Here is a 72,089-nt window from a genome sequence, read left to right as displayed (position 1 = left end):
CACAAAAAATGACTAGAAGTTTCTTTTGATGGGTATGACCAATGGCGCCCCTAGGGTGGTTACAACCTAAATGATGGAGAGTATTTTTTGGCATGGTGATATATTTTGGGCAGTAGAGTGTTTGATCACATCATAGAAACCTTCAAATAGTATCCGACAATATCATGCATATATTCAATAATTGTTGAATAAACATGACAAGGTATTTAGGGACATTCCACTTGGTAGACTTGCTGACAAGGGGTTTTAGCAAACCATTGAGCTTGAAGAGGGGGAAAATCCAGTGATAAAAACCTTGTATAGGAATCCAAAAATGTTCAAGGAGGAAATAGAAAAAGCGATAAAGTATTTATTAGAAATTAGGCACACGAGGTCTAGTTCTAATTTGTTTGCTTCATCCATTGTTTGGTCAAGAAGAAGGATGGGATGTTGAGAATGTGCAATGACTATCATGCCTTCAACAAAAAGACAATTAAAACATGTACCCTATTGTTGGGCCCTAGATATGTTATCGTATTGGCTATCCAAACCTTTAATTTACAATCCATATTCATACATTTATAACAAATTCCGTAACTATTAAATTGTCAATTTTCGCTAAATGCTTCATTTTACATTGTAGTTAATTATTAATGATTTCTTTCATTTTTAATGATTAAATGAGTTTTTAACATGATTTTCCAATGACAGTTTACTAATATGTTTATGTGCCCAAACAAAAAGTTCTAGTACTGGAATTTGACAATTCGGTACTTATATCAGTTTCGGTACTAAGTAAAGGTTAACATATTGGCACTTCTTGAGATGACATGGGTTGCAACTACATGTTTATGGATGGATTTATGTTCACACCTAGCTCACATGTGAAGCTCAAGACGTTATTCAAAGTTACATTCAAACCTAAATTCCACCTACAAAAATTTGGTACCAGTTTGGCATTTTCCTGAAATTTGGTACATGATTCTGCACTTGCACACCAACAACTATGGGTCGTTACGTCTATATTTGTAGTTATGTACAAACTTGGAAAAAATTCAAACTAATTCCAAGTGGCATTGTTTCCATCTCCAACAAATAATTTAATACACTCCCAGATCATAACAAGGCTATTTTTAAATATTATTTATTGTTTTAATTATAGTACGAGAGTGACATTTCCATGGAAGTTGATATAATCCTTTGGACCATCACTTCCTCTCCATTGTAATATAAAATAAATAGCTCTGCATGACAACAAGAAAGGAGAGGACACAAAGAGGAATTCTGGGATCATCTTTTTGAGTTGGTTTTTGTAATCAAATTTGAAGTTTCACTTGTAAACATAAGCTGGAGTTTTTTTTGCAATGGAGATTTAATTATTGAAATTTGAGCATCATACTGGTTTGAATTAGTTGTTTTGAATGTTTTGAAGTCAGGAAGGGCCCCTCGACTCAGGTAATGCCCTGGTTTTCATTTGTAGAGTAGGTTAATATTCAATTTTAGTTTTTTTTTTTTTTTTTTCTATTTGCAGATTTTATTTGATGGTATTTTCAATTTTTCAATAAATTTGTATTTCACACATTCTTAGATCTATTAATCTACTTTTAGATCTGTTAAGTAAAAGGCATTATGATCAGATTAGAAATAATATTCTCAGGCTTAGGAGTTAAGAAAACTTGAATTGGTTTCTTAATATGTTTTCATACCCAAAATTTTAATCTACAAATTTTTGTACTTAATTCAGTACTAATATTTAGAATTTGAATTTACAGAATTTTTGTACTTAATTCAATACTAATATTCAAAATTTCAATTTCCATCCTTTCTATACTTAATTTGGTACTAGGTTCTGTACTGGGACACGGTATTAAACAATATGTAATTTGTAGTTTAAGATTCTTTAATTGATTGAAACTTTGCAACTACTTGGTATAAGATTCCTACAACAAATAAGAACCTACGATATATCTCTAAGCCTACTTAAAATTTATTTTTGTACTTTATTAATGCATTTCTTGTAGCTTATTACCTTGTCTTTTTTTACTTGCCTCACATGCTTTTGCTTATAGTTGTCAACATTTACTTTTTTTTTTTTGCAATTTACTTTTTTGCAACATGTTTAATGATTTTTTGTATGCAACACTATAGGATTAAAACCACTGAAGTCTCAAGACCTAATAAGCTACATAAATAAAACCACATGAACACTATATATTAGTAATGCAAGATTGTGGTTTAGAACCCGATAAGCATTAGATTCCCACAATGTAGTGACACGTGATAGTCCTTAGTGATTAGTTTTTTATAGTGTTAATCATTAGCATAGGTTAAAATAGGCTCTAATCCTGCATTTCATGTGCTTACATCTCTAAGTATTACGATCCTGGATTCGATAATTAGATGTTGGAATTAGAGTACATATAATTTTACCAACATTTTTGGCACCGTTGCGAGGTAGGTGCTAAAAATATTAGAGCATAGTTGTTTTCACAAGTTTTTTTTGCATGATTTTAGTTCTTGGGACATCTTGGGGGCAAAAATAAAATGGTAAGATGAGAGGTAAGAACGTGCACGTCCAATTTGGTGGGGCTTCTCTACCTTGTTGTTTCCTTCTTTTTTTTAACAAGTGTGTTTTCCTTTAGATTAATTCATGAAAAGAAGAGAATCCTAACTTGTGTCAACAAATAACTTGGTGACAGCAGGGTCTTAGTAGCATGGTGGCGCTTCGAGTACGTGATTGGGGTTTGATTGCATTTGTTTTAATTGTGTTTCCTTCTTATTTATTTATGATTTTTAATAAGAATTTTGTACACTAATCCATGTGCATCACAGGGATTAGCAACAAAAAAAGAAATATTCAAGGATGATCAAGAGTTTGGAAGAACTCTCTCAAATCCTAACAACGATTGGGGTCTCTTCTTCTCAGAAAGAACACATCTTGACACTAGCCAAGAAATTATCTTCCTGCCTAGAAGCAATAGAAGAACAACAACTCCATGAATCACACCCACATGCAGATATTTACTCTTGCAAACTTGTTGAGGAAACTGAAGAATCATGGACTACATTCGATGGAGAGCAATAATTAGAACTTGAGATTGAATAATTTTTTACATGCCTATCTACATATCCTCTAAGAACACAAGAGGATAATCATATAATGCTAGAAGATCTGCATGTCATGGTAAAGGAGGATATGCCAAATGATCCAAATAAAGAGGTAAACCAAGAGCAATTTTTATTTTGTTGAAAGTTGGTTTCAAGTAACTGTAAGGCCATACCAATCCTTCATTCTTCCTTATTTCTTGACATCATCATTAAAACAACTGGTTCTTCATACTCAGGTATGCCTTAAATATTATATTTTAAATTTGATATGAATGCATTTTCACACCTATTACACACATGGTTACATTGGAAATACTCCTATACTTTAGGAGAGGAATTTCTTTTTCTCATGTAGAATGGGATAGTAAATAAATAATTTCTACATATAATAGTTAGCTTAGTTCTAAAATATAGAGCATCATCTTTCTCATTTTTTTTTTTTTATAATTGGGAATGTTAATAATTAAAAAAACAACTAGTTCAAAATGGGAGATCTATGTTCTTTTTGCATATTTATGTTGAGGTCTCTTTCAGTTGCATATTCTTTTAATGAATATTTCCACTTAGTCTTATTTTCCAATAGAAACATGGTTCAACTATTACTTTTCTTTCCCACTTATTATTTCTTTTTGATAGTTAGATTTGTTTCTAGTTTTTATTTTCAATGAAGTAAGTTATGACCATTATGTTTGGAATATTATGTGAATTTGGAAATGATTGCATTACAATGTCGTCTGGTATTGCATACCAAGTATCTGGTACCTTGTTTTAGCTAATCAATACCCATAATTTTGGTACCGATTTTCTATTTTGCAAGACAAATAAGGATTCCAGGATTTTGTTGGTTTGGGATGTTGAAATACGAGAAGAATACTGATACTCAAAAGCGTAAAAGAAATCTTTGTTAGGTCCCTATAATACTAGTGATTCCCCCATTACTATTGTCGTTGTATCCCTTATTACTATTGTTGTGCCCCTATTGTCTCCATATTATTATTATTGTGACCCATAGAATCCCTCTATTGTTATTTTTGTGCCTTTATATTATTATTGTTAGGTCGGCTTGGTTATATTGTGACCCCTTAGACTCATATATATAGAAAGGAGGTTTTGTCATTTGAATCATCCAAGAATTGTTCATTTGTGTATTGTAAAGGAGTTTTCCCCCTCGAAGATGCTGAATTCTAAGGTGTTGATCTATCTTTTCTATCTTTTTGTGAGTTGGTTTCATAACATTTGGTATAAGAGCTTTGGATTCTAGGGTTTCACTGCTTCAAACAAGTCATCGTGGCATTTGCGCTATAATTTTTTTTCTGCAATGTTTCAGACGCTAAAAACAAAACCCATTTTGGTTGAAATCATTTGAAACCTCGGGTCCAAATTTCAGAGATTTTTGCACTATATTTGTGGAGATATGATCTGAGGAAGTTGGCCTTTTTGCAGACTCCCGAATTATGTTCCAAACAGGTGAACTGGAGAAAATCGTTATAACTTTTGTTTTGAGCATCAAATTGAAATTTCGTAAGAAGGTACAGAAAGCAAACAGTCTGTAGTTTCCTGTGTATATTTTTTAGATCATAAGGTCAAAACAATGACACGTGGCACTTCATACAAGTTCGCTCTTTTGAAAAGGTGTATAATCAAGTCATCTTGGGAGATTGTGCATCTCTTTCTTGGAGAATCTAAATTCAATAAGACTAGTGGCATTGGAAAGAGGACGTAGAGGGCTACTGCAGGTTACAATTTTAGAACTGGAAGATCTGAAATTACAGAGATACATCAGATGCAATATTGAGCTCCTACAAGGTGAAAAAAGGTGTGTAGATTTTTTTTAAATTTTTGCATAAGCTTGGTTTGAAAAATTAGTTTGAAGGAATTCAAAGGGCATAGTGAAGAATTATTATCGATAATTGATGCCCCAAAGAAAGAAAATGGAAACACCTAGTAAGCAACCTGAAAGCTCTAGCATGAATCATGAAGAAGAGGAAGAAATGCAACATGATATATCAAAATTAGGATACCAAGTGCAACAAATGTCACTTGCACAAAAAGTAACGGAATCTAACATGGATGGTTTAAAGAAAGATGTAGAAGCTAAGATGAATGGTTTACAAAAAGGCGTGGAAGCTAAGATGGATGGTTTAAAGAAAGTCATAGAAGCTAAGATGAATCACGTGGAAGCTAAGATGGACGATTTGAAGACAAATTTGAAGACAGATTTGAAGACAGGCATGGAAGATTTGAAGACATATTTGACAAAGTTTCTACAAGAAATGCTCACTAATAACGAAAGTGTAGTAACGGAAACTCATGATGAAAACAAAATAAATGTTAATCATGATTCCATAGACTCTAACGTTGGATCGAAGAACCACCATGTTCCAAAGATTGATATGAGGAAGTTTGATGGCAAGGATCTCGGAACATGGATACTACAGATGGAGCAATTTTTCGATCTCCATAATGTGCAAAACACACAAATGGTACGTATTGCAACTTTATATTTGGAACCAAATCAGTTTATATGGTATCGATGGCTTTGCTCTCATAAACAAATTGTCCCTTGGGCAATTTTTACGGAAGAAATGACAGCACATTATGAGGATACAAAAAGCAACACGTTTTTTAGCCAATTGATAAATCTCAAACAAAAGAGTTCAATGATGGAGCACATTGAGGACTTCCAAAAATTGAACATAAGGGTTAAAGATATTCCAGAGCAGCATAGGATTGATGTGTTCATAGGGACTTTAAAGGATAATATCCAACATTAGGTTCGCCTTTGGGAACCTAATTCATTGGAGAAGGCATTCAAGTTAGCAAGAAAAATGGAAAGTAAAATTATGGCAACCAGGAAGCCTACCACTCACAACTATAAAGATGGAAGTGTTGTTGCCCCTAGCCTTACACAACCTACAAGGTTGACTCCACAATAGTTGGAAGAAAAAAGAGCAAAAGGGCTTTGTTAGAGTTGTGATAGCAAATACACTAAAGGTCATAAGTGTGGTGAGAGGAAATTATTCTACATAGATTGTGAAGAGGAGGAAGAAAAGGAACAAGAAATTTCAAAAGAAGAGGATATATGCCAGGAACAAACCCTAGATAAAGAAGAAATGAATCTGACCATATCTTGTAATGCATTGGCTGGAATTACCACTCCTCAAACCATCAAGATAGAAGGACATATAAAGAAGAAAAGGGTAATAGTGTTGATTGATTTAGGAAGTACCCACAATTTTTTGCTCAGGAAAGTGCCATAATATCAAGCTATCCATGGGAGAATATGTATTAAATAGCCCAATGCTTTCCATTCCAATGGGTGGTGTTGATGTTGTACTAGAAGTCCAATTGCTACAATCCTTGGGTACAATAGCTTTTAATTTTCAAGAACTTTTCATGAAATTTTCTGTGGAAGGAAAGGAAGTTGAATTAAGGGGTATTGCAGGGAAACCGGGAAAGATAATAAGCTCTAACAGTATGACAAAGCTTCTAAAGAAGGAACAACGATGTGTAATTGCACAATTATGTTCACTAGATGTTTCCACATCAAAATCATCTATTTCTCTAGATCTCCAAAAAGTCTTGGACAATCATTCCAAGTTATTTGAGACTCCCAAAGGTCTCCCACCTATTCGTGATCATGATCACGCTATTCATTTGATTCCAGGAAGTGTTCCTTCAAACATCAGGCTGTACAGATATCCCTATGCCCAAAAGAGTGAAATTGAACGTATGGTTGCAGAAATGCTAGAGGTTGGTATAATTCAACTAGTCAAAGTTCTTTCTCTGCTCCAGTAGTATTGGTGCACAAGAAGGATGGATCTTGGTGCATGTGTCCAGATTATAGGGAGCTCAATAAGCTCACTATTAAAGATAAATTTCCCATTCCTGTCATTGATGAATTATTGGATGAATTGCATGGATCAATTTACTTCACCACGTTGGATCTTCGTTCAGGATATCATCAAATCAGAATGAAGACTGAAGACATTCCGAAAACAACTTTTAGAACTCATGAGGGTCATTATGAATTTTTGGTCATGCCTTTTGGCCTTACCAATGCACCTTCTACATTTCAAGGTTTGATGAATTCCATTTTCAAACCCTTCCTTAGAAAATTTTTGTTAGTATTTTTTGATGATATACTAATCTACGGCAAGTCTTGGAAGGATCATGTTGAACATGTTGACAGGGTACTCAAACTATTGAAGGAGAAACAATTATATGCAAAAAGCTCCAAATGTTTCTTTGGAGTACAAGAGGTGGAATATATGGGTCATATTGTATCTCATGAAGGTGTTAAGGTAGACCCTAGCAAAATTAAAGCCATTAAGGAATGGAAAATCCCCACATCCATAAAGCATCTGCGAGGATTTCTCGGGTTGACAGGGTATTATCGCAAGTTTGTTAAGAATTATGGGAGAATAGTATCACCTCTAACAACATTATTAAAGAAAGATGCATTTTCATGGACTCCAGAAGCAACAAAGGCCTTCGAACATATTAAAGAGGCAATGTGCCAAGCACCGGTCTTAGCTACACCAGACTTCACAAAAACCTTTATTGTGGAATGTGATGCTTTAGGAAATGGAATTGGTGCTATTTTAATGCAAGATGAAAGACCCATTACTTTCGAAAGTTGTCCAATCAAGGGAAAGTATTTACACAAAGCTATTTATGAGAAGGAAATGTTAGCAATACTACATGCACTTAAGAAATGGCAACCCTACCTAATGGGAAGACACTTCAAGGTAAAAACGGATCATGATAGTCTTAAATACTTTTTAGAACAGATATTATCCTCTGAAGAGCAACAAAAATGGGTCACAAAGATGTTGGGTTATGACTTTGAAATCATCTATAAAAAAGTGAAGCAAAATGTTGTGGCAGATGCAATCTCAAGAAAGGATGAGGATGTGGAAGCATTATTGTGCGCCATTTCTATTATCCAACCAGATTGGATAAATGAAGCAAGGGAGGAATGGAAGAATGACGAAGAAGTGTGGGCACTTATTCGAAATTTACAACAAGATTCCAGTACATCTGATACATTTAGCTAGAAAAATGATTCGTTATGGTACAAAGATCGCTTATACCTCTGTAAGAATTCCCAAATCAAACAAAAGATTCTTATGGAATTGCACACTTCTCCCTTAGGAGGGCACTCAGAATTTTTAAAAACTTACCACAGGGTTAAGAAGGAATTTTTTTGGGATGGCCTTAAATTGGATATTCAAAAGTTTGTGGTAGAATGTTTGGTTTGTCAACAAAATAAAGTTGAAACAATTACGACCCTAGGTCTATTACAACCTTTATCCATTCCAAGCCAATGTTCGGAGGAGGTTTCAATGGATTTTATCACAGGTTTACCCAAGTCTGAAGGAAAGAGTGTCATCATGGTGGTAGTTGACAAACTTACCAAGTATGCACACTTTTTTGCATTATCATATCCATTTAAAGCCAGTACATTTTCTACTGCATTTATGGAAACAATTCAAAAGCTACATGGAAACCCAAAAATTATTGTAAGTGACAGAGATCCCATTTTCACTAGAAATTTTTGGACAGAATTATTTTCTTGTCTTGGTACTCAGTTAGCTCATAGCTCATCTTATCATCCTCAATCTGATGGGCAAACTGAGATAGTAAACAAATGTTTGGAAGGATATCTTCATTTCTTTGTATCTAATAAACAGACACATTGGTTGAAATGGTTGCCTTTGGCTGAATGGTGGTATAACACTTCCTTCCATACTGCAGCAAAAATGACCCCATTTATGGCACTTTATGGATATCAAACACCATCCATCAAATCATATTTAAGAGAAAATTATAAGGTTCAAGCAGTGGAACATCACATCGAGCATCAACAACAAGTTCTCCAACTCTTAAAGGATAACCTCACGTTGGCGCAAAATAGAATGAAACAACAGGCAAATCAACATCGCATTGAAAGAAGTTTTGATGTAGGTGACTGGGTATTCCTACAGTTACAACCATATAAAAAAATGTCCCTCAAGCAAGCTAAGAAGGATAATAAATTATCACCAAACTATTATGGTCTGTACAAGGTGTTGCAAAAGATTGGTACTATGGCATACAAATTGGAGCTTCCTGCAGCTTCTCGAGTGCACCTAGTTTTCCATGTTTCATGTTTAAAGAAGGTTATAGGCGACAAGCTCCCAGTTCAAACAATATTGCCAAAACTTGACGAGGAAGGAAAAATTATATTGGAACCGGAAGCAGTCACAGAAACAAGAACTCGACAGTTACGAAATCGATCAATTTCGGAGTATCTCATCAAGTGGAAGAACTTATCCGTTGAAGATTCGACATGGGAGGATGAGAATTTTATACAAAAGCATCCAAAACTACTCAGGCGTCGAGGACAAAACTTTTTTGAAGGAGAGGGGCATGTTAGGTCCCTATAATACTAGTTATTCCCCCATTACTATTGTCGTTGTTTCCCATATTAATATTGTTGTGCCCCTATTGTCCCCATATTATTATTATTGTGCCCCATAGAATCCCTCTATTATTATTTTTGTGCCTTTATATTATTATTGTTAGGTCGGTTTGGTTATATTGTGACCCCTTAGACTCCTATATATAGAAAGGAGGTTTTGTCATTTGAATCATCCAAGAATTTTTCATTTGTGTAATGTAAAGGAGGTTGCCCCCTCGAAGAGGCTGAATTCTAAGGCGTTGATTTATCTTTTCTATCTTTTTGTGAGTTGGTTTCATAACAATCTTCGTCAATGAAATGGAACACTTAGGGGAGTATTTGATGATATATTTCCTTCTTCCTTAATTTGTTAAAAATGATGTATTCATGCTTTATCATTATGTGAAGTTGGAAATGACTGCATTACAATATCGTCTTGTATTGCATACCAAGTATATGGTACCTTGTTTTAGCTAATCAATACCCATAATTTTGGTACCAATTTTCTATTTTTCAAGGCAAATAAGGATTCAAGGATTTTGTTAGTTTGGGATGTTGAAATACTAGAAGAATACCGGTACTCAAAAGCGTAAAAGAAATCTTTGTCAATGAAATGGAACACTTAGGGGAGTATTTGATGATATCTTTCCTTCTTTCTTAATTTGTTAAAAATGATGCATTCATGCTTTATCATTACTTATATGTTTTAAGACTGCTATTTCACAAAGATGATTGAATAAGCAATCCTTTTCATAAAAAAATAATTGAATGATAATTCCAAACTATTCATCGCTGACATTTCTGTTTTGGAATTTCATTTTTCTTATACATATAGATTTATGATTATCAATACAAAGCAATTGCTCAAAATATAGTTACCAAAGCATACTAAGGGGATTAAAATAAAATTAAAAGGTCCATACAATGATATCAATGAAAAAAATAAAATTGAATACTATAACCATAACACCAAAAGCATGATATCCGAGCATATTTATTAAGACTTGTAGAAGAGCCACTGAAGTCTCTAATCATAGTGGAACACTACTTTAAAAAGTGAAAGCAGACATGAAAACTATGATTAGTAGGAATTTAGGTGTCTTTTGGTTATTCTTTGGCAACTTCATCCATCTCACTTTAAAATGTCTCATTCATTCTATGTCCTTTGAGTACTTATAAGTACCTTATGCGTCTAATACATTATGCAGGTAATCAAAGTCACTCTAAAAGATATCATCGTACGCATTTAAGCGGATTTATAAAGTTTCTCCCCCATCTACCAATTGCAAAAGCAATATTCATAATATAAAACTAAAATGGTAGAAAACATGGGACTAGAGCCTTCAGTGTAAAATAGTTTTAAGAGGTTAACCCATCGATGCTATGGATGCCTGTTGGAAGCGGGTACTGACCTGTGATACCATGAAGAAAATCCATTAGGGCTATGGAGGCTCGCGGGCAATGGGACATTCCTCCTAAAGAAGTGTCAACCAAACCAAGGATTTTGTCTACACGTATGATGGTTACTCTAGAGTGTTATAATCAAAAGGAAGTATGTGTGGATGAGGTCAAGGGAAAAACAAACTCTATAAATTTACTACTAAAGAATGGTATTAAGGTAACCTTGAGTCCTCTATCATTGGTTTTTCATACTATATCTAATATTTAATTACCTTAGAAGTGGGACCTATGATCAAAGAGAAATAATAAACTCAACTGCAAAGCTTATCTGTAATACTTGAATAACTATAAGAATTTGGGATTTTCTTAGTAATAACTAATTGTTCATTGGTTCATCATTTGTTATCATCATAAAAAATCCTCCTAGCTACAAATAAGGAGAGCCCCTTAAATTTATTTTCTTGAGCATAAAATTGTTAAGGTTTGATGAAATCATATGTAATGAGTGATTTGGAATTTATTTTATGATTATTGTTAGTTTGACATAATTTTAATAAATATGAGATGACTTATTTTTGTTGAATATTCATCTCATTAGTTCCATTGTTTTGTTTTTCAGGTCACTTTTTGTACTAGAGCCATCTCATCAATCCTCCTCACTTCTTCAATACCTCGCCTTGTTTGCACAAGGACATGCAAAATCTCAGGCATGGGGGAGTGGTTGTTGCGACCTTTTCAATATCTTCAGTTCATTTTCTTCAACTTCCTTCAACAGATCAGATTGGAACTCACCAACTCCATCTCTTCCATATCATTCAAGACTCTCAACCTTACTCTATTTCATATTTAGATTCATACAACTTCCATTGCATCTTGTAGTACAAATCAAAGTACGAAAGGTATAATTGAGGTAAAACATGTTTAAAGGCTCTTTAGCTCATTAAAATTTAAGGAATATTGATGATTATCCACTTCCTATTTCTTCACCTTTCTTAAACCACCATTAAACCCTCATTCCAAATCTATTAATGCATATTCTAGTAAGACCATAAGAATGATTGTGATACATGAATATCTATAGTGTATTCTCCTTGTACATCATAAACCATTCACAAAATCATCATATGAATTCTCTCAATAAGAGGATGAAGTCATTGTTTATTATTTGAGAAAAGAACCATAAAATACGTAATGGTCTTACAAGTTTCTAAGTCCATATTTATTTAGCCATTATCTTCATTATCACCTTATATCATCCATCATTCCTTCCTAGTTCATATTTTGTTTTCATGAGGGCATGCAAAGTCTTAGACATGGGGGGATGTTGGGCCCTAGATATGTTATCGTATTCGCTATCCAAACCTTTCATTTACAAGCCATATTCATACATTTATAGCATATTCTGTAACTATTATATTACCAATTTTCTCTAAATGCATTCATTTTACCTTGTGGTTAATTATTAATGATTTCTTGTATTTTTAATGATTAAATGAGTTTTTAACGTGGTTTTCCAATGATGGTTTACTAATATGTTTATGTGCCCAAAAAATAAGTTCTAGTACTAGAATTTGACAATTCGGTACTTATATCAGTTTCGGTACTAAGTAAAGGTTAACACATTGGCACTTCTCGAGATGACATGGGTTGAAACTACATGTTTATGGATGGATTTATGTTCACACCTAGCTCACATGTGAAGCTCAAGACATTATTCAAAGTTACATTCAAACCTAAATTCCACCTACAGAAATTTGGTACTTAATTCGGTACCAGTTTGGCATTTTCCAGAAATTCGGTACTTAGTTCAGTACTTGATTCTGCACCTACGCACCAACAACTATGGGCAATTACGTCTAGATTTGTAGTTACATCCAAACTTGGAAAAAAGTCAAACTAATGCCAAGTGGCATTGTTTCCATCTCCAACAAATAATTTAATACACTCCCAAATCATAATAAGACCATTTTTAAATATTATTTGTTGTTTTAATTATAGTACGAGTGTAAGATTTCCATGGAAGTTGATATAATCCTTTGGACCATCACTTCCTCTCCATTGTAATATAAAATAAATAAATCTGCACGAAAATAAGAAAGGAGAGGACACAAATAAGAATTTATGGGATCATTTCTTTGAGGTGGTTTTTGTAATCAGATTTGAAGTTTCACTTGTAAACAGAAGTTGAAGTTTCTTTTGCAATGGCGATTTTATTATTGAAATTTGAGCATCGTACTAGTTTGAATTAGTTTCTTGGAACGTTGCCAAGTTGGGAAGGGCCCCTTCACTCAGTTAACACCCTAGTTTTTATTTGTAGAGTAGGTTAATATTCATTTTTTTTTATTGCATATTTTATTTGATGGTATTTTCAGTTTTTCAGTAAATTTGTATTTCACACATTCTTAGATCTATTAATCTAATTTCAGATTTGTTAACTAAAAGACATTATGATCAGATTAGAAATAATCTTTTCATGCTTAAGAGTTAAGAAAACTTGAATTGGTTTCTTAATATGTTTTCATACCCAAAATTTGAACCTACAAAATTTTTGTACTTAATTCGGTAGTAATATTCGAAATTTCAATGTACATAATTATTGTACTTAATTCAGTACTAATATTCAGAATTTCAATTTCCCTCCTTTCTATACTTAATTAGGTACTAGGTTCTATACTGGAACATGGCATTAAACAATATTTAATTTGCAGTTTAGGGTTCTTTAATTGATTGGAGCTTTGCAGCTACTTGGTAAAAGATTCCTACAGTGATTAAGAGCCTACGATATATCTCTAAGCCTACTTAGCATTTATTTTTGATAATTTATTAAAGCATTTCTTGTAGCTTATTACCTTGTCTTTTTTACCTGCCTCACATACTTTTGCTTATAGTTGCCGACATACTTTTTTTTTACAATTTACTTTTCTACAACATGTTTAATGAATTTTTGCATGCAACACTATAGGATTAGAACCACTGAAGTCTCGAGACCTAATAAGCTACATAAATAAAACCACATGAACATTTCCTGTTGGTAATGAAAGATTGTGGTTTAGAACCCGATAAACATTAGAGTCCCACAATGCAGTGACAAGGGATAGTCCTTAGTGATTAGTTCTTTCTAGTGTTAGTTGTTAGCATATGTTAAAATAGGCTATAATCCTTCATTTCCTGTGCTTGCATATCTAAGTCTTACGATCCCGGAGTCAATAATTAAATGTTGAATTAGAGTACATATAATTTTACCCAAGATTGATGAACAATTGGGCGAATTGCATGGGGTAGTTTATTTGAAAGATTTATCTTTGATCAGGGTATCATCATATTAGGGTCAGAGAGAAAGACATCCCCAAGACTGCTTTCTGGTGCAATTATGGGCATTATGAGTTTTTAGTCATGCCATTGGTATTGACTAATGCACCTACAACTTTCTAGTCACAAATGAACCGTATTTTCAATAGGTAGTTGCGAAAATTTCTATTAGTATTCTTTAACGATCTTTTGATATATAGTTGGACTTGGGAGGACCACATATGACATCTAGATGAGGTGTTGGGAATATTAGAGGAGGAGTCACTATATGCAAAGGAATCCAAATGTGAATTTGGTATGATAAAGATCTTATAGCTGGCCCATGTGATTAGTGCACAAGGGGTATAGGTACATCAAGAAAATATTTAGGTGATCCTATATTGGACAACACTGAAGACTCTTGAAGAGTTACGAGGATTCCTAAGGATTTTCAACTACTATGGGAGATTTATTAAGGGGTGTTCATAGTTGGTTGCACCTTCAACAAATTTGCAAAGAAATGGGTCTTCAAGTGGACAAAGGAAGCTCAATAGATATTTAATTGGTGCAAGGAGGTGAACATCAATTCCCTTATATATTTCACTCAGCCCTTTGTGTTTGAATGTGATGCTCCAAAGGAGTTGTTTTGATGTAGAACATGGACCCAATTTCATTTGAAAGAAGGAAGCTTAGGGAGACCAAGAGGCTATATTCCATATATGACAAAGAGATGCTCACCACCATGCATTCATTAGCCAAGTTCAAAAAATATCTAGTGTAGGTTCATGGTTAAGACTAACCATAATAGTTTGCGATATTTCATGGAGTAGAAGGACTTGAACGAGAGACAACATAAGTGAATAAATAAGATACAATCTTATGAGTTCGACATTGATTACATCAAGGTTAAGAAGAACACTGTTGCGTATTCCCTTTCTAGGAGACCAACAACATGCTCTCTTATGGAGATTTCAACTCACTAGAGAGAACATCCATTGGTGGAGTATTCCAAGAAAAAAATTTCTTGTGAACTAATGGATGGGAACATCCAAGATGATAGGTACAAGGTGGTGGCAAACATCATCTACTATAAAGACAAGTTAAATCTAGTCCCAAAGTCTAACCTCGAGGAGAAGATCTCGAGGGCCATTCATGACTCAATTCTAGTAGGGACCCATGGGTATTTTAAAACTTAAATAGGTCAGATTGAAGTTCGCTTAGAAGGGCATCCAGGATGATGTATTGAGGTATGTTAAGGAGTGTAGGATTTGTGAGATGAACAAGTTAGAGGCTACTCATCCTGTAGGTTTATTGCAGCCCTTGACTATTCTAGAATAGAAGTGGGAGAGTGTGTCCATGGACATTATCACAGGCCTTCCTAGGGTAAAGGGAAGATATTACATCTACTTAGTGGTCAATATAATTACCAAGTTCACACATGTCTTTGCAGTTCCATCAGAGTGCAAGACAACATAGGTGTCTGAGGTATTTTTCAGGGAAGTATTTAGACTCCATGGGTTGCTTAAATATATTGTCAGTGATCGAGATAACATGTTTCTTAGTGCATTTTTGAAAGATATGTTTAGGTTAGTTGGCATAGAATTGATGCCCAACACAAGCTATCACCCATAGATAGACGGTTAGACAAAGATTATAAGAAGGTGCGTTGAAAGATATTTGCGGACTATGTGTCCGAGCAACATAACTCTTGGATCAATTGTTTACATCTTGGTGAACATTGTTACAACTCCACCTATGATATGTTGATTAGTATGACCCATTATAAGCATTATATGGCCACGGTGCTCCTTCATTTGCGGAGTTGGATTATGGGGACAATAGGGATTCCAGATCCAAGGATTGAATACAAAATAGCCAAAACATTCTCAAGGCTCTTAAGGAGAACCTACAAGCTACCCACAATCAATAGAAAATGTATATTGTAGGTAGATATAGGGATGAACACATTTTTGAAGAGGGAGACTTGGGTTTTTCTATGTTTGCAACCATACAAACAATCATCACTAAAGAAACACAGGGAAAAAAAATCAAACCGTGTTTTTGTGGTCCTTACAAGGTTTTATAGAGAGCCAAGGAGGTGGCATATGAGATTAAGATACCAAAGGAAAGTAGGATTCACAATGTATTTCATGTCACCTGCCTAAAAAGGGCCTTGGGACATCATGTTATGACTTCGACAAAGTTACCCCCCACTGGATGAAGAGGGGAAGTAGTCTTGATTCCAGAAGAGATCTTGGATGCTAGGGAAAATAAATTGAGAAGTAGGACAATCAAGGAATATCTTGTCAGGTGGAATAATTTACCAATAGAAGATGCCACATGGAAGGGAGATAAGATCTTATAGCATCCCAACTTACAGCTGCTCGAGGACAGGCAATTTTGGGAGGGAGGACTATAATGCCCCTTTCCAAATAGTGACTACAAAGGGGTCAAATTAGTGGTATATCCTAATTCCCATAGGCTATAGTAAAAGAAAAAAACATCGATTGATTATTTAATGTCTCAAAGGGGAAAAAACAACATTTCTAAAGTGATATTAGATAATTAAATTAAAAAAAAAGACCCATGGTATTTGGATAAGGGAAAATTCATAAAAATAAGATAGGAGCTCATTTTTGGTATATGATTGTAATATTTGTGAATTGATTTCACAAATATCTTGTGGTTTGTTGTGGAAGGGAAACCCAAGTGAAAAGCCAGTTTTGGTGGTGAGGCTATCCACTCTAGCTTGTTAAGGTTGGTTTCAGTGGTGAGATTTATCCACCCTAGCCGATCTAGGGGGAGGATCACTCAGGTTCTCCATAAGGATTTAACAAGGAGGAGGACGAATTTTCTATAGATCATGGAATCATACGGAAACATGAGATTATCCATTATAACAATTCTAAGATTTTTCTTGAATGGTGAATTTGACTAGAGAAGGTCAAATTCTTGTTAGTCAAGCGAAATAATTCTAGAAGGCAGACTTTAATTCTAGAAGGTAGAGTTTCTTGGAAGGAGACCAATTTATTTTGTGGGAAGAATTAAATTGTAGACAAATTCTCCCTTTTGCAAAGGCTAGTTTAGTGGTTGAGGCCAAATTAGTTTGAATGTAGACTTTTCCTTATGAAGGTAGAGTTATTTTGTGTGACATAATTAATTATACAAAATGAATTATTTTTGGGAGGAATATTTCTTTGTGGAAGCCAATATATGTTATAGGGTTAAATGGTTTCGTATTAGGAGGTTGAATTAATTAGAAGCAACTAAATTTCTTTGAGTGCCAAATTAAGGGAATTCAAATTATTATAGGAGGGGGGAGCCATTTATTTGGCTGGTGCATTTTCTGAAGATGTCGAATTTCCTTTAAAGGCTAAATAACTAACCATTCCATTGTTATAACAACTATGAGGTTCAATAAAATAAATTGCATGTAATTTTCCAGAATTAGTATAACAAAATGATTTTTTTTTTTGCCAAGGACAAACTTATGATTATTGGTCCCTTGATTTAATTGCAAATTTTTAGAAATTAATATAACAAAATCCAATGATTTTTTTTTTTGAATTTTTTTTTGGACAAACTTATGATTATTGGTCCTTTGATTTAATTGCAAAGAAAATTATCTTTTATTTGCATGCATAGTATTTGAATAAAATAAATTGTGCAAAATTGTTTGTCTAGAACACCCCAAAATTTGTTTGGAAAAAAGTTTGGTAGTAAAAGAAAGTAAATATTAATAAGGGTAATACACAACCACACTCCAAATTAAAAGGCTAATTAGTTGGAGAGATGGAATTTAAAGGGAAAATTTCCCATCACAAGGTAATTTTTCCATCAAATAGAATAAAAAATAATTACCCGTCTCTCAACATTCTTTGTTAAAATGATCAAAATGGGCACTAGAGTTGCATAAACCTTTAAATTTAATGGGTGTGTCAGATAGAAAATAATTATAAACAAAATTGAATTATTTTTAATTTAAATTGCTTCATCTCTCTATATAAAGTTGATCTAAAATTAAAATGTAAATTGAAATATTTTATTTATGGTTGACATTGAAATATTTTTATAGGTTAATACTAATTTTTAATTTATTAATGTAAGTATTATTTTATTATTTTTAAATGTGACATTACCACACAACATCTTGTCTCATAATGAGGATAGCAATTAATAAAAAATGTTTATTGAAATATGTGGAAAATACAATTTTAATAATAATTACACTGATAGGTGTGGTCTATTACAGGCTTCCAAAATTTCCATTTAAAAAGAAAAAATTAGGGATGATCTAGATTTAATGATAGTGTACACAATCCAATGGATAAAATCAAGAATTTCCAAACAATATTAGAATTTCCAACCTCCACTCCTATCCTTGCATTACAAATGATACATAAGTGTTTTGATGGTTATTGGCAGTTTTCAACTATTTAATTGATATGACTGCTAATCTTGCATTACAAATTCTCAACATTATAAACCATGATAAGTGTTTTGATGGTTATTAGGATTTATCAATAATTTATGTTATATGATTGTACTAGTAATAATCACCGTTAAAAGACTCTAAGTAATTCACTTCTTAAACTTGTGAAAATGTAAAATAAATGTGAATACAAAATTTCATGTTCGAAACTCTAATTACTTTAAAAGATAACTAGACATTTATAAAAATAATAAAATTGTAATTAAAAATCAATTTAATATAACGGCCATACATCTAAACGGAAGGCTAAAGCTTCCTTCTTTCCTCAAGGTGGAATAAAGTATTATTTAATTTTATTGAAGGGCCTCTTTTTTTCTCAACTTTTTATAAAAATAATAAAATTGTAATTAAAAATCAATTTAATATAACAGCCATACATCTAAACGGAAGGCTAAAGCTTCCTTCTTTCCTCAAGGTGGAATAAAGTATTATTTAATTTTATTGAAGGGTCTTTTTTTTTCTCAATTTTTTTTCAGAAAGAAATCATCATATGGCCGAAGCCCTCAGATTTTTACACTCTATATTGCCGAAGCCAGCAGAAGCGTAGTCTTTACAAATATCGTTCAAACATCTTCATAGCGTGAAGGTCATCAAATATGTGCCTCCACAGGAATTGAACATGACTGGGATGCGAAAGCCATCCGCCCCAGCCATTACATCATACACGTCACGTCTCTGATCTTTCGCAAAACTCGTGAATTATCAGTAAACATCCTATGAGGAATGGTTTCGCTTGAAATGCTTACTACCTTTTTTTTTATTATTATATCATTCGTTCATGTATGTTCGGGGCATTGAATGGTCAGAAGCAAGATCAACCGTTGATTTTGCTTGGAAATCACTCAATCAATTTAGTTAAGTCAGCTAACTGCATACACTCGTTGCAAAGCTGCGGCAGGCTGTGAAGAGAAAAAATAAAGTAACACAATCCTAAGGGTAAGCAATGTTATTTATCGATACTAAACTTTTATTTATCACCACTGTAAGCAATGTTATTTATCGATACTAAACTTTTATTTATCATCACTGTATAATACAAGAAGCTCAATCCACACGATGTGTTCGTAACCATGGGACTAGTGGATATGAAAGTTTGTTTAGGGTAAAGTGATTATCTTTATTTAAATGGTAGGTTTTGGAATTATCTAGAAATGTGATTATTTTTATTTAAATAGTAGGTTTTGGAATTATTTGGAAATTCATGATATAAATTATTTTTAATGTTTACCTGGTTAAAAATAGCCTATGGGCCAAGTCTCTTGACAAAAAGATTTCTGCATTTCAGCCTTTTTTTTGTTTACTATAACGATGAGTGCCTCCAACTTCTCAACCTTTTCTTCACTAAATAAATTATATCAAGAGCTAGCTATTAGAGTATTTGCTTATCTGTCCCTACTATTCTATAAGGCTTTAAATTCTAAAATAAAGTGTTTTTCTGTTTTCACAAGTGCAAATTGTACATAATGTTTCTTCCCAATCTTCTTTTGGTCTTTTCTAGTGTGGAGTTTTACAAATGAGTTGGTGAGAGTTAGTTCTTAACTAGACAATGATAATTTCGGCTCTCCATGATATATTGGCCCCTCCCTATCCCTTTATCCCAAATACCCTTGTAGAACTTATCAATAAAAAAAGCTTTTGTCTCTTTACCATTAATGGGACACATGTTCACTTAAATAACATGTTTACTAAACTATTTGATATTTGATATATTTCTGCATCGAAGTCTTCTTTCTTTTGCTCAAAATGCCATTGAAGAAAATCTTAGGCTAGTTGTTCTCTACCGTTTTCTCTACTCTTTTTAAATATCTTATTAGCTGCACCATAGCAAGTGCTTCAATAGAGACAGTACCCATTTCACTCAGCGTGATATCATAAGGGATTGAATTTTAATTTGGATTTTCTCAATTTGCTTCCACTGTGAGTCAAAGGTCCATGTTCACACCCATATAAAACAACCAAAATCGCTAAAAGCCCAAAAAGAGTTTGGGTAGTCTTCCATTCCCATAACTATGCCTCTCTACACCTATTTTAAAAAGCATAAAGCATGTTTCAAGCTCCTAAAGTTCTCTTCTTTATGCAACTTTCCCGACTTAGATTTTTATTGAAGTCAAATCCAAGGTATTTGTAATCTGCTACTTCTTCAAGAGTATTGCCTCCAAAGTAGAACTTATGCTAATTATGATTTCTTTTATTAGAGAAAATAACCACTTTCTTCTTGCTAATATTGACTTGCATCCCCACCATTTTACAAAAAATACCAAGGGAAAGTAAGTGCCCTTGTAAGCCAAGAGCATATTTAACAATCAAAATAAGGTTATTTGAAAACAAAAGAAGCATTATCACAAAATCACTCAAAAGGGCACCATCACCATATTAATTGTTTGACCACTCTCCAAGTTTGTCAATATATAGATAAAAAAGGGTAGGCAACAAATGACACCCTTGTTTGACCCCGATATAGCTCCTAAAACTTTCGGATATGCGAGTCAAAGTTTTTATTTTGACTTTAACCTCTTCATATAGCCTATGGACAATTGCTTTGAGATGTAAAGGAACCCCAATTTCCTCCATTATGTGCCAAAGTTTATCCCTAGGGACCATGTCAAAAGCTTTCTTAAAATCAACAAAGAAACATAAGACTTACTCCTTTTTCTCCCACACTTTTTCAATGATGTGTCTTAATGTTATACCACAATCAATCATGGAATGCTTGGGTCTAAATCCTGCTTGCCCTTTAGCATGTTTACCCTCTCCTTGCACCCACTTGCTAATTCTCTTTTCTGGCATACTTCCAAATAGTTTTCTAAAGAAAAGATTTATCATTATGGTCCTATAATTGCAGGGATTTTTGATGTCACTACTCTTGAAAATAATTATTGTTAGAATATTTGTCCAATTTGTGGGGGAAACCCCTACTGAATGATGTTGTTGAAGATTTTTGTAATGTGAGGTGAAAGAGTTTTCAAGCCCCAGTTTAGATACTCTGCATGAAGTTCAACTAAGTTTTTTGTTTTTCCAGTACCCAATTTCTTAATACCCACCTATACCTTTTCCACAGTAAAAAACTTAGTAGTAGTGTTGACCAATGGGTTGAGGGGGGTACAATCAACATTAGAATCCTGCTCATAAAGCTGCCTTGCATAATCAAACCAATGAGAAGTTGTAATATTATTTTCAGTTTGTTTCTTTCTCAGTTGAAGCTCCTTCCAAAATAACTTGAGGTTATTTTTCCCAAGAAGATCGGTTCTTCCCTCCTTGAGACAATGCTATCAACTTTTTTCTTTCTCGAAATCTGCTTGTAAACTTTAAGCTCTATTTATTTCTTGTTTGACTCTTCTAAACTTCTCCTTTCTTTGTTTCATTCATCATCAAACCAATCATTAACGGGAAAGCAATTAGTTTTAGATTTTAGACTTTTTTCTCTTTTGCATTGTGCAAGTGCCCTTTGAATGAAATTTATTAGCTCATGACTATGAAGGCCATTTGAAGAAATTTTTCACTTCTTAAAAAGCCTCTCTAGTGCAATGTTGAAGGTTATACATTTTTTTTGAGTTAAAAGAATTCTTCCCTTTGAGGGCGATTGATGAATGCACTGATTTTGTAACCCAAGTAGCTTCTTTTTAGTCCAAGAGAACCTTTTTATTTCTTTTCAAATTGTAATTTTTTACCAACCTTGTAATATTGGGTGTTAAACATTATCAATGATTGTTCTTCAAAAATGATTAGCTCTTCAACATCCAACTCTTTGACCAACTTCTCACTCTCAACCATATGTGATGCTACTTAGTCTTGGACAGTAGCCCTATCTACTTCCATGTGTGTGGTTCCTTGTGCTTGTTGTGACCCTCTTTTACTCAAACTTTTACTTTTGGAAGAAGTAACAATATGGGATCTTTCCAAGATAACACAATCAAGTGGTTCTTCTCCATAATCTCCACCTAATCGTATTTCATTACTCTCTCCTCGGATTGAAATGTTTTCATGTCTTTTGTATGGTGAGGAGAAACTCATATAGGTCTCTTTGGGTGAAGATGGTTGTGTATTAGTAGGAATTTTCCCTCTTTTCTTGGCATTTTCTTCAAAAATGGTGCTCACTATAGTTACTACATCATCATCAAGTATTATTGTTTCCTTTTCCTTCGATGTTCTGCTTCATTTTCTCCACTTTCTTTAGTAATGTTTGTGAATACATTTCCATATCATATAGTTTCCAAATGCCATCAAAACATTCCCTCATGGTTGAATCCTTTTTTTTTGTCGGTCAACTTGCGTCTATTAGATTTCCATAAAACAAATTCATTTTCTCCACTTTATTTAGTAATATTTGTGAATACATTTCCATACCATATACTTTCCAAATGCCATCAAAACATTCCCTCATGGCTGAATCCTTTTTTTTTTCGGTCAACTTGAGTCTATTAGATTTCCATAAAACAAAGAGTACAAAAGATGTCTGGGCGGTCCCCAATCCCTCATTCTAACCAGAATTGTCAGGTTTAGGGATCGGAGGATGCCACAAATAAGTTTTTACATGCATTATTTCTATGAGGCTCAAAAGCCATCTATTGCTTACAGAAAACAAAAAGATAAAAAAATAACATCAACATATCACGGAGGGGGGTGGGAGGAGTATGCCCAATATTTGAATAAAAATATTTGCATGCCCAATATTTGAATAAAATAAATTGTGCAAAAGTTTGGTCTCAACAACTTCCTAACTAATAGGAATAGACTTTGTCTAGAATTAATGAACACATAAAAACAAGTAGGAATTATATTCTCTAATAACTTGTCAATTCCATATTGAGTAATGAGGGAATTACACATCTGCACAGCATGGGTAATTTTTCCATCAAATACAATAAAAAAAATTACCCATCTCTCAACATTCTTTGTTGAAATGATCGAAATGGGCACTAGAGTTGCATAAACCTTTAAATTTAATGGGTGTGTCAAATTTGAAATTCCTACCATACACATCTCCTTGGTAGTAAAAAGTAGAAAATAATTATAAACAAAATTGAATTATTTTTAATTTAAATTGCTTTATCTCTCTAAATAAAGTTGATCTAAAATTAAAATGTAGATTGAAATATTTTATTTATGGTTGAAATTAATTATAAACAAAATTGAATTATTTTTAATTTAAATTTCTTTATCTCTCTATATAAAGTTGATGTAAAATTAAAATGTAAATTGAAATATTTTATTTATGGTTGACATTGAAATAGTTTTATAGGTTAATACTAATTTTTAATTTATTAATGTAAGTATTATTTTATTATTTTTAAATGTGACATTACCACACAACATCTTGTCTCATACCGATAAAAAGATGTTTACTCCAATATGTTGAAAATATAATTTTAATAATAATTACAGTGATAGGTGCGGTCTATTGCACGTTTCCAAAATTTTCATTTAAAAAATATAAAAAAAAGGGATGATCTAGATTTAATAATATGAGAATATTCTCAATCTTATACAGAATCCAATGGACAAAAGCAAGAATTTCTAAACATTTTTTGAATTTCCAACCTCCACTCCTATCCTTGCATTACAAATTCTCAACATTACAAATGACACATAAGTGTTTTGATGGTTATTGACATTTTTCAACTATTTAATTTATATCACTATGCTAATCTTGTATTACAAATTCTCAGCATTAGAAAGGATACATAAGTGTTTTGATGGTTATTGGGATTTATCAAAGATGCCCTAAATGATTTGGCAAGGGGAAAACAAGAAATGATGCATGAAATGGTAAGAAGGCAACAAGAGTTGGTGCATGATTTCACTCACTTTACAACCAATATTCTAGGAAATCAACAAAACCCCAACAACAATGGTGTAGAAGGGTCAAATGACCACAATGGGTAGCATATTAAGGCAAACAATACTTCTAGTCCAACCCAACATAATCCCTGGTCATATGACACATAGACCTTTTTACCCAAATTTTTGGAGCAACCAATGGAGAACCAAGGGAAACAAAGGTTAGGAAAATAATTTTTTGAGATATCTTTTAACCAAATGGGTAGTGATATTTGTATTAAAAAGATAAGCTATTTTATAGGCCTAGACCTTTACATTTTTCAAACTTCTCATGATCATTCCTATCCAGAAAAGTTTTTCCCTAACCCTAGAAATTTTTCTTGCTATATACCGAAACTAATATCTTCCATAAACTCTAAAAAAACACCTAATAACACTACATACTTGAAATAAATTAACAAGGTCTAAAGAGTTAACTTGAACCTGACGGTCTAACTTACAAAATAGCTTTGTTCGGGTATTCAACTTCATCTGGCACGTCCACAACACATTCAACTACTCAAATCTTTTTCTTTGGTCAAGCTGCACTAATTTCATTATTCATTGGGTTGTTCTTTGGTCCTTGAATGAGCAAAACTTCAAATCTAGACATTCTAATGTTTAAGACAATTGCCTCTGCTTCCATAAGTGCCTGAAGTTTTTCAAATTTTTTCTAGAGAAAATCACATTTCTTTTCCACAAGAATCAGTTGTGTTACTCTTTCTTGGCCTATCGAGTCACTCCGCTAATTGATAAGTTCCAACGTTGACACCACTACTTCGATCAACCTCTTGATTAGTTGATTCATCCGATCCTGAGCCTATTCCAAAGATTGTTGGTTTGTTGTTGCCATTGAGTCCAACCTACAAAATAACGCACCTAAAATGTTGTTTTCCAAATGCCCGTTGATATCACTGAAGGTGAACCACTCCTGAAACATTGGTTACAACCATGCTACTTCTAGATGGAGCCCACTGTCTGAAATGACATTTCCAACTAAAGGAGATTAATGTAACTATTGACCATTACTTGCATTGAGGGAGCATACCACTCTATAAGCTAATGCCTTGAATGCACAATCTTTGCAGAAGATTATCACATTTATTACAAATCATCTGTATCTTGGGTGCCTCCTTGGAACACATGCATTTTAACGTGCAATGCACCTTAATTCCTCACTTATCTCCTATCCATTGCCATATGTCCCTCTTGCCAATGTTGTGTAAAAACATGGGTAAGGTGTCATAAAATCCTACGTACTCTATTACCCTTCGCCCATTATACTTGTGCTGCCAGTACATTCTACCTTGAAGCAGGTGCAATATTTGGTTGAAATGGTTTAAATGAGTTTGAATATGAGAATCCCATCTAAGTATTCTCCAATACCTTTGATCACCATCTTTTGATCCAAACTGCCCTCTTTTTTCAACAAAAGTCTGCTTACAATTGACGACAAAGGGGTAAAAATGGGTTGAAGTTGGTCCGTCTACATCAAACCTTATTCCAACCTAGCTCCTTTGTTTTCTAGTTCATGTACCTCAATGTTCAATTGACCAAATATATAAAATAATTTATCTCCTCAAATTTCATCAATTGCATAGTGATCCTTGGGATAATGTTGTGAGAAGTAGTGCTTCGTGTTTCCTTGAGTTTTTGGAGTGGCTTGATTATCATCATTGAATCCCCAAATACCATTAATGGACAAATTCCTTTGGCTATGGAAATTTAAAGCCTTTTCGAGAATGCTAAGAATTCGTCTTAGTTATTTGTAGTGGTGCCCAAATCCTAACAAAATTGAATCTCTCCTAGATTTTTGTGGGGAAGGATTACCCCTCCCATTCTTGCTAACGTGAGGTTAGCCTTCGAAGCCCCATAAAAGAACAATGATAAGAGATCTATACTTCATCGCCATATTTGAAAATTAGGGAGATCCATCCTTATACAAATAATATCTTTGGAAATCGGGTAGTGTTGGAAGCTATTTGCATATTTAGGGGGTTTTCCTACTTCAATCTAATTCTTTTCCATTAGGTTTAGGTCCTTTATATATGAGAATTTAAAACCCCAAGCTAAGATGGGTTCAAACATAAGGTCCGAAGGTTTGTTTACAATTAGAACTGGGGATGGATGTTCTCCTTTAAAAACAATGACATTTCTACCTAGCCACCTAGCTCAACAAAGATATTTTTGGGATTGATACCTAACATCACCTAAACAATGACAAGGATTTTTGCAACTAGAGTATCCTAATTTCCTAAGATTCAAACATTTTCGACCAGCTTTCAAGAATGGAATTTGTATTACAGATTTTTCCAAAAGATTTCTACCAAACAATAAGAGAGAAAGAGCACAACTAAGAAAGGTGGGGAATATCCTCCTCTTATTCCATACAAAGTGCACATCTTAATGACCCCTTAATGTTATGTTTCTTTAAATTCTCCATTGTTAAAATTTTCCTTTGGTCTAATAATGAAGTTGTGGGCCAATCCTCCACGATATTTGATCTATTGATGAATTTTCAATAGGAGAATATCCTTTCAAGGAGTTAATCAATATTTCCCATTGAAACTAAAGAAATTATGGAAGTCCCAAACAACCCAATTCTTCCAAGTACCTTGATTATCACACTGTGAAATATCACTAATTCTAATATATCCTTCTTTGTTCATCTAGTTAGCTAGTTCTTTGATTTTTTACTGTTCTCCTAGGAGGTCGGCTGAGGGTATGTTATCTTTCCATAGGTGTATTTTGGCTCCATTTCCAGTTCACCATCCCAAATGATCTTGAATAGTTGGAGAAACAATCCTACATAGCTTCCATATCTTTGAACCAAGACTAGTCCAGTTAGCATTTTTAGCCCTAAGGAGTCTCCAGATGATTATTTCCCCTAAGGCTAGATTCATGATTTGGGGATATTGTATTTCCAAACCTCCATATAATTTAGGAAGGCACGCCATATTCTAGTTTACTAGATTCAATTTCTTTTCATTATCTTTTCCTCCCCGCCAGCAGGATTTTCAGATCATGCCACCTATTTGATTTATCACACTCTTTGGGGAAAGAAGTCCAAATAAGAGATAAATTGATAAGGATGATAGAAGTGATTTGATTAAGACAACCTTCCCGACTACATTTAGCAAGGGTGCTCCCCAACATTGTATCATTTTTTGAACTTTTGCATAATTTCATCTCACTCCTTTAGGCCTAAAACTCCCAAAGAGATTGGGACTCCCAAATACTTGAACTAATTCCACCCTAATGCCATTGAGAACTCTAGAGCTGAAGAGATCTCTCAAATAAGAGTGTTTCAACAATTCTAGCCAAACAATTGGCTCTTCTTTTTATTCACCAATCATATTGAGAGATTAAGCTATATATTAAGGAGTTGCTTAAAATGTTTCACAATTATTTTGGATGCCCCTCCCAGTAGGAGAGTATCATTTACAAATTGCAAATAATTTACTTCTTTCACATTTCGAGCAATGCTTAATCCCATTAACTTCCCATGTTTCCTAGCTTGCTCTAGATTCCTGCTCAATTTTTCAACTACTAAAGTATACAAAAGAGGGGAAATGGAATAGCCATGTCGAAGCCCCCTTGAGGCCTTGAAGAAATAGGTGGGTATTACATTAACAAGGGGTGTTATCCAAGGGTATCAAATACATGCCCTTATCAAGTTAATGAAATCCATGCTAAATTCTAATTTTTGAAGGATAAAAAACAAGAAAGAATGTCTTACCTGGTCAAATGCGTTGGCCATGTTTAGATTTATAACTATTCAAGGTTCCTCTCTTTCCTTGCTGGAGTGAATTTCTTCCTGGATGAGAATTATATTGTCCAAGATATGTCTATGCTACATAAAGCCTCCTTAATTTTTCAGATATGATTCCCGGAAGAAATTTCTTCAATCTATTTGCCAATATTATTGTGAGGATTTTGTAGTTTACATTGTAGAAAGAAATAGGCCTAAAGCGAATGAAATTTACTATATTTGACTCCTTTGGTATCAAATCTAGAAAGGATGAATTGGTACCCCTCCGATCTTATTCTGCATTCATGTCCTATTTAGCATCCTCACCAAATATTTTTTAATTAAGCTAAAAAAGGCTCAATAAAAACTTACGGGAAAACCATTAGGCCTGGGGGCATTGTCAAGATCCATTGACCAAGTAGCATCAACCACCTCATTTTCTTTTATTTCCTTCACTTGTTGTTGAATGTTAGAATCAAAGACTATTGGCATAATACATGTTAGAAATTTCTGATCTTTGTTTATCTCAAGCTCCTTATTTTCGATATATAAATATTGAAAGTGATTAAAAGCCTCCTACTTTATTTTAAAAAGAGATGTTAACTTAGATTTACCTTCTGGCACAATTCCTCTAACTCTTCTAGATTTCTTATGAAAAGAAGTGGTTTTTTGATCCCACACCTTTAACCATACGCTTCTTGATTTCAATCTCTAGTATTCCTCTTTTTACCTACTCAATTTGTAAATCCATCTGCTCAACTCCTTTTCCTTATCTAGATGCCAATCATCCACCGTACTATTGTCCATCAACAATTGATGTTGCTCCAACTCCTTAACCAATTTAACCTTTTTTTGAGATGGAGGAGTATATTTTTCACATGCCTAAACTCTTAGAGCTTGTTTTTCCTTTTTCAGCTTGGATTCCCAATGAAGGTTAAAGATCCAGAGACAGGGGTCATCCAAGATCTTTTAATTATTTCTAGAAACCCTTCTTCTGTTATCCATCCTGGGTTGAAACAGAAAGGAATAGGCACCATATCTTCCATAGGATCAATATCCAAGGAGATTAGTTGGTGATCCAACTTCACTTGATCAATTAATATTGAGGAAGCACAATCTATTCCATGAATTTTCCAATTTCTATGAAGTAAGAAGTGGTCTAGCCTTACTGTTATGTTTCCCTCTCCACATCTTCTATTTTTCTATGTAAATTAACCTTTATTTGGAATAATATCTAGTAAATCCCATTCATTTATTAGATCCTCTAATCTCTCTCTGAACAGATCTCTTACAGGATTGCCTCCTCCTTTTTTCTGAAGAATATAAAATTATATTAAATTCCCCTCCAACTAAGTTATTTTGGTTCCATTGTGTCTCCCTTAGAAAAATTAAAAAATCCCAAAATTCTCCTCTTTTTGTCCTTTCTTTATAACAACATTGTTATCGAGTATTTGGATTTAATATTGTCTTTCATAGTAAAATTCAAATCTAACCAAAAATTTCCCCCACAACCTGAAGCTCCCTAAGAACTATGAGCTATCTTTATATTGTCCCTCCATAAAGATCTAATGGAGATTAGAAGCTCAGTTTCCTCAAGTTTTGTTTCCTGTAGGGATAAGATTAGGGGCCTCTCCTTCTTAACTAAATCTTTTATAGATTAAGATTTTTTTGAGCCTCCATTCCCCTAATATGCCATGAGATAATTTTCATTACTTACTTGAGGTTTGTGGAAATTGCTTCCTCCATCTGGAGAGCCTTTTCGTTCCTTAAGAAAAGTTAATTTAATAATTTCACTGATTTGGGCTTAACTCACAAATTTCTTGTTTTTCTCTACCTCATTTTCTCTGGTAGCTTTCTTGGAGTGTCTTCCCCACTTTTTTTTGTTGCTTTCTGTTTCTTGACTTCTTTCCTCATTAGCCCAATTGATTTTCTGTTCCATATTCCTTGTCGGGATCTTGCCCAACTCCCCCATTGGATCCTTCAGTTTCTTTGGAGTGTTATTAGTTGATCTTTTTGTTCTTGCTGAAATGATTTCCACTACTTCTTGTCCTGTTGGAGTATTTTCTTCTTCCTGCATTGGAGTAGAGATATGTTTATTTCCTTATGACTCCTCTTTTTATTCTCTTAATGGCTCCTCTTATTATCGTCTTATTGGCTCTCAAATTTCCCCTTCCTCCCATTCTTCATTTACCATTTCTTCCTTAGAAACATCTTTGCATTTATTGTTATTTGGATTTACTTTTTTCTCATTCCTCTTATGATTATAGAACCTAAAAGGGGTTTGATGAAATCGAAGCTATGTTCTTACCTTAGGTTGGTTGATTTCTATTTTCCTTTTCCTTTCCTTTGTTTCCCCTCCTTCAATGTGTTTTCAGTTGCTTCGCTTGCGTCACTATTGTTTCCTCATCTTTTTTCATCTAGACCTTCTTGAAATCTCTTGTGAAACGGCCATAGTCATGGAAAATTCTATAATTGAAGGGAAATTTCTTATAATCCATCACTTGACAATGGATCCATTCACCTAGAGTGAGGTTGATATATGATGGTAGAACCTTCTCCTAATATACTTCAACACAAATATTTTCACAGGTGAATTGAGAACCCTTAGACTTGGCTTTGTCCAAATACTTCCTTAGACCATTCCCAATCATTCTTAGATAGTCGTCACTCTAGCATGACAGAGAAAGTCTTGGGAGTTTTACCCATATAGGCATTGCATTTGGGATAAGTTAATCTAGATTAAAGGCCAGTGTCCATTTTTTCAAGTACGTTCCTATGACCCCAAAGAAATACAGGTCATTCTTGAATATTACATCTTTGTATTCTTTGAATTCAAATAGGAAAGAAAAAAATCATTCCCACAAGAATATAAACCTATGTTTGCTTTCAACATTGCTTTCCAAGTTTTTCTAGCCATTGCTCCATAGAATCGTGGGATGGCCACATACCAATGATTTTTTCTGCCAGTGCATGTTGATAAAATGCCAAGGAAGCTTTACAAAAACCTAGAGGCAACACGATTGAGGGAATCTTTTCCGCCTTCTTGAAAAATTTGGAGTGTTCTTCCTTCATTTGCGGTTTCTTGGAGATTGATCAAATAATGGCTTGAAAAGTTGTTGTCTCGTCTGGCAGAGGGGGAGGATCCCCCTTCGAACTCTCCATTACAATATGTCAGTTATGGTTTCGCCAAGGGTTCAGAGAGTTGCATAGTGTGTTTTTATGTAAAAATTTAAAAAGGGGGAGCTACCAAAGAATACTATATTGATTATCAGAGGGAATGTTAAACATTAGGAGTATAGTTTCATGCACCAATGTGACTACAATTTTTCTGTGCTATCATGTATAGGAATTGGCCCAAAGATTATAATCAAGGGTCACAAAATTATGAGATTCTAAGGAAATCATGTAAGATATATATCCCTTCTTTTAATGGCTCATTTAGTTGCATGACTAAATCTTGGGTGTAGAAGTTGTATGCATACTTCCAACTTAACCCCATGAAAAAAGCAAAGGAAATCCAATATGCTACATTGCACTTGTAGGGGGAGGCACACAAATGGTGATACCTTGGGTTAGTCACCATAGGACAATATAGTATCACCTCTTACGTAGAATTCACACACAAATTGATTTATCAGTTTGATAGAAAATACCTTGAGTTTCATTTTAGGGAGATGGTGCAACTTAGGCAGACAATGATACCCAATACTTACATATTTGAGTTTCAGAATACTGCAATCATGGTGATTGATACATCGAAACAAAAATTGGTCAAGCTATTCATTGAGGGCTTATCCAAGCCACTATGTGGCTAGGTTAAGGCATTTAAACCAAATTCATTACATGATGCTATCATGAAGACTCAGGATATGGAGGACATAGTTCCCAAACCCCTCTTTGAACATAAGAATCGATCCTCATTGAAATATTGGGTAGGGAAAAATAGGATAACAATGAGGTTTGAGAGGAATTAAGGAGAAATACACTTTTTCTTAATTACAAAGATCATTGGGTACTAGGTCACATATGCATGGGAAAATGAAAGGAGCACTATATAGAAGTATTCTCTGATAGTGATTAAGAAGGAGAAATGGAATCAACTCTAGAAAATGGGCATAGTAGTTTAGTTGAGGAGCCCCCATCAACGAAAAAGAGAATTGGAACTATAATAACCAAAATCTCATGTGATCCTAGATCTAATACTTTTAGGGTTAGAGGAGTGGTGCAAGGATAGAAATTCGTTATTCTATTTGACACTGGGTCAACCCACAATTTTATTGACTATGCCTTGGTTGCCAGAAAAAATATTCCTACAGAGGAATTTGTGGGGTTTGATGTGGAGGTGGCTACTGGTGCTAGGATGGAGTGTTCTAGGAAGGTACCATAGTTAAAGCTAAAGATGGGAAACTGATTTTTTGTGTGTAAGGGGCTAACTCGGGGTTTAAGAGAATTTTCCAACAAAACCCCTACAAACATTGACCCTTTTAGTAACACCTACAAGTAGGTGAAGTATCATCTGAGGCATATAGGGGGAACTGCAGGAACCTGAACAGTTTTACAGTGATGAAGGAGAGGGGGAACTTAAGTTATGATTACTTAGTTTTCTCATATCTAGCATATCATTATTAATATTCAGAAAAAGAAATGATGTATGCCCCAATTCTTTAGAAATCATGCATTAGTCTCATCAAGCATACATTTTAAATTAGCAATATCATGAAAAATAAAGAAGCCATTAAACATTATGCAAATAGATAGAATAGGAAATAAAACATATCTACTTATTATAACTGTGGATCTTCCATTACAATCAAACCCATCTTGGCTCACCATCCTTAGTAGATCATTCATCATTATAGTGCAAAAACATACTTCCCCATATCCCTGATACACATATATCTATCTAAAATTCTTTCTATGTCTATATCTATATGTTTAGGTGTGTATCTTACTCCTCGACCTCGATCTATTTATAGGTTTTGATTTGGACCCAAGTTGGCCAAAAGCCCCTTAGTAGTGAATTATTACTACGAGATAGTAAATATTACTATGGGCTAGTAAAATAGGAATGGTTTTGGCTAAGACAAAATTATCCCAATGGCTTTCCTTATTTGTTACACTTATGCACAATTTATTCTCTTTGCAACTTCCACACACTATCCCTAAGCCAACCTTCTTGTGTGATATCCTCTTACATGAAATCCTTCATGCATGATGCTCTTCTGCATAATTCCCAAAATTTGTTACCCAAAAGCATTTCTCGAAGACTAATAACTAACAAATGATTTATGTGGTGGAATTGGCCAACACCAATCTTATATTGGGTATTCAATGGTTGGTATCTATAGGGATACATTGGAATAATTACCAAACTATGGAGATGGAGTTCACCACAACAGATGACTGGAAGTTTCTTTTGATGGGTATGACCAATGGCGCCCCTAGGGTGGTTAACGATGGAGAGTATTTTTTGGCATGGTGACATATTTTGGGCAGTAGAGTGTTTGATCACATCATAGAAACCTTCAAATAGTAGCCAACAATATCATGCAGATATTCAGTCATTGTTGAATAAACATGACAAGTATTTAGGGACATACCACTTGGTAGACCTGTTGACAAGGTTTTTTAGCAAACCATTGAGCTTGAAGAGGCGCAAAAACCAACGATAACAACCTCGCATAGGAACCCAAAAATGTTCAAGGCGGAAATCAAAAAAATTATCAAGTATTTATTAGAAATTAAGCACACCAAGCCTAGTTCTAGTTTGTTTGCTTCATCCGTTATTTGGTCAAGAAGAAGGATGAGATGTTGAGAATGTGCAATGGCTATCAGGCCTTCAACATAAAGACAATTAAAACAAGTACCCTATTGTTGGGCCTTAGATATGTTATCGTATTGGATATCCAAACCTTTCATTTACAAGCCATATTCATACATTTATAACAAATTTTATAACTATTATATTACCAATTTTCGCTAAATGCATAATTTTACCTTGTGGTTAATTATTAATGATTTCTTGCTTTTTTAATGATTAAATGAGTTTTTAAGGTGATTTTCCAATGACAGTTTACTAATATGCTTATGTGCCCAAACAACAAGTTCTAGTACTGGAATTTGACAATTTGGTACTTATATTAGTTTCGTTACTAAGTAAAGGTTAACACATTGGCACTTATTGAGATGACATAGGTTGCAACTACATGTATATGGATGGATTTATGTGCACACCTAGCTCACATGTGAAGCTCAAGACATTATTCAAAGTTACATTCAAACCTAAATTCCACCTACAAAAATTCGGTACCAATTTGGCATTTTCTAGAAATTCGGTACTTAATTCAGTACTTAGTTCGGTACCTGATTCTACACCTGCACACCAACAACTATGGGCAGTTACATCTAGATTTCTAGTTACATCCAAACTTGGAAAAAATTCAAATTAATGCCAAGTGGCATTGTTTCCATCTCCAACAAATAATTTAATACACTCCCAAATCATAACAAGACTATTTTTAAATATTATTTGTTGTTTTGATTATAGTATGAGAGTGAGATTTCCATGGAAGTTGATATAATCCTTTGGACCATCACTTCCTCTCCATTGTAATATAAAATAAATAGATCTGCACGACAACAAGAAAAGAGAGGACGCGAAGAGGAATTCTGGGATCATTTTTTTGAGTTGGTTTTTGTAATCAAATTTGAAGTTTCACTTGTAAACAAAAGTTGAAGTTTTTGGCAATGAAGATTTAATTATTGAAATTTGAGCATCATATTGGTTTGAATTAGTTGTTAGGAATGTTTTGAAGTCGGGAAGGGCCCCTCGACTCAGGTAACACCCTGGTTTTTATTTGTAGAGTAGGTTAACATTCACTTTTAGTTTTTTTTTTCTAATTGCAGATTTTATTTTATGGTATTTTCAGTTTTTCAGTAAATTTGTATTTCACACATTCTTAGATCTATTGTTCTACTTTCAAAGCTATTAAGTAAAAGGCATTATGATCAGATTAGAATTAATATTCTCAAGCTTAAGAGTTAAGAAAACTTGAATGGGTTTCTTAATATGTTTTTATACCTAGAATTTTAATCTACAAAATTTCTGCACTTAATTCGGTACTAATATTTAGAATTTCAATTACCAGCCTTTCTGTACTTAATGCGGTGCTAGGTTCTGTACTGGAACATGGTATTAAAAATATGTAAATTGTATTTTAGGATTCTTTAATTGATTGAAGCTATGAAACTACTTGGCAAAATATTCCTACAACAAATAAGAACCTACGATATAACTCTAATCCTACCTATCATTTATTTTGACACCTTTTTAATGCATTTCTTTTAGCTTATTACCTTGTCGTTTTTTACTTGCCTCACATGTTTTTTCTTATAGTTGCTAGCATTTACTTTTTTGTTTTGTTTTGCAATTTACTTTTCTGCAATATGTTTAATGAATTTTTGTATGCAACACTATAGGATTAAAACTACTGAAGTCTCAAGACCTAATAAGATACATAAATAAAACCACATGAACATTTTCTATTGGTAATGCAAGATTGTGGTTTAGAACCCCATAAACATTAGAGTCCCATAGTGCAGTGAAAAGTGATAGTCCTTAGTGATTAGTTCGTTCTAGTGTTAATTGTTAGCATACGTTAAAATAGTCTCTAATCCTACATTTCATGTGCTTTCATCTCTAAGTCTTATGACCTTGAATTCGGTAATTAAATGTTGGAATTAGAGTACATATAATTTTACCAACATTTTTGGCACCGTTGCCAGGGAGGTGCTAAAGGGATTAGACGATAGTTGTTTTCACAAGTTTTTTCTGCATTATTTTAGTTCCAGGGACAACTTGGGGGCATAAATAAAATGGTAAGATGAGGGATAAGAACCTGCGCATCCACTTTGGTGGGGTTTCTCTGCCTTGTTGTTTCCTTCTTTTTCTTTGCAAGTGTGTTTTCCTTCAGATTAATTCATGAAAAGAAGAGAAGCCTAACTTGTGTGAACAAATAACTTGGTGACAACAAGGTCTTAGTAGCATGGTGGCACTTTGAGTACATGATTGGTTTGCTTGCATTTTTTTTAACTGTGTTTCCTTCTTATTTCTTTAGGATTTTTAATAAGAATTATGTACACTAATCCATGTGCATCACATTGATTAGCAACCAGCAAAGCAATATTCAAGGATGATCAAGAGTTTGGAAGAACTCTCTCAAATACTAGCAGCGACTGGGGTCTCTTCTTTGCAGGAAGAACAAATCTTGACAGTAGCCAAGAAATTATCTTCCTTCCTAGAAGCGATAGAAGAACAACAACTCCATGAATCACATCCACATGAAGACCTTTACTCTTGCAAACTTGTTGAGGAAATTGAAGAATCATGGACTGCATTCAATAGAGAGCAATAATTAGGACATGAGGTTGAATAATTTTTGACATGCCTATCTACATATCCTCTAAGCACACAAGAGGATAATCATCTAATGCTAGAAGATCTGCATGTCATGGTAAAGGAGGATATGACAAATGATCCAAATAAAGAGGTAAACCAAGAGCATTTTGATTTTGTTGAAAGTTGGTTTCAAGTCACTGTAAGGCCATACCACTCTTTCATGCTTCCTTATTTCTTGACATCACTAAAATAATTGGTTCTTCATACTCAGGTATGCATTGAATATTATATTTTAAATTTGAGTATGAATGCATTTTCACACCTATTATACACATGGTTACATTGGAAATACTCCTATAATTTAGGAGAGGAATTTCTTTTTCTTAGGTAGAATAGGATAGTAAATAAATAAATAAATAAATAAATAATTGCTACATATAATAGTTAGCTTAGTTCTAAAATATAGTGCATTACCTTTCTCATTTTTTTTGTATAAGTGGGAATGCTAACAATTAAAAAAGAAACTAGTTGAAAATGGGAGATCTATGTTCTTTTTGCATATTTCTGTTGAGGTCTGTTTCATCTTCATATTTTTTAATGAATATTTCCACTTAGTCTTATTTTCCAACAGCAACATGGTTCAACTATTAATTTTCTTTCCCACTTATTATTTCTTTCTGATAGTTAGATTTGTTTCTAGTTTTTCTTTTCAATAAAGTAAGTTATGACCATTATGTTTGGAATCTTATGTGAAGTTGGAAATGATTGCATTGCAACATCGTCTAGTATTGCATACCAACTGTCTAGTACCTCGTTTTAGCTAATCAATACCCATAATTTTGGTACCGATTTTCTATTGTGCAAGACAAATAAGGATTCGAGGATTTTGTTAGTTTGGGATGTTGAAATACTAGAAGAATACTGGTACTCAAAAGCGTAAAAGAAATATTCGTCAATGAAATCGAACACTTAGGGAAGGATTTGATGATATCTTTCCTTATTCCTTAATTTGTTAAAAATGATGCATTCATGCTTTATCATTACTTATATGTTTTAAGGCCGCTATTTCACAAAGATGATTGAAAAAGCAATCCTTTTCATAAAATTTTAATTGAATGATAATTCCAAACTATTCATAGCCGCCATTTCTGTTTTGGAATTTCATTTTTCTTATACATATAGATTTATGTTTATCAATACAAAACAATTGCTCAAAATATAGTTACCAAAGCATACTAAGGGGATTAAAATAAAATTAAAATGTCCACACAATGATATCAATGAAAAAAATCAACTTGAATACTATAACCATAACACCAAAAGCATGATATGCGAGCATATTTTTTAAGACTTGTGGAAGAGTTACTGAAGTCTCTACTCATAGTGGAACACTACTTTAAAAGGTGAAATCAGACATGAAAACTATGATTAGTAGGAATTTAGGTGTCTATTGGTTATTATTTGGCAACCTCATCCATCTCACATTAAAATGGCTCATTCATGCTATGTCCTTTGAGTACTTATAAGTACCTTATGCATCTAAGACATTATGCAGGTAATCAAAGTCACTCTTAAAGGTATCATCCTATGCATTTAAGGGGCTTCTAAAGTTTCTCCCCATCTACCAATTGCAAAAGCAATATCCATAATATAAAACTAAAATGGTAGAAAACACGAGACTAGAGCCTTTAGTGTAAAATAGGTTTAAGAGGTTAAGTCGTTGACACTATGGATGCCTGTTGGAAGCAGGTACTGACCTGTGATACCACTAGGTAAATCCATTGGGGCTATGGACTGTCTCGGGCAATGGGGCATTCCTCCTAATGAAGTGTCAACCAAACCAAGGGTTTTTATTTACACGTATGATGATTACTCTATAGTGTTATAATAAAAAGGAAGTATGCATGGATGAAGTCAAGGGAAAAACAAACTCTATAAATTTACTACTAAAGATTGGTATTAAGGTAACGTTGATCCTCTATCATTGGTTTTTCATACTATATCTAATATTTAATTACCTTAGAAGTGGGACTTATGATCACATAGAATTAATAGAACTCAGCTGCAAAGCTTATCTGTAATACTTTGATAACTATAAGACTTAGGGATTTTCTTAGTAATAACTAATTTTTCATTGGTTCATCATTTGTTATCATCATAAAAAAGCCTCCTAGCTACAAAGAAGGAGATCCCCTTAAATTTATTTTCTTGAGCATAAAATTATTAAGGGTTGATGAAATCATATGTAATGAGTGATTTGGAATTTATTTTATGATTAGTGTTACTTTTACATCATTTTAATAAATCTCAGATGACTTATTTTGTTCAGTATTCATCTCAGTAGTTCCATTATTTTGTTTTTCAGGTCCCTTTTTATGTTGGAGCCATCTCAACAATCCTCCTCACTTCTTCAGTACCTCACTTTGTTTGCATGAGGACATGCAAAACCTCAGGCATGGGGGAGTGGTTGTTGGGACCTTTTCAACATATTTAGTTCATTCTCTTTAGTTTCCTTCAACAGATCAGATTGGCACCCATCAACTCCAGCTCTTCTAGATCATTCAGGACTCTCAATCTTACTCTGTTTCATCTTTAGCTTCATACTACTTCCATTGCAGCTTGCAGTACAAATCAAAGTACAAAAGGTATACTTGAGGTAAAACATGTTTAAAGGCTCTTTAGCTCATTAAAACTTAAGGAATCTTGATGATTAACCACTTCCTATTTCTTCAACTTTCTTAAAACACTATTAAACCCTCATTCCAAATCTATTAATGCATATTCTAGTAATACCATAAGGATGATTGTGGTACATGAATATCTATAGTGTCTTCTCCTTTTACATCATAAACCATTCACAAAATCATCATATGAATGCTCTCAATAAGAGGATGAAGTCATTGTTTATTATTTGAGAAATGAACCATAAAATAAGTAATGGTCTTGCAAGTTTCCAAGTCCATATTTATTTAACCATTATCTTCATTATCACCTTATATCATCCATCATTCCTTCCTAGTCCATATTTTGATTACATGAGGGAATGAAAAGTCTTTTGCATGGGGGGATGTTGGGCCCTAGATATGTTATCATATTGGTTATCCAAACCTTTCATTTACAAGCAGTATTCATATATTTATAGCATATTCCATAACTATTATATTACCAATTTTTGCTAAATGCATTCATTTTACCTTGTGGTTAATTATTAATGATTTATTGTATTTTTAATGATTAAATGAGTTTTTTATGTGGTTTTCCAATTGCGGTTTACTAATATGTTTATGTGTTCAAACAATAAGTTCTAGTACTAGAATTTGACAATTCGGTCCTTTTATCAATTTCAGTACTAAGTAAAGGTTAACACGTTGACACTTCTCGAGATGAGATGGGTTGCAACTACATGTTTATGGATGGATTTATGTTCACACCTAGCTCACATGTGAATATCAATATGTTATTCAAAGTTACATTCAAACCTAAATTACACCTACAAAAATCCGGTACTTAATTCGGTACTATATTGGCATTTTCCAAAAATTCGATACTTAATTCGACACTTAGTTCAGTACCTGATTCTGCACCTACGCACCTACAACTATGGGCAGTTACGTCCAAATTGGGAAAAATGTCAAACTAATGCCAAGTGGCATTGTTTCCCATCTCCAACAAATAATTTAATACACTCCCAAATCATAATAAGAGCATTTTTAAATATTATTTGTTATTTTAATTATAGTACGAGAGTGATATTTCCATGGAAGTTGATATAATCCTTTGGACCATCACTTTCTCTCCATTGTAATATAAAATAAATAGATCTTCACGACAATAAGAAAGGAGAGGACGCGAATAAGAATTTCCAGGATCCTTTTTTTGAGTTGTAATCAAATTTGAAGTTTCACTTGTAAACATAAGCTGAAGTTTTTTTGGCAATGGAGATTTTATTATTGAAATTTGAGCATCATACTCGTTTTAATTAGTTGCAGGAACGTTTCCAAGTCGGGAAGGGCCCCTCGACTCAAGTAACGTATTGGTTTTTATTTGTAGAGTAGGTTAATATTTAGTTTTTATTTATTTATTTATTTATTTTTTGCAGATTTATTTGATGGTATTTTCATTTTTTCTGTAAATTTGTATTTCACACATTCTTAGATCTATTGGTCTACTTCCAGATCTGTTAAGTAAAAGATATTATGATCATATTATAATTAATCTTCTCACGCTTAAGAGTTAAGAAAACTTGAATTGGTTTCTTAATATGTTTTCATACCCAAAATTTTAATCTACAAATTTTTTGTACTTATTTCGGTACTAATATTCAATATTTCAATGTACATAATTTTCGTACTTAATTCAATACTAATATTCAAAATTTCAATTTCCAGCCTTTCTATACTTAATTAGGTACTAGTTTTTGTACTAGAAAATGGTATTACAAAAAATATAATTTGCAGTTTAGGATTCTTTAATTGATTGGAGCTTTGCAACTACTTGGTAAAAGCTTCCTACAATGAATAAGAACCTATGATATATCTTTAAGCCTACTTAGCATTTATTTTTGATATTTTATTAATGCATTTCTTGTAGCTTATTTCCTTGTCATTTTTTACCTCCATCACACGATTTTTCTTATAGTTGCCGGCATTTACCCTTTTTTTCAATTTAATTTTCTGCAGCATGTTTAATGAATTTTTGTATGCAACACTATAGGATTAGAATCACTGAAGTCTCAAAACCTAATAAGATACATAAATAAAAACACATGAACATTCCTTGTTGGTAATGAAAGATTGTGGTTTAGAACTCGATAAGCATTAGAGTCCTAACAATGCAGTGACAAGTGATAGTCCTTAGTGATTAGTTCTTTGTAGTGTTTGTTGTTAGCATATGTTAAAATATGCTATAATCCTTCATTTCCTATGCTTTCATATCTGTCTTACAATCCCATATTCGATAATTAAATGTTGGAATTAGAGTACATACAATTTTAACCCTTGGATTGATGAACAATTGGGTGAATTGCATGGGGTAGTTTATTTTTGAAAGATTTATCTTTGATCACGGTATCATCAGATTAGGGTCAGAGAGAAAGACATCCCTAAGGCTGCTTTCTGGTGCAATTATGGGCATTATGAGTTTTTGGTCATGCCATTGGTATTGACTAATGCACCTACAACTTTCTAGTCACACATGAATCGTATTTTCAATAGGCAATTACAAAAAGTTCTATTAGTATTCTTTAATGATCTTCTAATATATAGTTGGACTTGGGAGGACCACATATGCCATCTAGATGAGGTGTTGGGAATATTGGAGGAGCATTCACTATATGCCAAGGAATCCAAATGTGACTTTTGCATGATAAAGATCTTATTTCTGAGCCATGTGATTAGTGCGCAAGGGGTATAGGTACATCAAGAAAATATTAAGGTGATCCTATATTGTCCAACACTGAAGAGTCTTGAAGAGTTGCGAGGATTCCTGAGGATTTGCAACTAGTATCGGAGATTTATTAAGGGGTATTCATAGTTGGTTGCACCTTCAACAAATTGGCAAAGAAATGGGGCTTCAGGTGGACAAAGGAAGCTTAATAGATATTTGATTGGTGCAAGGAGGTGAACATAACTTCCCTAGTTTTAACTCTTCTATATTTCACTCAGCCCTTTGTGTTTGAATGCGATGCTCCAGAGGAACCATTTTGGTTTAGAACATATGCCCAATTGCCTTTGAAAGAAGGAAGCTTAGGGAGATAAAGAGGCTATATTCCATATATGAGAAAGAGATGCTCGCCATGATGCATGCATTGGTCAAGTTCAAAAAATATCTAGTAGGATGTAGGTTCATGGTTAAGACTAACCATAATATTTTACAATATTTCTTGGAGTAGAAGGACTTGAACGAGAGACAACATAAGTGGATAAATAAGATACAATCTTACGAGTTTGACATTGATTACATCAAGGGTAAGAAGAACATTGTTGCGTATGATCTTTCTAGGAGACCAACAACATGCTCTCTTATGGAACATCTAGGATGATAGGTATAGGGTGGTGGGAAACATCATCTACTATAAAGACAAGATATATATAGGCCGAGAGTCTAACCTCAAGGAGAAGATATTGAGGGCCATTCATGACTCACCTCTAGTAGGGACCCATGGGTATTTAAAAACTTAAATAGATGAGATTGAGGTTCACTTGGAAGGGTGTCAAGGATGATGTCTTGAGGTATGTTAAGGAGTGTAGGACTTGTTAGTTGAGCAAGTCAGAGGCTACTCATCCTGTAGGTTTATTGCATCCCTTGCCGATTCTAGAGTAGAAGTGGGAGAGTGTGTCCATGGACTTTATCATAGGCCTTCCTAGGGTACAGGGAAGAGATTACAACTATGTAGTGGTCAATATACTTACCAAGTTCACATACATCTTTGAAGTTCCATCAGAGTGCAAGACAACATAGGCATCTGAGTTATTTTTCAGGGAAGTATTTAGACTCCATGGGTTGCCTAAATATATTTTAGTGATTTCTTAGTGCATTTTAGCAAGATATGTTTAGGTTAGTTGACATAGAATTGAAGTGCAACATGAGATATCACCCATAGATAGATGGTTAGACAAATATTATAAACATGTGCGTTGAAGGATATTTGTGGAACTTTGTTCAAGCAACATAACTCTTGGATCAAGTGGTTACATCTCGATGAACATTGTTACAACTCCACCTATCATATGTTCATTGGTATTACCCTATTATAAGAATTATATGGCCATAATTCTCCTTTATTTGTGGATTTGTATTATGGGGACAATAGGGATCCTAGTTCCAAGGACTGGATACAAAATAGCCAAAACATTCTCAAGGCTCTTAAGGAGAACCTACAAGCTACCCATAATCAACAGAAAATGTATATTGTAGATATGCATAGGGATGAACACATTTTTGAAGAGCGAGACTTAATTTTTCTATGTTTGTAGCCACACCAACAATCATCTCTAAAGAAACATGGGAAAAAATGTCAAACGATGTTTCTATGGTCCTTACAAGGTTTTATAGAGAATCGAGGAGGTGGAATATGAGATTAAGATACCAAAGGAAAGTAGGATTCATAATTTATTTCATATATCTTGCCTAAAAAAGGGTCTTGGGACATCATGTTATGACTTCGACAAACTTACTCCCCACTAGATGAAGAGGGGCAAGTAGTATTGATTTCAGAAGAGATCTTGGATGCTAGTGAAAATAAATTGAGAAGCAGGACAATCAAGGAATATCTTGTTAGGTGGAAGAATTTACCAATAGAAGATGGCACATGGAAGGGAGATCAGATCTTATAACATCCCAACTTACAACATCTTGAGGACAGGCAATTTAGGGAGGGAGGATTGTAATTACCCTTTCCAAATAGTGACTACAAAGGGGTCGAATTAGTGGTATATCCTAATTCCCATAGGCTATAGTAAAAGAAAAAAGGATCGGTTGATTATATAATGTCACCAAGGGGAAAAAACAACATTTTTAAAGTGATATTAGATAATTAAATTAAGAAAAATGACCTATGGTATTTTAGTGACCCATGGTATTTGGATAAGGGATAATTCATATAAATAAGATAGGAGCTCATTTTTGGGATATGGTTGTAATATTTGTGAATTAATTTCACAAATATCTTGTGGTTTAATGTGTAAGGGAAACCCTAGTGAAAAACTATCCACTCTAGCTGGTTAAGGTTGGTTTCGGTGGTGAGACTTATCCACCCTAGCCAATCTAGGGGAGGATAGCTTAGGTTCTCCATAATGATTTAACAAGGAGGAGGACGAATTTGCTAGAGATCATGGAATCATAGGGAAACATCAAATTATCCATTACAATAATTCCAAGATTTTTCTTGACAAGTTGAATTTTACTAGAGAAGGTCAAATTCTTGTTAGTCAAGCCAAATAATTCTAGAGGGCAAAGTTTCTTGGAGGGAGACCAATTTATTTTCTCGGAAGAATTAAATTGTAGACAAATTCTTCTTGCTTTTGCAGAGGCTAGTTTAGGGGTTGAGGCCAAATTAGTTTGAATGACGACTTTTCCTTATGCACTTTGAGTTCTCTTCTAGGACATAATTAATTATATAAAATGAATTATTTTTGGGAGGAAGATTTCTTTGTGGAAGCCAATATATGTTCTAGGGTTGAATAGTTTTGTATTAGGAGGTTGAATCAATTAGAAGAAACTAAATTTCTGTATGAGTGCCAAATTGCAAGGGAATTCAAATTATTGTAGGAGGAGGGAGCTATTTATCTAGCTGAAGTAATTTCTGAAGATGCCAAATTTCCTCTAAAGGCTAAATAACCAATCATTCCATTGTTATAACAACTATTAGGTTCAATAAAATAAATTGCATGTAATTTTCTAGAATTAGTATAATAAAATAGAATGATTTTTTTTTTCTTTTTTTTTTGTGAAATTCTTATTGGACAAACTTATGATTATTGGTCTTTTCCTTTAATTGCAAAGAAAATTATCTTTTATTTGCATGCCCAATACTTGAATAAAATAAATTGTCAAAAGTGTTGGTCTAAAAAAGACCAAAATTTGTTTGTAAAAAAGTTTGGTAGTATAAGAAAGTGAACATTAATATGGAGTATTACACAACCACACTCCAAACAAATTTTGGAAAAAAGTTTGGTAGTATAAGAAAGTAAACATTAATAAGGAGTATTACACAACCACACTCCAAACCAAGAGGCTAATTAGTTGGAGATAATCTCCTAGTGAACTAGGTCTCAACAACTTCCTAACTAATAGGAATAGACTTCCTCTAGAATTAATGAACACATAAAAAACAAGTAGGAATTATATTTTCTAATAACTAGTCAATTCCATATTGAGTAATGAGGGAATTACACATCTCTAGAGCATCACATGGTAATTTTTCCATCAAATACAGTTAAAAAAAATTACAAGTCTCTCAACATTAATTTAATGGGAGTGTCAAATTTGAAATTCCTACCATACACATCTCTTATCTCTTTGGCAGTAAAAAGTAGAACATAATTATAAACAAAATTGAATTATTTCTAATTTAAATTGCTTTATCTCTTTATATAAAGTTGATCTAAAATTAAAATGTAAATTGAGATATTTTATTTATGGTTGACATTGAAATATTTTTATAAATTAATACTAATTTTTAGTTTATTAATGTAAGTATTATTTTATTATTTTTAAATGTGACATTACCACATAACATCTTGTCTCATAATGAGGATACCTCAATTCAATTAATAAAAAATGTTTATTGAAATATGTGGAAATTACAATTTTAATAATAATTACACTGATAAGTGTGGTCTATTGCAAGTTTCCAAAATTTCAGTTAAAAAAATAAAAAATTAGGGATGATCTAGATTTAATAATATGAGAATATTCTTAATAGTATACACAATGCAATCAAGAATTTCCAAACAGTTTTTGAATTTCCAACCTCCACTCCTATCCTTGCATTACAAATTTTCAGCATTACAAATGACACATAAGTGTTTTGATGGTTATTGGCATTTTTCAACAATATAATTTATACTACTTCTAATCTTGCATTACAAATTCTCAGCATTACAAATGGTAGATAAGTGTCTCGATGGTTATTGAGATTTATCAACCATTTAAGTTATATGATTGTGCTAATAATAATCACTTTTAAAAAGGCTCTGGTAATTCACTTCTTAAGCTTGTGAAAACTTAAAATAAATGTGAATACAAAGTTTCATGTTCAAATCTCCAATTACTTTAAAAAAAAATAACTAAACATTAAAAAATAATAACTCTTATAAAAATAATAAAATTAAAATTAAAATTCAATTAGATGCATCCAGGTACACCTAACAATCATCCAATACTGTGCCCGCATACTAACAGTAAAATTATCCCATAGGGAAGGTATCGAGAAAGCAGATGTCGACCGTTGGATGTCTAGTAAGGTGACAAGGAGTGACTGTGGGGCACAGAAAAGAAGAATTTTAATAGAGAATTAAGGTACAGGAATCGACCATCTCAAGGACGTATGACAGAAATTCATGATGACACACTGAACCAGATTCATGATGACTCACTGAGTTGGAAAAATCAATTGTGTTATTTCTCAAGTTGTGTATATGTTCATAGTTAGATTTATATTTGTTTAAATTTTATATATAAAACCATTGTATTAATTGGTTTATGGTACGTCAAATATTGGTTGCAGTTATTAATTGGTATTTTGCAGAAAAAGAATTAATCTAATATAAATATTTTGTCTTATAAATATTTTGTTAAATTAGTCTTGAGAAATAGAAATAAAATAGTAAAGAATTTTAAATAGTTTTTTGTTTAGATAAATTATCATCAATTAATTTTTATATTAATTATTTTAGTTGTTTATGTGTTAGATGTTATAGAAATTTATATAGCTTATTTTATTGTTTAATTTGTTTAAAATTTAGTAAGAAATTGTTTAAATCATAAGTTCTAAGTTTGAGTTGTGAATTCTCCACAGTCCAAATGCCCTTTTTCTTTAAATACTGAATTCATATATGTAATTAAACTAGTCAATTTTTTAAAAACTAAATTAGAGATATAAACTCCAAAATATCTATAATAAACAAGGCCCTTTTAAAGAGCCATCTATTCTAATAGTATTTAATTTTTGTTGTAAGAATGAACCACATTAGATGGTTCAAAAAATTGAAAAATTGACCAAATCTTTATGATATGATTAATCAGAAAAACAATCTCATTAATATTTAATCATCATCCATCAATCCCTACATTAAAATACAAATTCAACATCAATTCCACCACTATAAAGTGCAAATTCAATTCATGTGGACAAACAAAACACTGTACTATAAAGTGCAAATTCAATTCATGTGGACAAACAAAACACTGTAGGGCGCTCGAATCAACAACAAAGGGACTGATGACAGGTCACAGAACCCTTCAGTAATCACAATCATGAGGGCATCTCAAATGTTCCACTGTACGATCTCTCCCATTTCATACCTAGTATGAAACTCCTATTTCATAGATTATAGAAAAGTAAATGCTGCCTGACAGCGCTGTCACTCAGAGGGGGAAAGGTAAATGCCGGGCATAGAGGTAAATGCCTGGCATGTCAGGCAGCATTTACTTTTCTATGGTCTATGAAATAGGAGTTTCCACAATGCTAAGCCGCAATCATATATATGGTTCTCAATCATATATATGGTTCCCTCTACAGTTACCTATACTCCCACTAAATTGGACAAAGGCTACTAGAAATTGTTGCCTAGGCTTTCCCAATAATATTTTCCTGGTTCTAGGCTTTTTCTTGCAGGTTCCGGATATGGAAACTTGGAAAAATCGCGACCACTTTCTCTGGGGTCTAGACAATCCTCACGGTGTAGATCCCTGTTTGGATCCAACAAATTACTTCTCGTACTGTGATCCTATGGCTGCAAATACTTACCATGCAACATTCAGCCAGGAGCCTAACATTTACCCACATGATGCCCCGGAGCCCAATATTTGGAAGGATGAATGGAACCATGAATTTGTTGCAGACAAAAATGGAGATTGTGGATTCCCTGTTAACGAGATGAAAACGATAGAAGCTATGGCTTGCAAGATTCCAGCGCCACCGTGTTTCCCAAGTCCAGAAGAACAGCTATCTGCAGATGTGTCTGGCAGCGAAAAGTCATTGAAAGCTGGAGAAATTGGGTAAGAATTCATTTCAAGCATATTTATGTTTTGATTTTTAATAATAATATGTATGTTTTTTTAGGTTTGTTTGTGTTAAATATTAAACATCATAATTAGCGCTTTTAAATCAATTGAGCCTAGCTGGTCATTCTATAGCCAGTATAATGTGTAACACTTTCAGTCCATCTTTCAAAGTTGAAATTTTGCTTATGTTAGATCCTTACTTAAGATGGATCTATGCAGGTAATTAGCTTATTGTATGGTGTTTAATATTTGCCATTTGTTTGTGATGGGTAGGATTAGAAATTGTGATCCAAAACATATAAGTTATCAAAATTATGCATGGTGTTTAATATTTCCCATTTGTTTGTGATGGACAGGATTGGAAATTGTAATCCAAAACATATAAATTATCAAAATTATCAATATTACATAAGATTTAGTTCACATTAACATTTAAGATAAACCACTATAGATCCATCTTAAATAAGGATCTATCTAACATGAGCCCATAAGGATCCAATTTCTTCACGTGCAAATTTTTTTTGAGCCCACATTATTTAAATGTTTTGTATAGTTATTTAAACTTTTTTATTTTTTAAGCAAAATTTCTAACTTTGATGACCCAATGACAACCTTACACATTACATTGGGCTGTAGAATGAACCTCTCCCCTCAATAAACCTCTTGGCTCAATTAACATAATTAAATTTTGTATACCCATTAAAATTTTCTACCATTAAAAAATATCTCAACAAAACACCCAAGTAACTATTCTATATCTCTAAAACTAAAAATCATAATACACAAAATAAATTAACCTAAATAATTTTTTTATACACACTAATCTTTTCTACCATAAAAAAAATACATGAACAAAACACCTAACCAACTATTCTATATCAAAATAAAGATAATAATATACCAAATAACCCCTTCAATCATACATTGTAAAAGTTCTAAAATAAATAAATCTCTGATAATTAAATAAAAATAGCATTTCTCTTCTTTAATTATTTAACTTAAATCTATTCTGCAATATTTTTTTATTTTCATGCTTTCTTTACTACCAATCAAACTGAACCCCAAGCCCAGTGAAAACCATATTCTCTATCCACAAATCAATATGATACAAACTCAAACTAAACCCCAATGAAAACCAGATTCTCTATCCACAGATCAATATAATATAAGCTCAAACTAAACCCCAGTGAAAATCTTATTTTTCTCCATAAATCAATATAACATAAACATGTGATTGTTGTAATTAAATTTTTTATACTTTTATACCCACTAAACTTTTCTACCATAAAAAAATAACTGAACAAAACACCTAACCAACTATTCTATATCAAAATAAAGATAATAATATACCAAATAACTATTTCAATCATACATTGTAAAAGTTCTAAAAAAATATAAATCTCTGATAATTAAATAAAAATAACATTTCTCTTCTTTAATTATTTAACTTAAATCTATGTGCAATATTTTTTATTTTCCAGATTTCTTTAATACCAATAAACTGAACCCCAAACCCAATGAAAACCATATTCTCTATCCATAAATCAATATGATACAAACTCAAACTAAACCCGGATGAAAACCAGATTCTCTATCCAAAGATCAATATAATATAAACTCAAACTAAGCCGAAGGGAAATTTTTATTTTTGTCCATAAATCAATATAACATAAACAATGTGATTGTTGTAATATGGATTTTAGGGATCGTAGCAAAAGAAGAAAGATCAGAAAATCAGAAAAAGGACCTCTATGTGTATTCAAAACTAGATCCGAAAGTAATACGGTGGAGGATGGCTACAAATGGAGGAAGTATGGGACCAAAATACTTCAAAGCAATCCTCATCCCAGGTATGATTGATGGCAGTGGGCACTACCTGCATTTTAAATTTTTGAAAGATTAAATTTGACTTGAGTATTATTTTTTCAGGAGCTATTACAGATGCATGGAAAGCAGCTGTAGCGTGAAGAAAAGGGTGGAACGAGAGGCTACTGATCCGGGGCTGCTAGTAACGACATATGAGGGGATACACAACCATGAAAGCCCCTCAGTGATTTACTATATTGGAAAACCCATCATTTTACCACAACCGCCTGGCTCCAAGCCTGTCATAATCCTTGTCAACCCTGGTGTAGGTTCTGAAGCAGTCATGAAATTTGCATCTCAAATAGTAACTGGTGCAGACCCATAGTCCACAGTCATACATATAATCATCTATATAGCTTGTCCATTTACACAGTCCATTGTATATACAATATTCAAAATATTAGAAAAGTCTAAAGATTCCAGAACTTCATGCATGGTCTGAAATAGACAAAATATATGTGAAAGACACAAACAATATAGATAGTACTAGAAGAGAAAATAGATAATAAAAAAGAAAAGTCTAACAGTTATATAAACGCATATATTGCCTGTCGTGTGTGCTCATATGAGAAGCATTTAAATGCCTCTCCCTATTTTCTTATATGATCCCGTTGATTTAGTTGATTTATTGTAGAAGTTTTACATATAGACTGGTTTGGCATTAACATGATTTATGGTTGTTGTTTTTATTTTTGTTAATAAAATAAATATTTTATGTTAAACTTTCACATTCTGAATACAGACTAAACCAGTGCCTATGTCAACTAAATGTTTAACATAACCTGCAGCCACCTTTAGTATTTTTCAAAAATGTTCTGTTGACCTGTGAATTATCAGTAAACATCCAATGCTTCGGAATTATCAGGAATGGTTTCGCTTGAAATGCTTACTACCATTTTTTTTATTATATCATTCGTTCAAGTGTGTTCTGGGTATTGGATGGTCAGAAGCAAGATCAACCCTTGATTTTGCATGGAAATCACTAAATCAATCTAGTTAAGTCAGCTAACTGCATATACTCGTTGCAAAGCTGAGGCAGGCTGTACTGAAGAGAAAAAAGAAAGTAACACAATGCGAAGTGTAAGCAATGTTATTTATCGATACTAAACTTTTATTTATCACCACTATATAATACAAGAAGCTCAATCGACACGATGTGTTCGTAACCATGGGACTAGTGGATATGAAAGTTTGTTTAGATTAAAGTGATTATCTTTATTTAAATGGTAGGTTTTGGAATTATCTGGAAATGTGATTATCTTTATTTCAATGGTAGGTTTTGGAATTATCTGGAAATTTTATAATAGAAATTATTTTTAATGTTTATCAGGCTAAAAATAGCCTATGGGCCAAGCTTATTGACAAAACTATTTCTGGATTTCAGCCCTTCTCTTGTTCAATGTAATGATGAGTGCTACCAACTTCTCAATTGAATGAATTATCTCAAGAGCTAGCTGTTTGAGTATTTGCTTATCTGTTTCTACTATTCTTGAAGGCTTCAAATTCTAAAAGAAAATATTTTTCTGTTTTCACATGTGCAAATTGTACATAATGTTTCTTCCCAATCTTCTTTTGGTCTTTTCCAGCTGAGTTTCACAAGGGAGTGAGTTAGTTCTTAACTAGGCAATGATAATTTGGGCACTCCATGATATATTCGCCCCTATATTTTGGTTCTCCATGATTTCTTTCTCCCTATCCCTTTATCCCAAATACCCTTGTGGAACTTATCAATAACAAAAGCTTTTATATCTTTACCATTTATGGGACACATGTTCAAGTAAATAACCTGTTTACTAAACTATTTGATATATTTCAGCACCCAAGTCTTCTTTCTTTTGCTCAAAATGTCATTGAAGACAATCTTAGGTTAGTGGTTATCTACCATTTTCTCTACTCTTTTTAAATATCTTATTAGCCCCACCGTAGCAAGTGCTTCAATAGAGACAATACTCATTTCACTCAGCATGATATCGTAAGGGATTGAACTTTTAATTTATATTTTCTCAATTTGCTTCCATTGTAAGTCAAAGGTACTAATGGTCCATAGTTCACACCCATATAGAACAACCAAAATCACTAAAGTCCAAAAAGAGTTTGGGTAGTCTTCGAGTCCCACAACTTAGCCTCTCTACACCTAGTTCTAAAAAATTCCTAAAGTTCTCTTCTTTATGCAACTTTCCCTACTTCTGTTTTTATTTAAGTCAAATCCAAGGTATTTGTAATCTCCTACTTCTTCAAGAGTATTGCCTCCAAAGTAGAACTTATGCTAATTATGATTTCTTTTGTTAGAGAAAATCACCACTTTCTTCTTGCTAATATTGACTTGCATCCCCACCATTTTACAAAAAATCCCAAGGGAAAGTAAGTGCCTTTGCAAGCAAAGAGCATATTTAACAATCCAAATAAGGTCATTTGCATACAAAAGAAGCCTTATCACAAAATCACTCAAAAGGGCACTATCACCATGTTGATTGTTTGACCACTCTCCAAGTTTGTCAATATATAGATAAAAAAGGATAGGTGACAAATGACACCCTTTTTTTACCATGATATAGCTCCTAAAACTTTCATATATGGCAGTTGAAGTTTTGATTTTGACTTTAACATCTTCATATAGCCTATGGACAATTGCTTTCAGATGTAAAGGAACCCCAATTTCCTCCATTATGTGCCAAAGTTTATCCCTAGGGACCATGTCAAAAGCTTTCTTAAAATCAACAAAGAAACATAAAACTTCCTCCTTTTTCTCCCACACTTTTTCAATGATGTGTCATAATGTTCTACCATGATCAATCATGGAATGCTTGGGTCTAAATCCTGCTTGCCCTTTAGTATGTTTACCCTTTCCTTGCACCCACTTGCTAATTCTCTTTTTTGGCATACTTCCAAATAGTTTTGTAAAGAAAAGATTTATCATTATGGTCCTATAATTGCATGGATTATTGATGTCACAGCTCTTGAAAATAAGTATTGTTAGAATATTTGTCGAATGTGAGGAGAACCCCTATTGAATGATGTTGAAGATTTTTGTACCCCAGTTTAGATACTCTCCTTGAAGTTCAACTAAGTATTTTGTTTTTCCAGTACCCAATTTCTTAATACCCACCTATACCTCTTCCATAGTAAAAAAAAACTTAGTAGTAGTGTTGACCAATGGGTTGAGTGGGGGACAATCAACCTTAGAATCCTGCTCATAAAGCTTCCTTGCATATTCAAACCAATGAGAAGTTGTAATATTATTTTCAGTTTGTTTCTTTCTTGGTTGAAGCTCCTTCCAAAATCAGAGGTTATTTTTCCCAAGAAGATCGGTTCTTCCCTCCTTGAGACAATTCTATCAACTTTTTTCTTTCTCAAAATATGCTTGTAAACTTTAAGGTCTATTTATTTCTTATTTGACTCTTTTAAACTTCTCCTTTTTTTTTTCATTCATCATCAAATTAATCATTAACTAAAAAGCAATTAGTTTTAGATTTTCTATTTTTTTCTCTTTTGCACTGTGCAAGTGCCCTTTGAATTAAATTTATTAGCTCGTGCCTATGAAGGCCATATGAAGGAATTTTCCGCTTCTTAAAAAGACTCTCTAGTGCAATGTTGAAGGTTATACAATTTTTTTGAGTTAAAAGAATTCTTCCCTTTGAGGGCGATTGATGAATGCACTGATGTTGTGGCCCAAGTTGCTTCTTTTCAGTCCAAGAGAACCTTTTTATTTCTTTTCAGATTGTAATTTTTTACCAACCTTGTAATATTGGGTGCTATGCATTATCAATGATTGTTCTTCAAAAATGACTAGCTCTTCAACATCCAACTCTTTGACGAACTTCTCACTCTCAACCATATGTGATACTACCTAGTCTTGGATAGTAGCCCTATCTACTTCCATGTGTGTGGTTCCTTTTGCTTGTTGTGACCCTCTTTTACTCAAACTTTTACTTTTGGAATTCGTAAAAATATGGGACCTTTCCAAGATAACACAATCAAGTGGTTCTTCTCCATAATCTCCACCTAATCTTATTTCATTACTCTCTCCTCATATTGAAATGTTTTCATGTCTTTTGTAGGGTGAGGAGAAACTCATATAGGTCTCTTTGGGTGAAGATGGTTGTGCATTAGTAGGATTTTTCCCTCTTTTCTTGGTATTTTCTTCAAAAATGTTGCTCACTATAGTTACTACATCATCATCAAGTATCTCCACTTTCTTTAGTAATATTTGTGAATACATTTCCATATCATATAATTTCCAAATGCCATCAAAACATTTCCTCATGGTTGAATCCTTTTTGTTATTGTTGGTCAACTTGTGTCTATTAGATTTCCATAAAACAAATTCATTTTCTCCACTTTCTTTCGTAATATTTGTGAATACATTTCCATATCATATAGTTTCCAGATGCCATCAAAAAATTCCCTCATGGTTGGATCCTTTTTTTGTCTGTCAACTTGCATCTATTAGATTTCCATAAAACAGAGAGTACAAAAGATGTCTAGACGGTCCCCAATCCCTCATTCTGACCAAAATTGTTAGGTTTAGGGATGGGAGGATGCCACAAATAAATTTTTACATGCATTATTTCTGTCAGGCTCAGAAACCATCTATTGCTTACAGAAGACAAAAAGATTAAAAAAATAACATGAGCATATCACTGAGGGAGGTGGGGGACAATATGCCCAATATTTGAATAAAATAAATTGTGCAAAAGTGTTTGTCTAAACACACCAAAATTTGTTTGGAAAAAAGTTTGGTAGTATAAGAAAGTAAACATTAATATTAGTTGGAGAGAATCTCTTGAATGAACTAGGTCTCAACAACTTCCTAACTAATAGGAACAGACTCTGTCTAGAATTAATGAACACATAAAAAACTAGGAATTATATTCTCTAATAACTTGTCAATTTCATATTGAGTAATGAGGGAATTACACATCTCCATAGCATCACAGGGTAATTTTTCCATCAAATACAGTAAAAAAAATTACCTGTCAGATTTGAAATTCCTACCATACACATCTCTTTGGGAGTAAAAAGGTTAAAATAATTATAAACAAAATTGAATTATTTTTAATTTAAATTGCTTTATCTCTCTATATAAAGTTGATCTAAAATAAAAATGTAGATTGAATATTTTATTTATGGTTGAGATTATAATTATAAACAAAATTGAATTATTTTTAATTTAAATTGCTTTATCGCTCTATATAAAGTTGATGTAAAATTAAAATGTAAATTGAAATATTTTATTTACTGTTGACATTGAAATATTTTTATACATTAATACTAATTTTTAATTTATTAATGTAAGTATTATTTTATTATTTTTAAATGTGACATGACCACACAACATCTTGTCTCATACTGATAAAAAAATGTTTACTCAAATATGCGGAAAATACAATTTTAATAATAATTACACTCATAGGTGTGGTCTATTGCAGGTTTCCAATTTCCATTTAAAAAAATAAAAAGAGAGGGATGATCTAGATTTAATAATATGGGAATATTCTTAATCTTATACACAATCCAATGGATAAAATCAAGAATTTCTAAACCGTTTTTGAATTTCCAACCTCCACTCCTATCCTTGCATTACAAATTCTCAACATCACAAATGACACATAAGTGTTTTGATGGTTATTGACATTTTTCAACTATTTAATTTATATGACTATGCTAATCTTGCATTACAAATTATAGATAAGTGTTTTGATGGTTATTGGGATTTATCAACCATTTAAGTTATATGATTGTGCTAGTAATAATCACTATTAAAAAGACTAGTAATTCACTTCTTAAACTTGTGAAAATGTAAAATAAATGTGAATACAAAGTTTCATGTTCAAATCTCCAATTGCTTGAAAAAATAACTAGACATTAAAAAATAATAACTCTTATAAAAATAATAAAATTGCAATTAAAAATCAATTTAATATAACCACGGTACATCTAAAGTGAAGGCTAAAGCTTCCTTCCTCAAGGTGAAATAAAGTATTATTCAATTTTATTGAAGGGCCTCTTTTTTCTCAACTTATGGAGATGCCTTTGGAAAACAAAGCCTCATTTAAGAAAGTGTAAAGTTTAAACAACCATAAGAAGCACCTCATGGCCCCTTCAACCATGTAGTGTACTTACTAATCAAAACTTTTAGATTAAACAATTAGCCATGGAATGACTCCCAAAAGTAGTAAAATATAAATTTATCCATAAATAAACTCGTTCAGGTGATACTATAAATCGAAAAGTATCGATTTCAAAACCCAAATACAGATAGATCCATCCACGTACACCTAGGGGAGAGATGTCTAATGTTGTGCAGGGACCAATAATTGATATAGTACTAGTCCCACTAAACCACCAGAAATTGAGACTTTTGCAACCAATATTTAAACAAAAATAAATAATATTAAAGTGAAAATATGTTTTAATTTATGTCCAAAATTTCCCAAAACATTGAATGGGCCCACAAGTGTCCATAAATGGTATCTTAATACTTAAGAGTACAAACCATATTGACCCGACTAGAAAATAGATAAAACCATAAATCCTTCCAAAATGGTCTATTCCAGAAGTACAAAGTAGCAGTCACTTCAACCCCCACCCATCAGAATTGAAGCTATATATCCCAAATAAATATCCATACCTGCACATAATAAAAGTAAATGTATGTCAGCCATAAAGGTTGTGTTGTTCAACATTTAAATCCCCTGTGTTCAATAAATGGCACCCAACCCAATAACATTTAAACCCACTTTGTTCAATAAATGACACCCAACCCAATAGCTTCAATAAATGGCACCCAACCCATTCTATTTCTCATTAAAACAGATCAAAGCACATGTTGAATAAATGATACACAACCCAATTACTTCAATAAATGACACCCAACCCATTCTATTTCTCATTAAAACAGATCAAAGCACATGGATCAACAAATAACAAATTCCCAACCATTGGATCACATCCAATTAAATCCAGATCACACATTCAAAATGAAGCCATTGCAATCCATGTCCATCCTTACCACCAATTAAATTCAAGTGCAAAAAACTATAAAAGAAGTTCAACCACTGTTGAAGTTGCATGTTATGCATTCAAACTATTCACCAGCCTTGGAGACAAAACATCACAGAACATTTGACAGTATATCTAGGTTAGTTATTTCAATTACAACACATTTTTCTTACAGTTCTATGTTCATTTCTCATTATTTTTTATTTCAGTTCTTACAATTTCATTTTCATGAAAATATATATTTTCTCTATTTTTCTATATTTTGAAAAAGAACAAAACCTATGAGAAATTAATCATGTGTTGAATATTTGAATGAAATGTTATGTCTTTCTCAAAAAATTCTGAAATATTACAATTAGATTGAACTTGGTCAATTAATGTGCTCATCATTCCCTTCAATATGTTCTCAGGTTGGTTATGATAACTCAGACCATTACTGTTGGTAGAGGCTAGAATATATGAAAACACCAAGACAAGCCTACAATATTGACACTAGCAATCGTGGATCAAATCGTGTAGCAGAAACTTCTACGCTAAGGTAGTCAGTCATCCCTCACACAACATATTGTATATAGACTCTAAGCAAATAAGGTATCTAATGAAAGTCTTTTCCTTGTGTATATCCGCACTTCTTCAATCTCTGTCTTCAAACAACTCATCTTTGCAATCCATTTCTCAGTCTATTGAAAATCATATATCCCCATCACATATTTGTAATAATCCACAATACCCATAGGATCTCTATCATCCACTTATGCACTAAAATCATCCTCATTAGAAGAAGCACTCGGGCCTCTAACTTTGACATCACACTGTTGGTGAAGACACTTGGTTGCCATAACTGAATCCTATGGATAGAAGCTCCCTTGGGAACTACATGCTCTATTGAAAGCTAGATCGAGAGCTAGTCACTGTTACACTCATTGATGAGGATCCAATATAAAATTGAGACGTTGAAGCATTAGAAACATGTTGTTAATCAAAGCACTCTTATAACTCGCAATTAGAACTTCCTTGTAAACAAACCTAATACAACTAGAGACCGGAGAAAATTGATTCAATTACATGGCAGGCATGATACAACATTCTTACCTTTTTACCTTACTGGTAGCCTTTGGGAACCCACTAAAACCCCACATTATTTTCATAAAAAAGCTCAAGAATGCCCCTAAATGAATAAGAACAACCCGTAAGGGACTAATAAAAAAAATAGCCTAATCTTCTGAAAAGAAGTCCTGCTTTGGCTTCATTTCTTCAAAAATCATAAGCATTCCCAGGACCAAGCTCCTTGAGACATTAAATCAAATGCTAGGCATGAAAGTCGAAATCCTAATCAAGGAGTTAGTAACAGCAGGACTAATTCTTCTAGCCGAGTTTAACACTTTGTACTTGACCGAATCATAGTTTGTAGAGATAGTCCTTATAAAGGGAGTTATCTTCAAGGTCTGAAATCCGAGTCTTAATAGTGACAAAGAAGTGAAGATCATCTTCAATCTCTATGTATTTTGTGAACCCACAAAGAGTCTTCTTGAAGATCGAAGAACAAACCTAGAAGGCATTATCTCTGTGGTCCTACCCAACCTATAAATTGACTCATACTGTCAATATAAGATGCTCATGTAGGCATGTCCACCTGCTCCCTTTCTTGTTGATCATGATATAGGGTTGACCCATTCTTAAACTTATGTAACTGAGGATCTATCTCATACAACACAACTGTGAATACCATTGAATGATATTCCACACTACTCTTCTTCACCATTGGCACTATCTGAGACAACGGGGGCCATGAATGAATTCAATTTCAATAGCAAACATGAGTCTAAAAAAATTAATTCAAACAACAGTAACTACCAGATCTTCTCATAGTACTAGAAGAAGGTGGAAACCAACTATAGTTTTCCAAGTACAAATACAGTCATGGTATTTTAAGTGTAAAGACAAGTTATCAAAACAACAATCACTGATAATTTTGAAGACATACAGCAAAATGATTCTCTGCCATAAAAGAATGAAACAACAATACACAAGTGAAACCTCTGAATGTGAAATATTTGCAATGTGAAATATCTGCAATGTGAAATATCTGCAACGTGAAATCTCTGCATATTATCATAGATTCACACCTTGTAACAATGTATTATGCCTAGCGCTACAATTACATATAACATCATGCCCAACCATAAATACGCAATGACAACATTTTTAGTTTACATTTCATCAGATTGTAGCAATACTTCATTATAAAACAACACATAATGCACAAAATACCTCCAATTAAAACATAATACAAATGGGTAATGCACTCTCGACATTGAATTTCCCTTATAACCCAATTTACTTCGAATCCAAACACAATGCAAAGTTGCTCTTACAAATCAATTTACCTCCAATTCTGCCAACTATGGACATTGAATGACTCTTATAAATGAATATACAATGAAAATGGGCTGGTAGGCCAACCCACCATGAGCATGAGTTTACCTTTTTAAATCAATGCACTTCCAATTAAAACACAATACAAATGGGCAATGCACTCTAGGCATTGAATTTCCCTTATAAACCAACATTAAATACATCAACAAATATGGAGACGGTGCAATAAAGAAGCTCCTCAAGATGGAAATTTACAAAAGGACAACTTAGATCCATCTGATATAAACTCAATAAGACAACATACTAAATCTGACCAGAACCAAAACCATTTCCAAAATGACATAAAATCCATATTTCTCCACAAACCAGATGCCACAAAGGAATGAAACAACAATACACAAGTGAAACCTCTAAATGTGAAATCTCTGTAATGTGAAATCTCTGCATATTATCACAGACTCACACCTTGTAACAATGTATTATGCCTAGCACTACAATTACATATAACATCATGCCCAACCATAAATACACAATGACAACATTTTTAGTTTACATTTCATCAGATTGTAGCAATACTTCATGATGAAACAACACATAATGCACAAAATACCTCCAATTAAAACATAATACAAATGGGTAATGCACTCTCGACATTGAATTTCCCTTATAACCCAATTTACTTCGAATCCAAACACAATGCAAAGTTGCTCTTACAAATCAATTTACCTCCAATTTTTCCAACTATGGACATTGAATGACTTACAAATGAATATGCAATGCAAATGGGCTCGTAGGCCAGCCCACTATGAGCATCAGTTTACCTTTTTAAATCAGTGCACTTCCAATTAAAACACAATACAAATGGGCAATGCACTCTTGAATTTGCCTTATAAACCAACATTTAATACATCAACAAATATGGAGAGAGTGCAATAAAGAAGTTCCTCAAGATGGCAATTTACAGAAGGACAACTTAAATCCATATGATATAAACTCAATAAGACAAAATACTAAATCTGACGAAAACCAAAACCATTTCCAAAATGACATAAAATCCAGATGCCACAAAGGAATGAAACAACAATATACAAGTGAAACCTCTAAATGTAAAATCTCTGCATATTATCACAGCCTCACACGTTGTAACAATGTATTATGCCTAGCGCTACAATTACATATAACATCATGCCCAACCATAAATACACAATGACAACATTTTTAGTTTACATTTCATCAGATTGTAGCAATACTTCATGATGAAACAACACATAACATTTACCCAAAATATTATTGTGAGACAACACATGCTAGAAGACTAGTCACTGTTATGATTGCTAGAAGTCTGTTATAACATTTAATCATGAATAGGTTATGTCAATACGTTATAACTGTGCAAGATGATAATTCCATTAAAAGCTACATGCACAAATTTCTCTTGCTATTTATGTAAGAAAGTTATGTATAGTTACAACTATTAATTCAATACGAGCTTCCCTAATCTACTACATACATATGTATGGGAAACTAACAATTGCATAGTCCTTAGAGAGGGCATATCTAAATAGAATAAAAGTTGAATACTAAGAAAAACAATAGTAACAATAGAGATTATACAAGGAAAGACCAGAATAATAAGCCACAGAGAATGGCACAAGCCACAATTAGTAGTATAAGTCAACAAATATTATACAAAGGAATACTAGGGTCAGAGTTATCGGAAGCCATAGTCAACAAGCTAAGTTTGTTGCATATTATTTAACATCAATGTCCAACATACAACATTCTATTTTTAAATCCACATACATGATTGCAGTATCATATCCATTATTCCACCCCTTCCTACTATGCAAATTAGTAATTATACACATCACTTTCTGAATTTTCACCTAAACCTCAATTTGAATCCGAACATGTGAATCTAAACTCTTCGTAAAAGAGCAAAGGAAGGAAGGAAAGAGACTATGAACATGTCCTCCTCACCGGAAACCTGCGAGTGTGAACTAAAAAGGAGAGACTGTGACCGTGACCTCCTTTAATTAGGAGACTGAACCTAAATTTGAAATTGTGAACTCTAAAGAAGGGAGGCTCACCTATCCAAATCCAAGGAGGAATCTACGAAACTAAGATACTTCTGAGGAAACAAGTGGAATTTTCTTGGATTGAACCTGAATTTGAATCTGAATTGTGAACTCTTAATGAAGGTGGCTTCCCAAATGGAAGGAGACTGGACCTGGAGAAGAAAAGAAATGAGCTCTAAATTCGAACCTATGACCACATAAAAGTAGGAACTCTCTTCAAAGAGGAAATAGTGACCAGTCTTTAATGAATGACGTGAAGACCAGAAACTAAAAATAAATAAATCTAAACCCCGAAGGGAAAAGCCGAAAATAGAGGGATTCTACACCTATGAGACAAACGTTACTGTGAGTCCACGCAACTAGAAAAACAAGTAGAAATCTATCCTTACCTATGGGAAAAATGGGGTAAATTAACTGTATAAACCATGGAGCAAGAACACAGAAAAATAAAAATAAAGGGAGGTAGAATAAACATATGGCTAAGCATGGGCACCAACTTGTGAGCTCATCTGGGAAAAGAGATTGAAACCTTGGTAGAGATAGGGTTGGCAATAGAACCTACAAAACCCTCCAATTCAATAGGAGGGTTGGCAGCAGAACCTGCAAAACCCTCCAATGTAAGAGGAGATTGACCAAACGAGCAGTGTGGTGGAGAGCTATTACCCTTAACCTCTGACATAAATCCTAAGTTGTTCAATCAAGTCATGGCAATCGTAAAAGTAGGAACTCTCTTGAAAGAGGAAACAGTGACCATTTTTTCAAGCATAATTGACAAAAAGCATAAGAATATGCAGAAAAATACAGACAAAATGTGATAAGAGATAAGTTCCGAGCAGAATCAAGTGTTCAAAAACATAACAATGCAGCAAGAGCAACAATAACAAAAATCCCAACAGCAAGTTCAAGTGTTGAAAAACACAGTGGCTGGTAGGAAAATCCTACCAGATAGTCGCAGAATCCATGTCCAAACGTCCTCGAGGCCTTGCTAGACCTGCAACCAAAACTTGTAAAACATGAAAAAATTAGAAAATGGCAAAAATATACAAACACAATTCGAAAAAAAACCCATGTATTTGTAAATTTACTTTCGACCTCGAACTAGCTAGAATTTGGTACTAGCTCCTTCCCAAACAATAGGCCACGAGAATGAAACAACGAATGAAACAACGACCAAGGTATCTGTAAAACCTCGGCGATGCAGAATGAATAACAACAACGGCATATGTAAACCCCCAACCCCGCAGAGTGTTTAACGACAGTAGTAGAGTTAAACCCCCCTTGAAACACGTAAAGCAAGAAAACCCTAAACCCTGACCAACACTGGAAGGCACAATCAAACAACCACAACATAAACCCTAGTCCTTTTACGAACCAGTGCAAGCAACCTCGCCGCGTGAGCATGTTAACAATGACAAACTAAGCGCACAGGTATTGGAGTCGTCCCGTGCCATCGTCGGCGGAGCGCATCACCCACACATTGGACCCGAACAAAACAACACAGGACAGAGCACACACAGCAGAAAATAGCCCGAAACAAACCCTAAACAACGAGGAGTTGGGTAAGTTAAATGAGGCCACCCACCACAACACGTGGCAGGCTCCACTAGGCATTGTACATAGGGGCAGCTTTCCAAGTGCCCAAAGCTGAAGTGGAGGAGAGGGCGCAAAGGTAATGGCATCCCTCCCCTAATAATCAAGCGCAAAAGTAATGGCATCCCTCCCCTAATAATCATCCAATACTGTGTCCCCATCCTAAAAGTAATTTTATCCCTTAGGGAAGGTATCGAGGAGTGAGTGTGGGGGACAGAAAAGAAGAATTCTAATAGAGAATAAGGTACATGAATCGACCATCTCAAGGACCCATGACAAACCGCTTCATGAACCATATTCATGATGACACATGTTCATAGTTAGATTGATATTTGTTTAAATTTCATATAGAACACCACTGCATTAATGGGCTTATGGCCTTTTAAATTTCAAATAATTTCTTGTTTAGAGAAATCATCATCAATTAATCTTGATATTAATTATTTTAGTTGTCTATGTGTTAGATGTTATAGAGATTTGTATAGTTGTCTAAAATCTGGAAAGAATTAGTTTAAATCATAAGTTTGAAGTTTGAGTTGTGAATTCTCCACAAGCCAAATGGTTTGTTTGTTTGTTTTTTGTTTGTTTGTTTGTTTTTTTTTTTTTTTTTTTTTTTTTTAACTCAATTCGTATATGTAATCAAATTAGCCACTTTTTTTAAAACCAAATTATAACCATAAACTCCAAAATATCTATAATAAACAAGGTCCCTTTAGAGATCCATCTATTGATTCTATTCTAATAGCATTTAATCTTTGTGGTAAAAATGAACCACATTAGATGGTTCTAAAAATTAACTATATCATCATAATGTGATTAATCAAAAAAATAATCTCATTAATATTTAATCATCATCATCAATCAATCCCTACATTAATTACAGCCTTATAAAGTGCAAATTCAACATCAATTGCACCGCTATAAAGTGCAAATTCAATTCTTGTGGACAAACAAAACATTGTAGGGCCTCAAGTAGAATTTTTAATACAGAATAAGGCGCTCGCATCAACAATAAAGGGACGGATGACAGAACCCTTCACTAATCACAATCATGAGGGCATCTCAAATGTTCCACTGTAAGTCTCGCATTTCTTACGTGGTCAACAATGCTAGGCCACAATCATATATATGGTTCCCTCTATAGTGATCTATACTCCCGCGAATTTGGACAAAGGCTACTAGAAATTGTTTTTTCAGAAAGAAAAAGCGGAATTGTATTATATTGAGTCTGTATAACAGCTCCAGATGATACATTTTATGCAGATTAAAAAAACATAGGACATAAAACCAGAGGATGAGGTCTTCTGAGCAAATTGCCGAAACTCGAAAATACACAGATACAAAGACACCTCCAGCACCAGCTGGGAACAAAATCGGAGAAAGATATAGCCATTCAAAATCATACAGATGCCAGGAAAAAGCAAAAAGATGAAATAAATACAGATCAGAAGGACAAATAGAAAGAGATTAAAAACCCGGGATACAGAAATCCTGAATGATAAAGGACTCCTCGCCATCTGAAACCTTCATGGACCATGAACCTGAACCTAGATGAAGACCCTCCTTTGACAGGCAGTCCGCTTGCTGGTTCTGAGCTCTGTAGATGTGCTGAATGGTACACCCTCTCATAAGTCCCCAAAAAAACATAATCCTATCCATCCAGACTGCGAGGTGAGGGCACCTGATGAAGCTTTTACCATTGACATGATCGACCATAGTTTTGGAGTCCCCGAAGATAGAGATGGCATGAATGTCAAAAAAGATACAGAAGGCGAGAAGACCCGCAAGGGCCTTCGCCTCTGCCAAGCTGTTTGTTCCCTTACCTGCATTCCAAGAAAGACTATATTGAAGATTCTCGTCCATAATTATGAACACCCCACAGCCGCATGAGTTTTGTTGGGCAGCGCCATCAAAAAAGGCCCTCGGGGACCTGAGAAGAGAATCTACCTGCCCATTTCTGTTGACAGCTTTCGATTTTGGAAACTTTTTGGGGACCGAGTCATATATGAGAATTATGTGTTGTAAAATATCCTTGAGAGGCTCCTTTGCTTCTTTGAAAATTATATTGTTCCTCCACCTCCAGGCACACCATAGAACAATTATAATGATCGATCTCCATGATTCTCTTTGCCTACTCCACCAATCAAAAGCAGCCTGTGTAGAAGCATGAGAAACAAGAGGGAAACCAAATAGAATTGCCAACTCCTGCCATATTTGCTGAAAAGAATTGCATTGGAAGAACATGTGAAAATTGGTTTCCTCTTCTAATTCACACATTAGGCACCTGCTCGGCCCATGCCACTTCCTTTTCTTCAAATTCTCCCAGGACAGATTTTTATTATAAAACACCAGCCATGAGAAGTATATAAATTTGGGAGAGCATCCTGATTTCCAAAACGCTGTTGGGAAAGTGGGATAAGAGTGCAAAGACTTCAAACCAATCATATCTGCATAAATATCCTTTACACATACCTGTATATTTGCGTTTGGCGGATTCCATACTAAAAAATCCTGCGGCCTGGACCGGAGAAACCCGCAGCTTCTCAGAACGTTTCTGACTGAGTTCCATTGACTTAACATAGACTCCGGCAAACCAAGATCGTCAGCCGATTTCCATATAGGGAGAGGGCCTTGCCAACCTGCAATCAACTTATCCCACGTGAAGAAGCCTTTACTATGGAGGAAGAATAGGATCCTTTCGGGAATTGATATGCTCTCATGCCCGCTCATGATGGGATCTATTCCGATAAGGATTCTATTACCAGATTGAAAGCACCATTTCAGGTTCCTTAAGAAATATTGCTCTATTTTACGGAAGCTGAGCCAGATGGCAGAGCCATACTTTGCTCCAATCCTCCCTAAACGAAACCAATATTCCATGCCTTTTCCTCTCATGTATTTCATCTTAATGGTATTGCTCCATGGCCCTTCCCCGTAGATACCCCTCCACAAAGATTTGCACAGGAGCGCTTTCCCGAAGGTCCTCAGATCCAATAAACCCCATCCACCTGTAATCTTCGGTCTAGAAATCTTTTCCAAAGTAGTGAGATGATATTTTCCTTGAGCTGAATTGCCACCCCATATAAAATTTGCAGTGATCTTGTTCATTTTCTGAATGATGCTTGCTGGAAGGAAGAAAATGTGAGCCCAATATACAGCAAGTTGCGAAAGTACTGCTTGAGTTAGGACGATTCTTCCAGCCAGAGATAGACATTTATATTCCCAGGCGGATATCTTTTTATAGTATCTATCAATAAGCCATTTCCAATCATCTTTAGAGTAACCCTTTGCCTTTAGATGAAAACCCAGATATTTTACTCCATCCTTGATTGACCTCGTACCGACTCCAAACAAGGCGGAAATCCATTCCACTGTTTCCATATTGGCGTCATTGTGGTAAAGAATGGATTTGGACGCGAAATGTAGTTGTTCCTGCATATCTTCATGGGTTTGCAAGTGTTCTCTGAAACAGCCTTATTGATATGAAGGCTTAAAGAGTTCATTGCTAGGATGAACAACAGCGGCGATAAAGGGCATCCTTGACGCAACCCCCTTTCTGCTGGGAAAAAAGGGGAAGGGATCCCGTTAATAATGACAACATAATTCACGTTCTCAATACATGCCATAATCCAATTTATGACATTTGATTTCAGACCAATCTTTGCTAATAAACACCTGATAAAACCCCAGTCTAAGCAGTCATAGGCTCTTTGCAAATCAATTTTCAAAATTGTTACCTAGGCTTTCCCAATAATATTTTCCTGGTTCTAGGGTTTTTCTTGCGGAAACTTGGAAAAATCGCCACCACTTTCACAGGGGTCTAGACAACCCTCACGGTGTAGATCCCTGTTTGGATCCAACAAATTCCTTCGTGTGCTGTCATCCTATGGCTGCAAGCATTTACCATGCCACATTGAGCCAGGAGCCTAACATTTACCCACATGATGCCCTGGAGCCCAATATTTGGAAGGATGAATGGAACCATGAATTTGTTGCAGACAAAAATGGAGATTCTGGATTCCCCTGTTAACGAGAGAAAACGGTAGAAGCTATGGCTTGCAAGATTCCAACGCCACCATGTTTCCCAAGTCCAGAAGAACAGCTATCTGCAGATGTGTCTGGCAGCGAAAAATCATTGAAAGCTGGAGAAATTGGGTAAGAATTCATTTCAAGCATATTTATGTTTTCATTTTTAAAAATAAGATGTATGTTTTTTCAGATTTGTTTGTGGTAAATATTAAATATCATAATTATTGTTTTTGAATTAATTGAGGATCGTTTTTGAATTAATTGAGCTTAGTTGCTCATTCTATAGCCAGTATAATGTGTAACACTCTTAGTTCATTTTTCAAAGTTGAAATTTTGTAATATGGATCTAAATAATAATAATAATAAAAAACTACACAAAATATTTAAATAATATTTGTTCATAAAAAATTTGAGATAGAAATATTTAAATGTTGTCTGTTCATAAAAAAAAAATTGCATGTGAATAAATTGGATCATGCTCATGTTAGATCACTAATTAAGATGGATCTATGCATTTAATTAGCTTATTGTATGGTGTTTAATATTTACCATTTGTTGTAATGGGTAGGATTAGAAATTGTGATCCAAAACATATAAATTATCAAAATTATGCATGATGTTTAATATTTGTCATTTGTTTGTGATGGACATGATTGGAAATTTTAATCCAAAACAGATAAATATCAAAATTATCAATATTACATAAGATTTAGTTCACACTAATATTTAAGATAAACTAGTATAGATCCATCTTAAATAATGATGTAACATGAGCCCATAGGGATTTCAATTTTTTTTTATGAGCCCACATTATTTAAATGTTTTTTATAGTTATTTAATTTTTTTTATTTTTTAAGAAAAATTTATAACTTTGATGACCTATGACACGGTTACACATTACATTGGGATGTAGAATGAACCTCTCAGCTCAATGAACCTCTTGGTTCAATTAACATAATTAAATTTTTTATACCCATTAAACTTTTCTACCATTAAAAAACATCTCAACAAAACACCTAACTAACTATTCTATATCTCTAAAAATAAAAATCATAATACACAAAATAAACTAACCTAAATAATTTTTTTATACCCACCAAACTTTTCTACCATAAAAAAATAATGAACAAAACACCTAACCAACTATTCTATATCAAAATAAAGATAATAATATACCAAATAATTGTTTCAATCATACATTGTAAAAGTTCTAAAAATATATATCCAACAATTAAATAAAAATAACATTTCTCTTCTTTAATTATTTAACTTAAATCTATCCTGCAATATTTTTTTTTTTATTTTCCAGCTTTCTTTAGTATCAATCAAACTGAACCCCAAACCCAGTGAAAACTATATTCTCTATCCACAAATCAATATCATACAAACTCAAACTAAACCCCAATGAAAACCAGATTCTCTGTCAGATCAATATAATATAAGCTCAAACTAAACCCTAGTGAAAATTTTATTTTTCTCCATAAATCAATATAACATAAGCATGTGATTGTTGTAATTAAATTTTTTATACCCATTGAATTTTTCTACCATTAAAAAATATCTCAGCAAAACACCTAACTAATAATTCTATATATGTAGAAATAAAAATTATAATACACAAAATAAATACCCACTAAACTTTTCTACCATAAAAAAAATACCTGAACAAAACACCTAACCAACTATTCTATATCAAAATATAGATAATAATATACCAAATAACTATTTCAATCATAAATTGTAAAAGTTCTTAAAAAATATATATATATCTGATAATTAAATAAAAATAACATTTTTCTTCTTTAATTATTTAACGTAAATCTATCTGCAATATTTTTTTTATTTTCCCCCTTTCTTTACTACCAATCAAACCGAACCCCAAACCCAATGAAAACCATATTCTCTATCCACAAATCAATATGATACAAACTCAAACTAAACCCCAATGAAAACTAGATTCTCCATCCACAGATTAATACAATATAAGCTCAAACTAAACCCTAGTGAAAATCTTATTTTTCTCCATAAATCAATATAACATAAACATGTGGTTGTTGTAATTAAATTTTTTATACCCATTAAACTTTTCTACCATTAAAAAATATCTCAACAAAACATCTAACTAACTATTCTATATCTCTAAAAATAAAAATCATAATACAGAAAATAAATTAACCTAAATAAATTTTTTATACCCACCAAATTTTTCTACCATAAAAAATACCTGAACAAAACACCTAACCAACTATTCTATATCAAAATAAAGATAATAATATACCAAATAAAGGTTTCAATCATACATTATAAAAGTTCTAAAAAAAATAAATCTAAGATAATTAAATAAAAATAATATTTTTCTTCTTTAATTATTTAACTTAAATCTATCTGCAATATTTTTTTATTTTCTAACTTTCTTTACTACCAATCAAACTAAACATTAAATCCAGTGAAAACTATATTCTCTATCCACAAATCAAAATGATACCAAGACAAACTAAACTCCAGTGAAAACCAGATTTTCTGTCCACAAATCAATATAATATAAACTCAAACTAAACCCTACTAAAAATCTTATATTTCTCCATAAATCAATATAACATAAACATGTGATTGTTCATAGATTTTAGGATGGTAGCAAAAGAAGAAAGATCCAGAAAAAGGATCTCTATGTGTATTCAAAACTAGATCTGAAAGTAATACCGTGGAGGATGGCTACGAATGGAGGAAGTATGGGACCAAAATACTTAAAAGCAAGGCTCGTCCCAAAAGCAATTGTAGCGTGAAGAAAAGGGTGGATCGAGAGGCTACTGATCCGGGGCTGCTAGTAACGACATATGAGGGGATAAACAACCATGAAAACCCATCATTTTACCACAACCGCCTCGCTCCAATCCTGTCATAATCCTTGTCAACCTTGGTGCAGGTTCTGAAGCAGTTATGAAATTAGGTTATTCAAATCAGTTTTTTTATAAATTTAATTCAAATAGGATTATAGATTTTATGAATATTTTAGAATCTAATATATATGATTCTTATACATTAGAAATATTTTCATAATTTATTATTCAAAATAACTTTAATAGATATAAAAAACAAGGAAACCAGAAATATAATATATACAGGATAGATGCAGTTTAGCAGTTTTTTTTTTTCAATATGAAAAAAGCTATATATTCAATCTTAAAAAAAATACATAACAATATAAAAAATAGTAACTGGTGCAGACCCATAATGGACAGTCATACATATTTTTATCTACACAGTCCATTGTATATACACAGTTCATTTCTCATATTTTTTTTTTTTTTATTTAGATTCTTACAGTTTCATTTTCATGAAAATATATATTTTTTCTATTTTTCTATAGTCTGAAAAAGAACAGAACCTATGAAAAATTAATCTTGTGCTCAATATTTGAATGAAATGTTATGTCTTCCTCAAAATATTCTGAAGTATTACAATTAGATTGAACTTGGTCAATTAATGTGCTCATCATTCCGTTCAATATGTTCTCAGGTTGGTTATGGTAACTTAGGCCATTACTATTGGCAGAGGCTAGAATATATGAAAACACCAAGACAAGCCTACAATACTCACACTAGAAATCATGGATCAAATCTTGCAGGAGAAACTTGGCAGTGAGTCAACCCTCACACAAAAGATTTTATATAGACTCTAAACAACTAAGGTATCTAAAAAAAGTCTTTTCCTCGTGTATACCCCACTCCTTGAATCTCTGTATTCGAACAACTCATCTTTGCAAGCCATTTCTGGGTCAATTGAAAATCATATATCCCCATCACATATTTGAAATAATCCAAAATACCCATAGGATCTCTATCATCCACTTATGCACTAAAAGCATCCTCATTAGAAGAAGAACTCGGGCATCTCACTCTGATATCACACTATTGGTGAAGACACTTGGTTGCCATAATTGAATCCTATGGATAGAAGCTCCCATGGGAACTACAAGCTCTATTGAAAGCGACATTGAGAGCTAGTCACTGTTACACCCATTGATGAAGATCTAATATAAAATCCAGACCCCGAAGCATTAGAAACATGTTGTTAATCAAAACACTCTTATAACTCGCAATTAGAACTTCCTTGTAAACAAACCTAGTATAGTTAGAGACCTGAGCAAATTGATTCAATTACATGGCAGACATTATAGACATTATACAACGTTCTTACCTTTCTACCTTACTGATAGCCTTTAGGGAGCCACTAAAACCCCACATTATTTTCATAAAAAAGCTCAAGAATGCCCTTAAATGAATAGGAACAACCCATAAGGGACTCATAAAAAAAATAGCCTTAAAAGAAGTCTTGCTTTGGCTTCATTTCTTCAAAAATCATAAGCATTCCCAGGACCAAGCTCCTTAAGACATTAAATCAAATGCTGGGCATGAAAGCCAAAATCCTAATCAAGGAGTTAGTAACAGCAGGACTAATTCTTCTCGCCGAGTTTAACACTATGTATTTCAAATCATAGTTTGTAGAGGTAGTCCTTATAAAGGGAGTTATCTTCAAGGTCTCAAATCCGAGTATTAATAGTGACAAAGAAGTGAAGAACATCTTCGATCTATGTGTATTTTGTGAACCCGCAAAGAGTCTTCTTGAAGATCAAAGAACAGACCTAGAAGGCATTATCTCTGTGGTCCTATTCAACCTACAAATTGACTCATACGGTCAATTTAAGATGCTCATGTAGGCATGTCCACCTACTCCCTTTCTTG

General features: G+C 33.4%; 1 protein-coding gene across 1 annotated transcript; it reads left to right on the top strand.

Moving 5' to 3' along the window:
• The first annotated feature begins 47,926 nt into the window (after positions 1-47,926).
• Positions 47,927-50,597, top strand: LOC149154078 (uncharacterized). Its single transcript, XM_089444039.1, has 3 exons — positions 47,927-48,400; positions 50,110-50,256; positions 50,336-50,597. Exons 1-3 carry the CDS (start codon positions 48,027-48,029, stop codon positions 50,595-50,597), a joined length of 783 nt encoding a protein of 260 aa, XP_089300165.1. The 5' UTR covers positions 47,927-48,026.
• The last annotated feature ends 21,492 nt before the right edge of the window (positions 50,598-72,089 follow it).

Source organism: Pinus tabuliformis, chromosome 9, assembly GCF_031772625.1.
Source record: "Pinus tabuliformis cultivar Carrire ecotype Pingquan chromosome 9, CPIR1, whole genome shotgun sequence".
NCBI lineage: Eukaryota > Viridiplantae > Streptophyta > Pinopsida > Pinales > Pinaceae > Pinus > Pinus tabuliformis.
Note: the sequence above shows the minus strand (reverse complement) of the source record. Positions and strands in the feature narration are given on the sequence as shown.

What these genes read in the sequence shown, in the direction of transcription:
- LOC149154078 (XM_089444039.1), top strand. Translation starts at nt 48,027, where the DNA reads ATGGAAACTTGGAAAAATCGCGACCACTTTCTCTGGGGTCTAGACAAT. An exon ending in TTGAAAGCTGGAGAAATTGG is followed by an intron (nt 48,401 to 50,109) that starts GTAAGAATTCAT and finishes TATGGATTTTAG; the next exon opens with GGATCGTAGCAAAAGAAGAA. An exon ending in CAAAGCAATCCTCATCCCAG is followed by an intron (nt 50,257 to 50,335) that starts GTATGATTGATG and finishes TTATTTTTTCAG; the next exon opens with GAGCTATTACAGATGCATGG.